We start from the raw sequence: 72,089 nt of genomic DNA, 5'->3' as shown, positions 1-72,089 counted from the left end.
CATCAATTTTGAATTAACAAGATGATGACTGCGCGTGTAACTAACGAGATGGAAGTAGGGGTGCCTGCAGATGATGTGTGGGCTGTGTATGGCTCGCCCGATCTGCCCAAACTCTTCGTCCAACTAATGCCCCAAGTTTACAAGAGAAATGATGTTCTTGAGGGTGATGGAACGGTCGGCACTGTCATTCTCATTGAACTCGACGACGGTATATTGCCCCAAGTTTACAAGAGAAATGATGTTCTTGCATTACCCTTTAATTTCTTCTTCTTTTCATCATTTTATTTATTGCATTAATGAATGAATTGAAATATTTCTTATTAATCCATGATGGTTTAATTTGATACTTAAATATAATTACTGGTTTCAGCGCTTCCTGAGCCACGTATATGGAAGGAGAAGTTCATAAAGATTGATCATCAAGAACGTGAGAAATTGGTCCGAGTGATTGAAGGAGGATTTCTTGATATTGGGTTCCGTTCATTCGATATTATCTTCAAAGTCATAGAGAAAGACGCCTCCTCATGCATCATTCAATCCACCACTGCCTTTGAGCTCGACGACAAGTTTGAAGACAACGCTAACCGTATTACCGCTGGTACTTTGTGGTGGGTGGCCAAAGCAATTTCAAACTATGTCATACAGAACAAATCCAAATCCAAGGGCGACAACAACTAATCTGTTTATTGGCTGAATTTTATGATTGATTCCTGTAATTTATTTCTTCATTTCTTAGAAATAGTTAATAATTCCTCTATTAGATCTACTCCTCTCTGTTGAGTAGTTTTAGAGTCTGTATCCGTAAAAGTTTGTGTCTGTCAGATGTTTGTATCCACATGTTGCCATTTACATAAAATGATACTTTGATTTTGATGCCAATGCCGTTCTTGTGTGGTTGCAAGTTTTAATCTATTTGTCTAAAATATAAATGTAATTCAATAATTCGTTATGCATGTTTGAAAGCCAGCTGCATCTTCTATTATAGTTAGGAAATAAACAACAAGTAGAAAAGCCAAATAAAACGAGGTACCACTATATTTTATCGTTTCACATATCTATATGGGTACCACTATATTTTATCATTTAACATATTTATGTGTCTAGACTTACCATTGTAGGTATTATTATAAGCTCTTGATAAAGTTACTTCACTATCACAGTAAATGAAAATTGGAGGCATAGGACTAGGCTAAAGTTTTATATCCAATAATAAATTTTTAATCCATTCAACCTCTTTTTCAATAGTCACCAAAGTTATGAATTCAGATTCCATGTCAACTGAGATATACAAGTTTGTCTCTTGGATGCCCAAGAGATCGCACACCCACCAAGGACAATAATCCATCTAGAGGTGGACTTGTTATCTCCATTACCGGTAGTCTAACTTGCATCAGTGTACTCTTCTAATACAGTTAGATAATCATAGTAGAATAAGCCAAGTACCAAGGTTCTTTTGAGGTACCCAAGAACTCTCCTAATTGCCTTCCAATGCTCTATACCGGGATTACTTGTAAACCGACTAATTTACTTACCGTAAATGCAATATTATGTCTAGTACAAAGCGTAGTATACATAAGACTTTGGATTGTACTAGTATATTCAAATTGTGCAATTGCTCTACCAGAAGTGAACTCAAGTTTAGAAGTGAAAGATGCAGTTGTACAAGTTGTACAATTTTTATTATTCTATGTGATTTCAAATAATAAACTATTAATTTATTCTTTTCTATTTATAATTTCAATATTCATATTTTCACAATATGTTTCAAGTAAAATATCTAAATCATCTTTTCTAATCCTAGGATCTAATAAAGAGGAGAAATGTTCTCCCAATATTTCTTAAATTTTTTTCCGTTATTTCAGCAAATGCTTTTAATTAGAATTAAGATTTGATAACATATAAATTAAATTTTGTTTATATGAATAACAAATTTTTAAAGCATTTGATCTAATAGTCTTCTTAGAAACTTTTTTAAATTGTGGATTTATAGAATTACGTAACCATTTTTCAAGTTTAGTATCTTCAGCTAACAAATATCGTTGTTCAACATGTACAGTGTATTTTTCTAATTCTTGCCTCGTTTTTTCTTGAGAATATTTAAATTAAAAGTACCACCCCCTGCCCAATTTGTGTTTGTATTGTTTCTCTCCTTTCTTCTTATTCTTCTTTCTCATGGGTGAGCAAATGTCTACCCAAATGGCTAGTACCACCCTTACAACAAAAATTAAGGTCTTTCCTACATTTTTTGCAAACAACTCTTTTCACTTCTCCTGAACCTCCTTTATTTTAAATATATTTCAAACCGGGCTAATCAACTTAGTAGCCTTCTTTTTCTTTCCCTATGTATCAGTACTAGGGGTGGATCTTCCATCAGTATCAATAGCATCCATATCAATGCTAATACTACCATACTATGACTGAATATCGTCGACATTGAACATGTTGGGGAATTGATTTTGGGTGGAGCCATCCATTTTTTTAAGTTCTAAAAAAATAAAAATTAATTTAATTGTGCTTACCCAAATTGTTGGTTCAAAATCCGAACTTGATTTCAACAATTGAAGCCTTTCAACTCCAAGAGTCCAAGCCTCCCAAATTGCTAACTTGAGAGTTGAGATACTTGATCTATTGAGCAAGCCTTCTTCTTGAAACTTCAATAAAGTTGAGAATTGGAGAATCAAAGAATGTGTGAGACATTGATAGGTAGAGAGTTGAGAGTGTATGAGAGCTAGAGAAGAGATTAAGAGAATTATTGAATTAGTGTGATGAGATGGTGGATGATAGAGCTATTTATAGGAATTAAAAATAATTCAATTGCCTAAAATGCCCTAAAAACTAATTGTGTTTTAGTTGTTGGAAGGGGTATTTTGGTCATTGTAAAGTTATTTATCACTTTACTCAAAACGCCCGTCAAACTAGCTATTATATAGCTACTGGAGGACATTTCTATCCTTTCTTCCCTCAAACCAAAATACATAAATACCCCTTATATAGTTATTTATATTGAGGACTTAGGGTTATTTCAGTAAAAATAAGCAGAAAACAAAGCAATCCCAAATGGAAGCAAAAAAATTGATGGTCAAAATTAAAGTCTACTTAATCGGCAAATGGATCGCCAACTCTATTTTACTTGAAGTCTGCATTAATAAAGTGCACAGCAGCCAGCGGCCAGCAGGCCGATCATACTTATACCTGCAAGCCAGCAGGATATAATTATAAAAAAATAAAAAAAAGAACATGATGATACCTGTGTCCGTTGCCTTTTATTATATTAATTAAATCTGCACAATGGCCATCATTCAGTAATCTCCAGATTTAGATTTAGTGGCTGCTCCACCTTCTTTTGGCTTTCTTTTATTGTTATATTTTAACTTTCTTTCATAGCAGCCGCCATGCGTGCATGAGGAAGATACCTGTATTTAATGAAATGGATGAGGCCAGTGAATAAGGAACAAGGTCCCCCGTCGGCCAAGTAAATGAAATGGATAATGTGGGCTAGGGGTGGCAATTTTTAACCGAACCCATTGAATCTGTTCAATCCATCCATTCTCTAATCCATTCAACCCGCCTATTTACTTGCAGATCAATTCATTATCCAATTTATCCGTTTAAATGGGTTGGGTTGGGTTGTGGATAACCATTGGATTAATCACTATAGATACAAGTATTAATTTTTTAGTATTTTTTTTTCTTCATTTGAATTAAATAATTTATAATTAATGTGTTAATTTTCTATTTATAATTGATTAAATTTAGTTTTGTCTTGAATCAATACACTTTACCTCACATAAATCCAAATCAATTTGACCCGAGTCTAGACCAATTCAATGCGGTCTGACCCGATCCAATATATACTGATCTGGGTCGACTCGAATCCGAAATAGACCCCGGGTGGGATGGTGATGAACTTACAATTTATCTATATTTTATGAGGTTTTTGCATGAAATTTTATAATGGTTTAATTAAATTTTTGCCGTATTTTAGCTTGATTGCAAGAAAGATTTCAGGGGGAGCCAAATCAACAAAAAGAAGGCAAAAGCAAGAAAAGAAAACCCAAAAATTTATCAAGTTCAGCCCGGCCCAGCCATGAGAGCAAGAGAATTTCATTCGGCCCAAGAAGAGCAAGTGAAACTCTTTGGAAAATCCAAGGGAAGAAGCCTAGCTATGAGGAGAATTCGGCCCAGCAAGGAAGGCCCATTTTTAGCCCAAATAACAGCCTAGAGTGTAGCCCACATGAGCTCAAAAGCAAGCTAAGTTGTAGCCCAAATAGCAGCCCAAAGGGAGCTAGGGGCGGCAACTTCTAGGAGTTTCTTGAAGAGAAGGAGGGAGCACTCTAGAAGGTTCATGAGGGGTGTAATACACCCCATTCTAGAGGCTTCAAGAAGGGGCAAGAGCCCCCTTGAAAAACTATATAAGGAGGCCTCTAGGAGGGGAGAAAGTGGTTCAATTGCTTGAGAGAAAGGCTCTCCCACTCTTAGAGGTTCAGCCACCTTGAGAGAAGAGAAGAGAAGAAGGCTAGGCGCAAGGAAGAAGAAGAAGAAGGGCTGAAGGAAGTTCAAGACAAGCAAGCTAGAAGAAGAAGGTGAGTTCGAATTGAGGGATTGTGATTCAAAGATTTTTTGTAATAAATCATTTGTAGTTTCATTCTCTTTTGATTTGAATTCAGTTTCTTAGTTATATGTTCTTTCGTCTTTCTCCTTGTTTCCATTCTTCCTTGATGTATTTCAGCTTGTAAAATTTCAGATCAGCAATCTAATTCTTTTTGATTCATTCAAATGATCATGCATTGTACTTGAAGTTTCTTGAATAAGGGTGTGATTGCAGATCAATTCGGCCAACTAACCTTCAAAACTCAGATCTGAATTCTCAGATCTGAGATTGCAAGATCTGAATTGCTTGAAAGAGAATTCAGATCTGCAAATTTCAGATTGGGCGAATTAATCTACAGCTTGGAATTCCTAGAGTGCTTGAGAGAGACTCTAGGAATTCAGATCTACTATTCAAGAACTGAATTGAGTGCAAGGTTAGAGATAACTTGCACAATTCAGTTGGTGATCAATTCAGATTTGAATTGATGCCTTAGAAGTGTTTGAAGAAATGCATGCATGGGGATTAGATTCTTGCTAGAGATAGAAGAACCATCACTCATGCATAGGATGAACATGCGCTTGAGAGAGGCTGTTCATGACCTTGGGGTTTCACCAAACCAAGGCTCAATCATGATTCATTCGAATGATCCAAATTGATAGATTGCTGAATTCTGAGATTGACATTTACTGCTTACTCTTCTAACCTGAATTGAAGGCAATTGGACCAATGATTTAGATAGATTTTAATTTAGGATTTCTTAGCTTTCATTAGAGTTTTGATTTATTTGTTGATCAGATAAGAAATGTTCAATTTAGTATTGGTAATTGTTTCCTAAATCCTCGTGGGAACGATACTTCACTCACTACTTTATTACTTGAACGGCTAGTGCACTTGCTAGTGTCACAATGAGCCACACATCAAGTTTTTGGCGCCGTTGCCGGGGATTTAGAGAAGCAATATTAGGAAACATTGAGCATTCTTAATCTGATCTCATTCAGCATTGCATTCATAGTTGGGTTAATTTGCTAACTTTTTCATTTCAGCTTGGACTGCAACTGCTGTACTACTGTAGTTATGTTTCTTCTTTCTTAAGTAGATTACTTTCTTTTTTTTGGTTTCAGTTTCATTTTAATAAAGGCATATTTGATTTCTATTCAATCTTGGTGTTGTTCCCTTCAAAATGAAAAAAAAAAGGAAAAAAAATTCACATAAAGATGAGTGTTGCAGATCTGAGTTGCATTCGGCACTCAGATCAGCAGATTTCAGATCTGCAGCACTCAGCCGAAAAGAGTTGCTTGTGTTTCAGATTTTATTATTCTTTTCTTTCATTACAAAAAGAAAAAAAAAAAAACAAATAAGAAAAAAAAAAGGGGGAGATCTTTTGAACAACCAGAGGAGCAATTGAGAATTCGGATCAGAACTCAGATCTGAGTTCAGATCTGAATTCTGCTATTGCAGATTTGCAACAGTTCAGATCTGAGTTCCTCTGAACTCAGACCTGAACTGATGAAATTTTGAGGGGAATTGGGTGTCATCACCACCCCAATTCACCCTAGGGCACTTCTGCTATTCCCCAAAAACAATTTGGTAGCAATAACTGAAGGTAAGGCAATTGAGAATTCAGATCCAAACTCAGACTTGAGTTCAGATCTGAATTCTGCTGTTACAGATCTGCTCAGTTCAGATCTGAATTCCTCTGAACTCAGATCTGAACCGATGCAAGTTTGAGGTGAATTGGGTGCCATCACTACCCCAATCCACCCTAGGATACATCCAACCTGCCTCAAGGGTGAATGGATAGCAAGGAATGAGAGAAATTCAAATCTGAAATGCAGTTGATATGATGTGAGGACTGAACTGATACAGAGCATACTATGAATTCTGGGTGGACTGAATTCTTGGCTTTACCCACTTGTAACCGAGCTACATTAGCTAAGGAGGTGTATGTTTGGATTGAATAATTGTTATGCCTCAGATATTTAAGAAAAATTAGCACTTTCCAAGTATTTCTTTTAGCATTCAGATCTGTAGCAGGGCTGCTATAGTGCAACAGTTAGCAGACCTGATTTCAGATTTCTACAAAAGTTGTATGGGCCGAATAGCTTGCAATACCAAACATTGCAGACCCAATTTTCAGGTCTTAGCAAGTGTTTGATATGCATCAGCTATACAGGTTTGGGCTTCAATTGTAGAGTTTTTAACCCAAGCCTAACTCAGGACTGGTTTTAGTTTATTTCAGATCCTTTTAAATTTTTTTTTTTTTTTTTTTTTTTTTTTTTTTTTTTTTTTTAGATCAGATCTGATTTCAGCCCTAAAGCATCACAGAATTGATTCCAACCTTAATGGATGTATATTGTAGTGTATACCAATGAGTGTGTATGAGATAACCAGCTCAGATCTGAAGTATTATTTATTAATTTCTCTAGACTAACAATACCAAAGACTTGTAGATCTGAACTCAGATCTAAATTGGGTCTGAATTCAGATGTTGCAATCGATGGATGTAGATAAAGGAACCTTGAATAAGATGATTGGTTTAAATCTGCTTTTAGTATAATCGGCTTCATTTATTCATGATAGGATGTAGGTTTTGTATTCCAATACTTCACTTTACATTTTCAGTGTGATAGGATTAGTTATTTATTTTCTTTTGTGAATATTGGCATTTATATTGCTTTGACTTTAACAGTTTATGACAAGCAGACCTGAACTGGAAGAGATCCTTTACGACCCAGAGATTGAACGGACTCTCCGTGTCCGTTTGAGAGCTGCTAAGCAAGTCAGACAAGAAGCACAAGAAATGGCTGAACAAAGAACTATGATGGATTATGCCAAGCCTACCCTCACCGGGACTGTCTCCAGCATTATCAGGCCAACTATTGCTGCCAATAACTTCGAAATTAAACCGGCCATAATCCAAATGATACAAAATACGGTTCAGTTTTGTGGTATGGCCCATGAGGATCCGAATGCCCATATTGCTAACTTCTTGGAAATCTGTGACACCTTCAAACACAATGGGGTAAGTGATGATGCCATCCGGCTGAGGTTATTCCCATTTTCTTTGAAGGATAAAGCCAAAGCTTGGTTGAACTCATTACCGGCAGGATCTATAGCCACATGGGACGAAATGGCCAGCCGTTTTCTCTCTAAATATTTTCCCCCTTCTAAAACTGCTAAAATGAGGAATGACATCACTACTTTTTTCCAGCAAGAGGGGGAATCTTTATATGAGTCATGGGAACGATACAAGGAGCTGTTAAGGAGAGTTCCTCACCATGGCCTCCCCATTTGGCTGCAAGTGCAGACTTTCTATAATGGTCTTACTGACTCAAATAAGACCATATTAGATGCTGCAGCCGGAGGATCCATAAATAATAAAACTCCTGAGGTTGCCCATGCACTTATTGAGGAAATGGCAGCCAACAATTATCAATGGCATTCGGAAAGGACTCAAACTAGGAAGCAGCAAGGCTTGCATAATGTTGACACTTATACAGCACTAGCTGCACAAATAGGAGCACTCAGTAAAAAAATAGATGAAATGCAGATAGCTGCCATGCATGTGCAGCCTCTTAATTGTGAATTGTGTGGGGGAGGCCACATCAGTACAGACTGCCAAGTTGGCAATCAGTTCAGACCATCTACTGAACAAGTTGACTATGTCAGCAATTCGTCAAGACAGCAGGGTTACCAGAGTCACCATACTTTTCATCCAGGATGGAGGGGACATTCAAACCAGTCCTGGCCAAATCAGCATATTTCCAAGCCGTTCCACCAGACTTATCATCAGCCTGAACCGAAATCCAATTTGGAGGAACTGATGACAAAATTTATAGCAGGTGCAGAAACTAGGTTCCAGAACCAGGAAGCCTCAATCAAAAACCTGGAAAACCAAGTGGGGCAATTGGCACAATTAATCTCTTCCAGACTGCCGGGAACTCTTCCAAGCAACACTGAAGTGAATCCATGAGAGCAGGTGCAAGCTATTACCTTAAGAAGTGGAAAAGAGTTGCCTGAGGTAGAAAAGAAGAATTGGGCTGAACCCAAGGCAGAAACAAGCCTTGGAACCAGACAACAGAAGACGGAACAACCAGAAGCACAACAAGGGATGCACCAACAACCACAAGTTCCATTCCCTAACAGGCTGAAGCAACAAAAATTGGAGAAGGAATTTGGTAAGTTTCTTGAAATATTTAAAAGTTTACATATTAATATTCCTTTTGCTGATGCTTTAGCCCAGATGCCACACTATGCAAGGTTTTTGAAGGAATTATTGGCAAACAAAAGGAAACTGGGAGATGTGGCTACAGTTGCATTAAATGAGGAATGTTCTGCTATCCTTCTGAACAAGCTGCCTCAGAAACTCAAAGATCCAGGGAGTTTCACTATTCCTTGTACCATTGGCAGTTTAAAAATTGAAAAAGCTTTATGTGACCTGGGAGCTAGCATCAATTTAATGCCATATTCTATCTTCAAGAAATTGGGGTTGAATGAACCCCAACCCACTAGAGTGGCATTACAATTGGCTGATAGATCCATTAGACATCCTAGGGGGATCATAGAAGATGTGTTAGTTAAAGTTGACAAATTCATTTTTCCAGTTGATTTCATTGTGTTAGACATGCAAGAAGATGTGGAGGTCCCGCTTATCCTAGGGAGACCTTTCCTGGCTACCGGGAAAGCAATGATTGATGTCCAACAAGGACAACTCAGCCTTAGGATACAAGATGAGGAGATAATTTTTAAAATGTCTGATGCTATGAAACATGCACCCTCTAGTGATGATTCTTGTTTTATGATTGATGCCATTGAATTGACAATTGATGAATGCTTCCAGGTAAGTAGAATAACTGATCCTCTTGAACTCTGCCTCCAGCAGGGAGAACTTGAAGAAACAGAAAATGAAAAAATAAACCTCATGATAGCATACCTGAATGATAAGCCTCAATTCAAGGGAAAGGGGTTTCTTAAATTAGAGAACTTAGGCAAATTGCCCGGACCATCAGGTAAGCCATCACCCCAAGAACCCCCCACCCTTGAACTGAAGCAATTACCATCCCATTTAGAGTATGCTTTCCTTGAGGAACCATCAGATCTCCCCGTGATAATTTCCGCAGCACTGAATCCCTTACAAAGAGAAAAATTATTAAGAGTGCTGCGGGAACACAAAAATGCTATAGCTTGGAAGGTAGAAGATATCAAAGGCATTAATCCATCAATCTGCACTCACAGAATTTTGATGGAAGAGGACAGCAAGCCTTCCGTTCAGCCCCAAAGGCGCCTGAATCCCAACATGAAAGAAGTGGTAAAGGCTGAAATAATTAAGTTGTTAGATGCTGGGATCATTTATCCTATTTCTGATAGTTCTTGGGTAAGCCCTGTGCAAGTTGTGCCCAAAAAAGGGGGTACGACTGTTGTTCCAAATGAGAAAAATGAACTCATCCCTACTAGAACCATTACCGGATGGCGTGTGTGTATTGACTATAGAAAATTAAATGAAGCCACCCGGAAGGACCATTTCCCTCTCCCATTTATGGATCAAATGTTGGAGAGGCTAGCCGGGCATGAGTATTATTGTTTCTTGGATGGATATTCAGGGTATAACCAGATACCAATTGCACTAGAAGATCAAGAAAAGACCACTTTTACTTGCCCATATGGAACCTTTGCATACCGAAGGATGCCCTTTGGGTTATGCAATGCCCCAGCAACCTTTCAGCGATGTATGATGTCTATATTTTCTGATATGGTTGAAAAATTTATTGAGATCTTCATGGATGATTTTTCAGTTTTTGGCTCTTCATTTGATGCATGTTTGAATAATCTGGAACAGGTGCTTACTAGATGTAAAGAAACACATCTTGTGTTGAATTGGGAGAAATGTCATTTTATGGTGCAAGAAGGCATAGTGCTTGGACACAAGATCTCTCAAAGAGGTATAGAAGTCGACAGGGCCAAGGTGGAGGCAATTGAAAAATTACCAACCCCAACATCTATTCGTTCTTTGAGAAGTTTCTTAGGACATGTCGGATTCTATAGAAGGTTTATTAAAGATTTCTCAAAAATTTCCAAGCCATTATCTACCTTGCTTCAGAAAGAAGTGCCTTTTGAATTTTCAACTGAATGTCTTCATGCTTTCAACATCTTGAAAGACAAATTGATCCATGCACCTATCATGATAGCACCAGATTGGACCCTCCCATTTGAATTGATGTGTGATGCGAGTGATTTTGCTATAGGAGCTGTTTTAGGACAAAGAATGAACAAACATTTTCAGCCAATTTACTATGCTAGCAGAACCTTGACTGGACCCCAACTCAATTACACCACCACAGAAAAGGAGCTGTTAGCAGTAATATTTGCACTTGATAAGTTTCGTTCATATCTGATATTATCCAAGGTTGTTGTCCACACAGATCACTCGGCATTAAGGCACTTGCTTACCAAGCAAAACTCAAAACCAAGACTGATCAGGTGGATCCTTTTATTGCAAGAGTTTGACATTGAGATTAGAGACCTGAAGGGTGCTGCAAACCTGGCTGCTGACCATCTCTCCCGGTTGGACACGGTAAGCTCAAAAGAGGAGATAACCAGCAACATTCGAGAAGAATTTCCGGATGAGCAGTTGTACTCAATACAGAAATACTCATATCCTTGGTATGCTGATTTTGCTAATTATCTAGCTGCACAAGTCCTTCCTCCTAACCTTTCATATCAACAGAAAAAGAAATTCTTTTCTGATGTAAAATACTATCTGTGGGAGGAACCCTTTTTGTATAAATTGTGTGCAGATCAGATCATAAGGAGATGTGTCCCCGAGGAGGAGATGGAGTCGGTACTCCAATTTTGCCATGATAAAGAAGCAGGAGGTCATTTTGGAGCTAGTCGCACGGCAGCCAAGGTTTTGCAATCAGGTTTTTATTGGCCCACACTCTTCAAAGATGCCCATCGGTATGTGTCCACATGTGACAAATGCCAAAGATCGGGAAACATTTCCCGACGGAATGAAATGCCCCTTTCCAATATTTTAATCTGTGAAATCTTTGATGTTTGGGGTATAGATTTCATGGGACCTTTCCCGAATTCTTTTGGGAATAAGTACATCCTCGTTGCAGTTGACTATGTATCCAAATGGGTAGAAGCCATGGCTTTACCCACAAATGACTCAAGAAGGGTAGTACACTTCCTAAAGAAGCTATTCTCCCGATTTGGCACTCCGCGAGCTATAATTAGTGATAGGGGAACTCACTTCTGCAATAGCCAATTTGAGAGGTTAATGCAGAAATATGGAATTACACATAAATTAGCTACCCCTTATCACCCTCAAACCAGTGGCCACAATTTATCTATATTTTATGAGGTTTTTGCATGAAATTTTATAATGGTTTAATTAAATTTTTGCCGTATTTTAGCTTGATTGCAAGAAAGATTTCAGGGGGAGCCAAATCAACAAAAAGAAGGCAAAAGCAAGAAAAGAAAACCCAAAAATTTATCAAGTTCAGCCCGGCCCAGCCATGAGAGCAAGAGAATTTCATTCGGCCCAAGAAGAGCAAGTGAAACTCTTTGGAAAATCCAAGGGAAGAAGCCTAGCTATGAGGAGAATTCGGCCCAGCAAGGAAGGCCCATTTTTAGCCCAAATAACAGCCTAGAGTGTAGCCCACATGAGCTCAAAAGCAAGCTAAGTTGTAGCCCAAATAGCAGCCCAAAGGGAGCTAGGGGCGGCAACTTCTAGGAGTTTCTTGAAGAGAAGGAGGGAGCACTCTAGAAGGTTCATGAGGGGTGTAATACACCCCATTCTAGAGGCTTCAAGAAGGGGCAAGAGCCCCCTTGAAAAACTATATAAGGAGGCCTCTAGGAGGGGAGAAAGTGGTTCAATTGCTTGAGAGAAAGGCTCTCCCACTCTTAGAGGTTCAGCCACCTTGAGAGAAGAGAAGAGAAGAAGGCTAGGCGCAAGGAAGAAGAAGAAGAAGGGCTGAAGGAAGTTCAAGACAAGCAAGCTAGAAGAAGAAGGTGAGTTCGAATTGAGGGATTGTGATTCAAAGATTTTTTGTAATAAATCATTTGTAGTTTCATTCTCTTTTGATTTGAATTCAGTTTCTTAGTTATATGTTCTTTCTTCTTTCTCCTTGTTTCCATTCTTCCTTGATGTATTTCAGCTTGTAAAATTTCAGATCAGCAATCTAATTCTTTTTTATTCATTCAAATGATCATGCATTGTACTTGAAGTTTCTTGAATAAGGGTGTGATTGCAGATCAATTCGGCCAACTAACCTTCAAAACTCAGATCTGAATTCTCAGATCTGAGATTGCAAGATCTGAATTGCTTGAAAGAGAATTCAGATCTGCAAATTTCAGATTGGGCGAATTAATCTACAGCTTGGAATTCCTAGAGTGCTTGAGAGAGACTCTAGGAATTCAGATCTACTATTCAAGAACTGAATTGAGTGCAAGGTTAGAGATAACTTGCACAATTCAGTTGGTGATCAATTCAGATTTGAATTGATGCCTTAGAAGTGTTTGAAGAAATGCATGCATGGGGATTAGATTCTTGCTAGAGATAGAAGAACCATCACTCATGCATAGGATGAACATGCGCTTGAGAGAGGCTGTTCATGACCTTGGGGTTTCACCAAACCAAGGCTCAATCATGATTCATTCGAATGATCCAAATTGATAGATTGCTGAATTCTGAGATTGACATTTACTGCTTACTCTTCTAACCTGAATTGAAGGCAATTGGACCAATGATTTAGATAGATTTTAATTTAGGATTTCTTAGCTTTCATTAGAGTTTTGATTTATTTGTTGATCAGATAAGAAATGTTCAATTTAGTATTGGTAATTGTTTCCTAAATCCTCGTGGGAACGATACTTCACTCACTACTTTATTACTTGAACGGCTAGTGCACTTGCTAGTGTCACAATGAGCCACACATCAGATGGTTCGGTGCCACTTGCTCTGTTCGATTTGGGTCATCCGGTCCAACCAATATTCACACACTCTGACTTGACCCAATACAAGCCAATCCGGGTCGACCCGAATTTGAAACAGTTTTGGACGAGATGATTCGGCCTCCACTTGCTTTGCCCGATCTAGACCATCCATCCGACCAATATCCACATGATCTTACTCAAATCTGGACCAACCCGATTAGCTACACTGACCTGGTTTGGGTCAGCTGGTCTGGTCCCAAACCCGTGCACAAACATGATATGGTCCGGTCTAGGTCAATCCACCCTTGACTAAATCAATCCGATTGAATTGAATTAATTCAGAACTAAACAGTTCAACAACCCTTGAACCTAAGTGGTTTAAATTGGTCTAGCCGGTTTGAACCTAAGTGGTTCAATCAAATCCGGAATCCGAACATAGTCAAATGGCTTCACCACTTGTGTAAAAATAACATGCATATAATGACTACAATAACCACCAAGCTACAACCAACTTATTTGTTAAGAGAGAGAGTTTATTTTTTTAGTCCATAAATATAAGATTAATAGGTTTGGATGAATTAGATTGGATTAATGCGAGTTTGGATTGAACACAACCCATTTAATTTTATATAATTGAATCATTAATGGGTTGATGGATTAGATAGATTGGATTGAAACTCAACCCAAACCAAACCCAACCCAACCCACCCAACTACCACCCCAAACTGTGGGCTGTGTATGGCTCGCTCAATCTTCCCAAACTCTTCGTCTAACTTATGCCCGAAGTTTACAAGAGAAATGATGTTCTTGAGGGTGATGGAACGGTCGGCACTGTTATTCTCATTCTCATTGAACTCAACGACGGTATATATATATATATATAGTCTTACATTACTAATTTCTTCTTCTTTATTTTATTTAATTTATTGCTATATTCAGTAGTCCAGTCTATATGACCACGAGCCAGCCAATTATTGCATTAATGAATGAATTGAAATATTTTTTATTAATCCATGATGATTTAATTTGATACTTAAATATAATTACTGTTTCATCAATCAGCACTAGGGGTGTTTATGGGTCGGGTTGGGTCGGTTTATTGGGGTTTTCCCAACCAACCCGACTTGGTCGGGTTACCTGAGGTGGAAACCAAAACTGACCCATTGATACACCAAACCGACCTGGTCAGTTTGAGTCGGGTTGAGTCGGTTTGGGTTGGTTTCGGTTTTGCTCTTGTACAAAAGGACACCTAATTTAATTCTAATTGTAATTGCCTAATGGGTTGCCTATTTGGTGTAAAATATTATAGAAAGTTAGAAACTATGATAGATTGCCTATTCTAATTGTAATTTCTTAATGGGCCTTCTAGTTCTAGTAGAAGACAAGTTATAGTTAAGTAGGAAACTACTCAAACTAGGAACTACTAAACTAGTAGAAGACTAGTTCGGTTCGGGTCGAGTTGGTTTCGGCTTTCACACAAGAAAACCGAAACTGACCCGATATATCGGTTTATATATTTGCCCAACCCGAAACTGACCGGTATTGGTGAAAACCCGGCCGACTTGGTTTGGGTTGATCCGGGTTGATCGGTTTGGTCGGGTTGGGCATTCTTATGAACAACCCTAATCAGCGCATCCTGAGCCATGTATATGGAAGGAGAAGTTCATAAAGATTGATCATCAAGAACATGAGAAGTTGGTCTGAGTGATTGAAGGAGAATTTCTTCGTATTGGGTTTCGTTCATTCGATATTATCTTCAAAGTCATAGAGAAAGACGCCTCCTCATGCATCATTCAATCCACCACCGCCTTTGAGCTCGATGACAAGTGATGGTACGCAATCCGATCACTCCAAGCTGGCACTTGCGTGGCTCCTGAAAGGTACCTGAGATGGAGAAGATAAGGAATCCCCGGGGGCTTGCCCGGCGGGAACACTCCGATGCTTAAGTTAGAGTCCTGCATCATTCAATCCACCATCGCCTTTGAGCTCGACAACAAGTGATGGTGTGCAATCTAGTCACACCTAGCTGGCACTTGCGTGGCTCCTGAAAGGTACTTGAGATGGAGAAGATGAGGAATCCCTGGGGAATTGCCTGGCGGGAACACTCCGATGCTTAAGTTAGAGTTCTGCGAAAGATGTAAAGAGAGGAAGAAAGCTAAGAGTGAAGATAGTGCAAGTATCAGGAAGTTACCTTTGTCTCTTGCGATTGGGCTACTTATAACAGAACTTTGTCGAATCAGGCCCACCTACCTCTGATAGGGTAGGTATAACCGCCATTGTCATCCTGTTGCAGCTGTTACAGCCAAGGCTGAGGTGGCATGTGTGGGGCCATCGTTGTAGGGTACGTACCTGTCAGATGTAGTACACCTTCCAAAGGTGGCGGGCACAATACTATCTGACGAGAGACGTGGTGGTAGTCTCCAGGTTTGTCTGGTATGGCGGTCGGGCAGGAGTCCTTCCTGCGATATGACAAACTACCCTTCTGTGAGTTACCTTGTATCGAGCTACCCTGCAAGTGGCGAGTTGCCCATGGCAAGCTACACCGAGCTGTCTGGCCCGGGGTGTCTTTACCTTGGGGTATTTAGAGGTAGATCGGGGTATTCCTATTTGGGAGTGGCCTAAAATCCACTGGGAGGAGCTCGGGCATTAGGAAAGGTCAGGGGCCCCGAGCTCAGAGGTAGCTCGGAGTGCCCCAGCCTCGGGGAAGAGGTGCTGGCCAGGCGGCTCTTTGGCGAGTAGCCTAACTCGCCGAGTTGCCAGACTGAACTCGGTGAGCCATCCCCACCGAGTTGCGGTTGCGCTTGCTGTGCTGTCACGCTGAGTCATCGCGTGAGCAAGGTCATGCCCACGTGTACCCATGCTACGAGGTCAAGCCAAATCACCCTCCATCAATTGCCCCCCACTCCCTATGCTGGCGGCGCTGACCTAGTGCAGGGAGTTCATGATGCGCCAGGTGGATTTGGCTTCGGTACTCATGCCACTTCATCGTGCGCTTCATCCAGCTGAACCGATCCAGTGCCCGGCTCGATCAAGAGAAACGCGGGTCGCATTTAGTTTACACGCAGACTTCACGCTAAACTGATTTCTCCTCGAGGATCCCATAACCGGTTTCTTTGAGAGCCATTGGATCATCTCAATCTTGATCATTAACACCTGGATGCAGTGGCTATAAATAGTGGGGGACCCTTGGTCATTTCTTCGCCACAAAGTCTTCAGCATCAGTGTTGAGCTCGGGTCTGAGGTTCCTAGCTCAGGTTTTTAGCTCAGTTGCTCCCTTAGTTCGGTTCGCGTTTCCTATGGTGAGTCCCCAAGCTTCCTTTTCTTTTCTGAACATTCTTTCCTTTCTGTGTTATCATGTCGTCTGGTGTAGATAGCCTTATCGATGAGTCCGAGGTAGGTACCTCGGCTCACAGTGGCTCTTTTGCCACCCAGCCATCCAACATATGGGTGGCTTCGGGTCATCTAGCATCCACCTCCCACTGAGGTCGGGTGCTAGATCAGTTCGGCCCTTCCACCATGACTCCGGAGAGACTCCAAGACCTCATACAGAGGTTCCACCTTCTTGGGGAGTGCTCTTATATCTTCCTACCAGCAGCTTTCCATGGGAGAACGGTCCCAATGAGATCGTGGTCTTCAGGGAGTAACTAGTCACCGAACTCCGTCTTCCTTTTCACCCCCCGATTGTTGAGGTGCTGGTGCACTTTAACATTACCTTGGACCAACTTCACCCGAATTCCATACGGAATGTGGTTGGGACCATTTCCCTCTGCTTCGACCGCTCCTTCCCCATTGACCTAGATATCCTCAGTACCATCTTCGCAATAAAGAAGAGCGCTTCGGGCGCTCTCCCGGGCATAGGCAGGCTTATTATCTGTCTCCCCTTCCAGGTTTTAAATTAATGCATAAGCTTCCGAGTAAAGTCCGGGCCTGAAAGCGGGACTACTTCGTAGTTCAGAGCAGCACGGGATGACCCTTCCCTACTGACTGGAGGGTGGCCGTTCAAGACCCCGGTGTTACCCTTGATGGGAAGACTAAGAAGTCACTTCAATCGTGGGCTCAGCTCGGGTTGAATTACAAGGACTTCACAGCCGAGGAGAAGCTCATCCAGGCCGACTTGAGCCTGGGTAGGTTTGTCTTTACTTTGACCTTTCTGTTCGCATACTTACTTCAAGGTTACTAATGCCGAGCTTCACTGCAGGTCCCATGGAGGTGGAGAAAATAGACAGCTAGAGGCTCTTCCGCCAGATTAAGAGAAAGAAGCGCATAACCAAGAAGGCGCGCGTCGAGTCCCTACAGGCCTCTATCGAGGCTCAACCTCCTCAGGACCTGGCTCCGGAGCTCAAGCTCCTCGGCGCTCGACCTGTCATCGACTTGGAGTGAGACATGGTGCCTCAAGGGCCCGAAGTGGTGACCGAGCCCACCCATAATCCTGCCAAGACTGCTGTTGGGGATGGCGTTGAAGCTGTCGAGGCTCACCCTACAGAGGCTACAACCGGAGCTCGTCTTGCTGAAGTTGCCGCTGAAGCTTCCGAGGAGTCCACCTATGCGGCCGAGATGTCAGAATCCAACTCGGAGAGTTAGGTGGGTCAAAGCATTCTGAACCCCGAGTAAAGCCTTCAAAAGAGTAAGGAGGCTACATACCTGGAGGAGGTCTTAGAATGGGCTAATCTTACTCTCGGTCAACTCAGTGCTTGAGCTGCTTCTCATACCATGGTGGTGAGTTCGTTGCGAAGCACCCTTTTCTCTTCTTTTCTCTTTCTTTTCTTTCCTTTTGACTGGTCTCCTTTTTGTAGGTGAACTCAGTCATGTGTGGCTTGACCCTTCAATCTGATCAGCATCTGAGACAGGCTTTGGAAGCTGAGAAGCCATCCCGCGCAGTCATACCGAACTGAGGGCAGGTCGCGGTCAGATCCACCGCCAGAATGATGCCTTAGCTCAGAAGAGCTTCATCGAGGTGTTGTTGGCAGAGAATAGCGAGTTGGCTCGAGACAATGATAGATTGAGGGCCGAGATGAATGGGTTTAAGGCTGGCCAAGAGGCCTTGAGGCTCAAGATGGACAGCCTCAAGGCAAAGCGGGATGCTCTGAAGCTTGAGGTACAGGGCCTTAAGGAAGCGAAAGGAAAGTTGGAGCACGAGGTGGAGTACCTCAGGGTGACCTCAAAGAGAAGATTGAGATCTTTGAAGATGCCCTCGAGGAGACCAAGGTCCAAGCTGTCATCGACTATGTTAAGTCTTCTAGGTTTGATGACGTGATGACCGAGGCCTACCACAAGGGTTTTAAGCTAAGCCGGTGGTTAATTAGGCACATCTACCCCGGTTTTGATACAAGTGCCATCACTACTTCGCGGATCACTGATGACATAGTGCGTCAGTCAGCATATGATCTGGACTCTAAGGACGAAGGCACCAATGATGATGCAGAGGCCACCGGCTCGGTTAATGCCCTTGAGGAGGTCCCTAGTAAAGACGATGAGCCTATGAAGTAGTTCAGCCCCTATACATGCGAGCTTGATCTTCTTCTTTTTTGTAACAAACTTCTTGTAATGAAATATTTGTAATGAAAATACACTTTGCTACATGCTGTGCAATTTACTTTTTTTTTTTTTGCTGAAGTGATTATTTTACCCCGAACTGTTAACCTATCAAGCTAAGTACCCAAAGCGGGGGTTTCTTGACTGTCGTCACCCCGAATTGTCTCCCAGTACTTAACAGGGGTAAACTTATATACACCGGGGTGAGCAACATAGTAGGGTATATGCCCGACCTATCTGCACCCGCATTCAAGCTGTTATATGCCAAGGCGGAATATGCATCACAAAGTTAGTATCTGAGCTACCTGCACCTTAGGCATTACAATTACTTAGCCTATGCCGATGAGGCAGCTAGGTCTTACATGGTGTTGAGGTCTTTCACTAGCTCGGCGTTTTGGCTCTTAGACTGGGGGAGCAGCTTATAGTCCGCTCTCCTAGAGTTCACCGGTGCCGAAGAGGCAACAGGGTCTTATAGTGTCGAGGTCATGTTAGCTCGGCAGTCTGGCCCTTAGGCTTTGGGAGTGACTCGTAGTCCACTCAGTTGTTACAAGTAATACTGTCTTAAGTTGACAATTTTTGAGTACCTGTCTCCCTTTAACAATTTCGAGTGTGTATGTTCCTTCCCCGAGCACTTGTTTCACTCAGTAAGGTCCTTCCCAGTTGGACCCGAGCTTGCTAGTGCCGGGCTCAGGTACCATAACTTTATAGAGGACCAGGTCATCGACGCCGAGGTTCCGCTTCTTGACCTTGGCGTTATAGTACTGAGCTCCTCTGTCTTCCACCGCTTAGGAGGATTCTTCTCTTCTTTGGCAGCTTCGCGAACTGATGTCCGAACTGCCACCGAGGTACAGCCCGCAATGATCGAGCCTCTGACTATCATGTGGATGGTGCCCTGAACTTGCCTCTCTTCCGGAGGTTGCCTTTGTGACTGCTCTGCCGGCCTGCTGCTGGACTCTGGAGCATCTTTACCGTGCTCCCCTTGTTGACCTATTTTTTTATTATTATTATTGTTATTCTGTACAAAATTCCTTAGATATCCGTGACGAATGAGTTCCTTTATCTCGTCGCGGAGATTCTTACAGTTTTCGGTACTATGATCATGGTCTCTATGAAAACTACAATACAAATTTTTATTCCTTTCATTAGGATTCCCCCTCAAGCGGGGCGGCTACTTCACATACGGGGCGTCCTTGATTGCCATCAGGATTTCGGCTTGCTTCGCGTTTAGTGGGGTGTAATCAGTTCGGTCCACTACAGGAGCTCGGAACAGCTGACTCGGCTTTGCCCCCCGAGCTACATCCTTCATCTTTCGGCTGTCCCCTTGGATGAAAGGTTCTCCTTCTCTCTTTCTCTTCTCGGGTGCGTTCTCACCCTTCTGGTTGATCTCTTCTTTTGTGGCTATGAACCTGTCCGCAAGCTTGAGAAATTCAGTTATGGTCGCCGGCTGGTTGACAACCATGTGCCACTTGAATTCTTTGTGCGTCACGCCCTTCATGGCTACTGCAAGGTGCACTATGGGGTCCAGACGCGATATTTGCATGCATGCATCATTGAACTGCTTGATATAGCCCCGGATGGTCTCTACCTCTCTCTGGACTATGTTAAGAAGGCTTTCCTCAGTTAGCAGGCATCGGTTACTAGTGACGAAGTGGGACATGAAAGCTTGCACAAACTGCGCCCAACTTCTTATCGATCCAGGTGCCAGGTTTCGTTACCATGTGTGGGCCACTCCTCTAAAAGTGGTGGAGAAGGTCACGCACATGCAAGAATCGTTGGCCCTTGCCAGGTGCATCTGTGACTGGAAAGTGTCTACATGATCATTCAGGTCAAACGACCCGTCATATTTATCGAGAGGGGGGAACTTGAAGTCCTTGGGCATTGGAACAGTAGGAGCTCGGGAGAGAGCGGGGAAGGAATAGAAAGGAGGGGAGCTTTAACTTCACCCGAGCTTACCTCTTCCCTGCCTCTGAGCTCGGGCAGGTTGTGGGTGGTAGTTCGGCGAGCTCGGCGGTGGCATCTTTGCTTCTTGGTGGGCTCTGCATTGGTGTTGCTCACCTCTGTGCTGTTAAGAATAGTTTGCGCAGGAAGCAGCTCGGGCTACTGGTGATGGCTATGGACAGAGGAGTTCTGCTTAGAGTCTGCAGCCAGGATCTCGAACCGGTTCTCTAGAAGAGGGGCTTCGAACTTTGATTGTTGGGGTGATGTAGACCTGGCGAGCTGGGGTCCTCCCGACCTGACTGCCCACGGTGAGTGATGAACTTACAATTTATCTATAATTTTTGAGGACTTTAGCATTGGTTTTTTATGCCGGTTTTATTAATTTTTGCCTTAATTTAGCTTAATGCTAAGAATAGGTTCAGGGATAATCAATCCAAGAGAAGGAAGGAAAAAGGCAAGAAAAGAAGGTTCAAAAAGACCAATTTCAGTCCAGCCCGGTCGTGGAAGCAAGAGAGAGCACTTCGGCCCAAAAAGAGCAAGTGAATTCCTTGAGAAAACCCCAGAAAATAAAGCCTAGCTATGAGGAGAATTCGGCCCAGCAAGGAAGGCCCATTTTTAGCCCAAATAACAGCCTAGAGTGTAGCCCACATGAGCTCAAAAGCAAGCTAAGTTGTAGCCCAAATAGCAGCCCAAAGGGAGCTAGGGGCGGCAACTTCTAGGAGTTTCTTGAAGAGAAGGAGGGAGCACTCTAGAAGGTTCATGAGGGGTGTAATACACCCCATTCTAGAGGCTTCAAGAAGGGGCAAGAGCCCCCTTGAAAAACTATATAAGGAGGCCTCTAGGAGGGGAGAAAGTTGTTCAATTGCTTGAGAGAAAGGCTCTCCCACTCTTAGAGGTTCGGCCACCTTGAGAGAAGAGAAGAGAAGAAGGCTAGGCGCAAGGAAGAAGAAGAAGAAGGGCTGAAGGAAGTTCAAGACAAGCAAGCTAGAAGAAGAAGGTGAGTTCGAATTGAGAGTTTGTGATTCAAAGATCTTCTGTAATAAATCATTTGTAGTTTCATTCTCTTTTGATTTGAATTCAGTTTCTTAGTTATATGTTCTTTCTTCTTTCTCCTTGTTTCCATTCTTCCTTGATGTATTTCAGCTTGTAAAATTTCAGTTCAGCAATCTAATTCTTTTTGATTCATTCAAATGGTCATGCATTGTATTTGAAGTTTCTTGAATAAGGGTGTGATTGTAGATTAATTCGGCCAACTAACCTTCAAAACTCATATCTGAATTCTCAGATCTGAGATTGCAAGATCTGAATTGCTTGAAAGAGAATTCAGATCTGCAATTTTCAGATTGGGCGAATTAATCTACAGCTTGGAATTCCTAGAGTGCTTGAGAGAGACTCTAGGAATTCAGATCTACTATTCAAGAACTGAATTGAGTGCAAGGTTAGAGATAACTTGCACAATTCAGTTGGTGATCAATTCAGATTTGAATTGATGCCTTAGAAGTGTTTGGAGAAATGCATGCATGGGGATTAGATTCTTGCTAGAGATAGAAGAACCGTCACTCATGCATAGGATGAACATGCACTTGAGAGAGGCTGTTCATGACCTTGGGGTTTCACCAAACCAAGGCTCAATCATGATTCATTCGAATGATCCAAATTGATAGATTGCTGAATTCTGAGATTGACATTTACTGCTTACTCTTCTAACCTGAATTGAAGGCAATTGGACCAATGATTTAGATAGATTTTAATTTAGGATTTCTTAGCTTTCATTAGAGTTTTGATTTATTTGTTGATCAGATAAGAAATGTTCAATTTAGTATTGGTAATTGTTTCCTAAATCCTCGTGGGAACGATACTTCACTCACTACTTTATTACTTGAACGGCTAGTGCACTTGCTAGTGTCACAATGAGCCACACATCAGTGAGACCGGAGTGACTGGTCTTTCCTTCTGCGCAAGAGGAGGCTTGGCTCTTAGGGGGGTTCCAGGAAGCTTCTTGGAGAGAAGGGTATTCATCCTGGTGGTGAGACCTAGCTTGTCGCGAGGCCGGGTGCCGAGGAGAGAGCTGGGGCTGAGGTTGAGGTAGCTGAGGAAACTGCTACTGATAGTGATATTGAGAGACTTGGTGCAGCACCTGCTACTGGTAGAGCTAGAACTACTGAAACCCCTGCATCTGGGCTTGCATGGCTTGCATGGACTGCACCAGGTTGTCGAGTTGGCTCTGGCTTGTCATTGGAGGGACAACAGTTGGTTAAGCAAAGGTTGTCTCAACAGAGGGAGGAAGGGGAACACTCACAGGCGCCACTGCTCATGGCACGTTCAGGCTAGGGACTCCGTCCACCAAAAGGGGAATGGTGAACTGCCCAATGTAGTCCACGGGGACCTGAAGTTGTTCTCCAGTGATGTCCATCTTCATGCTACATCCGGCATTGCTTGAAGAAGCCATGAATGTTGAGTTTTCAAAAAAGAAGGAACTGTGAAAGCATAGAGGAAGGCTTTTAGAAGCGTTTCCCACAGACGGTGCCAAATGATGGTGCGCAATCCGGTCACTCCTAGCTGGCACTTGTGTGGCTCCTGAAAGGTACCTGAGATGGAGAAGATGAGGAATCCCCGGGGGCTTGCCCAGCGGGAACACTCTAATGCTTAAGTTAGAGTTCTGCGAAAGATGTGAAGAGAGGAAGAAAGCTAAGAGTGAAGATAGCGCAAGTATCAGGAAGTTACCTTTGTCTCTTGTGATTGGGCTACTTATAACAGAACTCTGTCGAATCAGGCCCACGTGCCTTTGACAAGGTAGGTATAACCACCACTGTCATCCTGTCATAGTTGTTACATCCAGGGCTGAGGTGGCACGCACGGGGCCGTCGTTGCAGGGTACGTACCTGTCAGATGTAGTACACCTTCCAAAGGTGGCAAGCACAATACTATTTGATGAGAGATGTGGTGGCAGTCTCCAGGTTTGTCTGGTATGGCAGTCGGGCAGGAGCCCTTCCTGCAATATGCTGAACTGCCCTTCTGCTAGCTACCTTGTACCGAGCTACCCTACAAGTGGCAAGTTGCCCATGGCAAGCTACACCGAGCTGTCTGGCCCAAGGTGTCTTTACCTCGGGGTATCTAGAGACAGATCGGGGCATTCCTGTTTGGGAGTGGCCTAAAATCCACTGGGAGGAGCTAGGGCATTAGGAAAGGTCAGGGGGCCCCGAGCTCGAAGATAGCTCAAAGTGCCCTAGCCTCGGGGAGGAGGTGCTACCCATATGGCTCTTCGACGTGTAGCCTAACTCGCCGAGTTGCCTGACCGAGTTGCGGTTGTGCTTGCTATACTACCACGCTAAGTCATCGCATGAGCAAGGTCATGCCCACGTGTACCCGTGCTACGAGGTCGGGCCACATCACCCTCCATCAACAAATTTGAAGACAAAGCAAACCATATTATGAAAGAAGGGTAGGATCCATCTAATGGACGCCATAAAGGTTGCGGAATGGGTGGGCGAATTTCAAAAAATTTCCTACCTTCTCCCAACTGGGAATCATATTCCCTGAGTTTAGAATACAATATTCAAGGATCCTACTTGAACCATAATCAAATCAGATCTGTACCAAAAGATAAATGGGAGGAATATACCTAATCCGGAGAAGCATTATCTCCCAATGTTGGTGTTCACGCCCAAAGAATGCTCCAAGATCCGTTCCTGCTGAAGATGACACAGCTATGGATGGAACAGAACCAGCAGGGTGCATCCTACACACTAGATCCTTCACAAGAATCCTCTGGAAACACTAAACACTGAATCCTTTTAGTCTTTGTTGCAAGACTAATGTCAAGAACAGATTTCTTGACTTTCCTTTTCTGCAAAGATCTAATCTTGCAAAAAAATATGGCGGCAGCAGGAGGAGAACTCTAAAGGCGAAAAGGCTGAACTGCCTTTTTCTTTTCTGGAGTATGAATGAGAGCCTATCTCAATTCGTAGGAGATATCCTATATCTCTTCAAGGTGGTTCGAAATCTGATATTTTCTCTTTCTTGGTTAGGGTTTTTCCTCCTTTCTTCTTGATTAAGAATCCTCCTAATTAGGAGTTATCCAAATCCAAATCAGTATTTGGATAGGGGATAATCTTAATCCTATCTGCAGATAAAGTTAGTTTACTCCTGATCTTATCAGGAGGTTACCAGATTCAAATCTAATTTGAATTTGGTCTCCAAGAGTGGATAAGGCTAAAGGCCCAATCCTTTTACTAACATTAATCTCAGATTCGCCCCAAGGATGGGTGATCATATCAGCCCACCTCGAAATGGGTTTCTAGCCCATTAAGTGTTCAGTGTCTAATTACTTTCCAATCTGCTGCCCAGTTGGGCTTCTTTGTATGGCATGGGACCCAAGCATTGATCTACACACCAGTCACATGGGTTCGGCCCAGCCTCTAAAACAAGGCCCAGCCGAATTCACTGAAAAACTCAATGAACCCCTTGAGTCCATCATATGGACCCTATGGGCCCAACACTTACATTAAGTGGTCCCTGGGCCAAGCCATCTTATAAAAACCCAGGGACTGTGGGCAGGTGCAAGATTAGCCCATCAGGTATTATCCTCAATGGTCTTACACTTAACCTCTCAGCCCTTAATGATCAAGCACTGCCCAACAAGAGAGGACTTCTCCCTCGGCTGCAAGGAATAGTGCTGCACTCTCCTCTCACATGGATCCCGGGAATTAAAACCATTTGCAAACAATTCGAAACCGTACATATATATATAAATATATTAATTTTGCAAAACAAAATTCCAACGATTGAAATCAACTGCCGGCACTTTGGTTTCCATCAGAGAGAGTGCATTCCCGATCATTACCCTTTGTCCGACAAAGTGGCTGATTCTGTCACTATGATCACCCACTCAGATGAATTCTCAAACTGCCCCAACATACCCAGGTTTTGATCCCCGCTAAGGATCTCACTGATTGGCATATCAAAGGCAGCCTGATCCAACACCTAGTGAAATGTCATAATCGAGTCTAGGGGTCAGGTGTAACTTTTCAGTTTTGCCCATCTATCTCCAAGGTCCAGGGCAATACTGGAAATCTGGTCCGGTTCAAGGATTCAAGTAATCTCATATTGCATGTGCCTCGGGTCTTACCCTGGTGGCTGAGACAGGCCATCCCAACACTAGGTGGCCCATCAGCATCAGCCTTGGCAGGATAAATCTCCCCAGACTTATCCAACGGCTGTGAACATTTAAAACTAACATGAGTCTCTATAAATGTCCAGTTTTAGGGTTTTACACAGAATTAAACCAAACAACATGAATCAAACATGCACTTTATTTATTTCCACTAAATAACAAAACTACATCAAATCAGATTGAAGCTAAGGGCATACAAAACTGTCTAACATATTACCGCTAGTACTTTGTGGTGGGTGGCCAAAGCAATTTCAAATTGCCATATAGAACAAACCCAAATCCGAGAGTGGCAACAACTAATCTATTTATTGGCGGAACTTTATAATTCTTTATTCCTATTATTTCTTCATTTCTTAGAAACAGTTTGTAATTCCTCTCTTACATCTACTCCTCTCTGCTGAGGAGTTCTCGAGTTTGTGCCTGTCAAAGTTTGTGTTCTCCTATCCTATGTGTTGATGGAGTAGTTCTCGGGTTTGTGCCTGTCAAAATTTGTGTCCAGATGTTGCCATTTACATAAGATAGTACTTTGATTTTAGTGCCAATGTCGTTCTTTCGTGCTTGCACTTTTTAATTTGTTTTAAGTGATGTTTGGCATCAATGATAATCAATTCCACTCACCTGATTTTTCAAAAACCGATGATTACTGTAATTGGTGACTTGTCAAAAGTCACCCATTTTTGTTATTTGTATCATTTTCCTCAATGGCAGCCGATATTTTAAAAATCATCTTTGATAATGTTTGGTATTGATTATCAAGAGTGATTATTTTTCTTTGAATTTATTATCTCATGTACTGCACAATCATGATTTAGATACAATCTAATTGTGTAAATGGTATATCCACCTCTAATAGTTTAAATTACATTTAACAGTAATTTTAATTTTTATAAAAAATTTTAGTGAGGGAAAGTTGTTTAGATGGACAAAATTGTCCTCTTAATAATGACTTTTTGTGATTAAAATCGTCATTGTCTTATTTATCTAAAAAATAAAAAAGCATGAATAAATATATGGGAAAATTCCCATAGGTACCCTATACTTTAGGCCGAGTGCCAATTTAGTGCCCGGACTTTAAAATTCGACAATCTAGTACTCAAACTTTCATTTTGTGACAATTTAGTAGCCGGCGTTAATTCACAGTCAATTAGAAGACAAAAAGACTTAAATACCCTTCAGCTATTTCGAGTAATGCATGAATTCTTTATTGAAATTAAAGATGTAACTAATATATAATATTAAAGATATGTGTATTAAAAGATCAAGACTATTTAGTAAGTATCCTAGTCAATCATAGTCTACCAAGTTGTTAAATGAAAGATTTTAAGTGCATAAAATCCAAAAGATTCAATTTGAAGCTCTTTGATTTTCAGCCATTTTGGGTTTCCTCAAGCTTTATGGGACATGAGACTTTTGGGTTTCCCATCTTTCATTGTCAAATAGAAAAAGACCCTCTTGTGGTATAGCAATCTTTGAAAAGCTCAGAAGATCTTCTAAAAGGACTTGCCAAATAGACCCTAAATCTTCATTCATAATTACCCTAAGGGAATCAAATGTGTTATGATGTGGACAATGTTTTCGAACCGTCGCTGACCCAAATGGTCGGACCGTTCGGACAAGAAACGTTCAAGTGACCGGTTCCATTTTACCCAAAACCTAGTCTTTGGTAGAAAATCGTTGAATTAGTCAATGAACCGTTGACTCGGATGGTTTGACTGTTGAACTATTCAACATGGAGAACAGTTTGTAGTTTATTACTTAGACAAGTTAGAGCAAGAATGAAAAGAGAAGAAAGTCTCTCATATCTAAGATTTACTAGAGAGAGAGGGAGATCAGTTGAGGGATGTGTGAGACAATGAAAAACATCTGAGAGATCTCACATTTAGAGATCTAGGAGAGCAGTTTAGATGACAGATCTGAGAGAGAGAGAGAGAGAGAGAGAGAGAGAAAGAGAGTGAAATCTGAGACAGAGAGAAATCTAGAAGTGACCTCCTCCTCCTCTGCCTTCTTCTTCTTCTTCTTCTTCTTCTTCTTCTTCTTCTTCTTCTTCTTCTTCTCTCTCTCTCTCTCTCTCTCTCTCTCTTTCCCTCTCTCTTTTCTCTCTTCTAAACTCTGTCAGCCATCGAGAGCTTCTCACATCTCTCTCATTCTTAAATAGTTAAACCTTTTTTCTCTTGTATTTATATGCATCTTACCCTAATATTCCCATCTAATGAGTAAGATGACATATCACCAGTAACAATATTTAAATCATTCGAACCATTTGACCCTGACGATCTAACCATTGACCCAGAAACTAGTGGCCAGTACGGTTCTATTTCCCGGTCAATTTTTAAAACCTTGGATGTGGATGGAGTTTTTAGTTCTTTACAAGTATCTTAAGACTTTTTAAAAGCCCTTTAGTGATCCTTTGTAGTGTTTCTATTATATTTTTTTAGTACACTAATAAAAGAAGAAAAATGACTTAATTAGGTTTGGATCAAATTATCCTTAATTGGGTTCCCGGTCATGTTTGGATTCGACTAAACCCATGCCTACACAACCCACCAATAGTGATGATCATGAGTCAAGTTAGGTTTCTACAAGTAGTTAATAGCCTTAAGGCCTACCTAGGCCTAATAAAATGTTCAAGATTGGTCCTGGACCAAGCATCTAGGCTTGCCCATATGAATATACAAGATCTGTAATTTAAAACAAATAAAGTTTTAGCTTAATTTTATAATCAAATTACAGAAAAGAAGCTTCAAGAAATTCCAAAAAATATATTTAAGTTTATTTTGTTTATAATAATATATTATACTATATATATTCAGTAAAATACTATGCCATATATGAAAGATACTGTACAATTACCGCAAAACATTAAGATACTATACAAATAAATAAACATTATAGATATTATAGTATATATTATAAATACGCATACAACTTCTGGGATGGGTTTGGTTTGTTGGACATAGGGTTTAGTTGGCCTGAGCCCAACATGTATTATGTGCAGGCTTGATACAAGTCTGATCTAGACCAAGCTTGAGAGAAATTTGACTTCCTTGGCCCAAGAATCTGCAAGACAAGAAGGTCGGGCTGATCATAAATGATCATCCCTAACTATCAACATCCTGAACCCACGTTTGTAAATTTAAGCACATCCCTAAAATTAGAGTGAATAGTGAGTCCCTAAAAACAAATAAAAATTGAAATGGGTCATTGTAATGTATCGTATATAGAAAATGGATACTTTTTTTTTTTTGAAATCTAATCATCAAATGCTTAGCACAACTAATTAAAAAAAGGTAAATTTTTTGTTTGGTAATTGCAATCACCTCCCTGTAACTTTCTAACATAGTTGCAAGTACATCCCCTATTAGAATCCTCCAACAAGAGGCATGAAAATGTCAAAAATACCCATGTAAGTACTTTTTACAAAATGTTTGTTATTCCAATTTTCTCTCCACATCAATTGCTATTCCAAATCCTTCCAATCTCATTTTAGAAATTGATTTATTTTCCCAATTTTCCCTTCATGTCAATCACTAAAAGCTAAAGCTATAACTTTTTTTGTTCATAAAGATTTTACACACACACACACACACACACACACACATATATATATATATATATATATATATATCATAAAATCCATCATCAATAGTAACTGCATGCATTGGTATTTTGAACATTTTTGTGTCTATTCTTAGATGGTTCGAATAGGGTATCTACTTACAACTATGTTAGGAAGTTCACAGGAAGTGATTGCATTTACCAAACTTTAGGGCAGGAAACAACAATGGTTAGAAACTTTAGGTGAGGTTTTAGCAATCTACCTTAAATAAAAATCCCATTATTCATTCAATGCGACTAGGGGTGGATTCGAGCCGAGCCGAGCCGAGCCGTATAGTTCCATGCTCGAGCTCAGCTCAAGACTATTCTACAAGGCTTGAGCTCGAGCTCGAGCTCGGTTTGAGCCAGAACCTTGAGCTCGAGCTTGGCTTGAGTCAAAAGTTCATAAGCTTGAGCTTGGCTCAGCTTGGCTCGGCTCATTTTATATTTTATAAAAATATTTTATTATATATTTTATAAATAGTTTATTATAAAAATATATAGAAAAAATATTTTATAAAAAAAATTATAATATAAAATTTTTTATTTTACATTTAAGAAATTAAGAATTATATTAATTATTAATTATAATTTTTTTATTAGATATATTATATATTAAATATAATATATATATATTCGAGTCGGCTTGCGAGAAAAGCTCTAGTAGGCTCGAACTCGGCTGAAACCGAGTCGAGCCGAGGTTTTCAAGAGCCAAGCTCAAGCAACTTGTGAAAAGCTCAGCTCGTTGCCCCCCTAAATGTGACAACCAATTAATGGAGAACACTTGGGTTTTGATGAGATTATTTTTTAAGATAAATAAGAAGAAATTTTATAGAATAAACATACCCTAAAAATCCAAAGTGAAACTCCAGGCCCATATGAACCACAACAGCCCACCCAACCCACATCACTTCCTTACCCTAAACCAACAAGCACACACACACACACACACACAAAATGACTTTCCAAAATAAACAAACAGCATTTCCAACTTAAAACAACCTTCATATCGCTTCTAAACTCCCCTTCCTCTCCTTCCCCTTTCTCTAGTGCTTCTATTTAGGACAATTGTACACAAAATAGGAAGACACATATATACAATATCATTTACTAAATATTAAATATACTTTCGTCTTTGGACACTTTCAATTACCATCCACGTTGAGAAATTGTAGTCATTAATTTCAGTCTTTAATTGTTTTTTCTCAATCACAGTATAAAATACTTGTTTTCTCCTTATTTATACTTTAGATAATGTCTAATATGAAAGTGACCAAGTAATTCAGTTACCAACTTAATATTCAATACACATGAAGTAATTATGGTCTTTGATTTCAATCTTTAAATGTTTTATTAAACATGTGAAGAGTAATTGCAGTCTTTAATTTCATTCTTTTTATATGTTTTCATAAACATGTGAAATACTTCTTTTACCCTTATTTATACTTGAAAAATATTAACTAAAAGGGAAATTTTTGTCCAACCAAAATTTCAGAAATATTATGTGAACATTTGTACATTTTATAGTAGTATAGATTCTCACATGATACAAATCCAGTAAGATAGACCATTGTTTATGTAGATTTTTCTTTGTATGCTTGAATCCAAGCACCAAGGTGTCGAGTGGCATCCTACTTGCAAGAACTGGGGCACTTGGGTTTGACTTCACAAGCTAGAAAAAAATGTCTATTGAGCAACAAGCAACAAAACTACAGAACTACACAAAAATACTACCAAGTAGGAGTGGCTCCTACTTCCTACTTAACCTGACTAGTGAGCCTTTTCCATACATTCACATACACAGCTATAAATAATACTACCAAATAGAAACAAAATTAAAGAAAACTGAAGGGAATGAGAGATCCATCCCATGGACGCCCAAAGATTGCGGAATAAGGGGTGAATTTCAAAAAAATTTCTCTCCCTTCAACTGGGAATCACATTCCCTATTTAGAAAATCATATTTTCAAGGAACAATCTTGAACCTTAAACTGAACCAGATCTGAACCAAAAGGAATAGGAGAGAATCATACCTGATACGGAGAAGTAATATCTCCCAACGAAGGTGTTCATGCCCAAGGAAGGATCCAAAGACTGCTCCCACTAAAGATGGCGCAGTGCAGGATGGAGCAGAATCAGCAGTGTTCTTCCCAAGAACTCTGTCCTTAACAAGAAACAACAGGATGGAACGTGAGCACAGCTTCCCTTTTCAGTCCTTTCTCAAAGAACTGATGTCAAGATCCAATCTTGACTTCTCCCACAGCTGGAGATCGAACTGGCAAAAAGGGCGGCAAGAGCAGGGAGGCGGCAAGAGAGTATTCGCAGGGTGCAGAATTCTCTCTTCTTGATTTCAGCACTAAAGAGGATCTGATGTGTTTCTTGGTCTCTCTCAAAGCAGCCGCCCCCTCCTTCCTTTTGTTAACTTGAAAAGATCAGCTCTTAATCCCATTAGGAGGTGCTTATCCAAATCATATTTGGATCAGCCTTCTCTTCTAATGATAAGGATAAACCCTTATCTTATCTGCATATTAGATTAGCTTTATCCTAATCTTATTAGGAGGTTTCTAGATCTGAATCACATTCAGATCTAGACTCTCTGAGTGGATAGGATTAAGACCCTATCCTAACTGCTAATCCATCTCAGAATTCGCCCCTTTAATTAACTAAATTAATAGCCCAGTTCGAAATGGGCTTTAGGCCCATTAAGCTTATGTGCTCAATTAACCTTCCTAACTGCTGCCCAATTGGGATTCCTTGTATGGCGTGGGACCCAAGCATTGATCTACACATCAGCCACATGGGTTCGGCCCAGCCTTTGTTACAAGGCCAGGTCGAATACACTGTTAAAGATAGTGCACCCCCTGAAACCCATCAAATGGGCTCTATGGGCCAACACTTACCCTAAGTGGTCCTTGGGCCAAGCCACCTTGTAACACCCAAGGACTGTCGGCAGATGCAAGATTAGCCCATCAGGTATTATCCTCAATGGTCTTACACTTAACCTCTCAGCCGATAATGATCATACACTGCCCGACAAGAGAGGACCTCTCCCTCGGCTGCAAATAACAGTGTTGCACTCTCCACTTATATGGATCCCGGGAATTAAAACCTTTTGCAAACATTTAGAAACCATAATGTATATACCTTTATATCTCATATAAAATATATTTTGCAAAACAAATTTCAACGATTGAAATCGGCTGCCGGCAGTCTTGATTTCCAACAGTGAGAGTGCATCCTCGATCATTACCTTTGTCCGACAAAGGGGCTGATCCTGTCACTACGATCAGCTACTCAGATGAATTCTCGGATTGTCCCAACATACCCAGGTTTTGACCCCCGTTAAGGATCTCACTGATTGGTACATCAAAAACAGCCCGATCCGACACCTAGTGCAGTATCATAATCGAGTCTAGGGGTTGGGTGTAACTTTCCAGTTTTGCCCATCAATCTCCAAGGTCCAGGGCAATACTGGAAATCTAGTCCCGTTCAAAGATTCAATTAATCACACACTATATGTGTCTAGGGTCTCACCCAGTAGCTGAGACAAGCCACCCCAACCGACTTGGTGGCACCAGTGTCAGCCTTGTCAGGATAGGTCTCCCCAGACCGACCCACTGGCTGTGAACATTCTAAACAAACACGAGTCTCAATAAGTGTCCAGTTTAAGGGTATTACATAGAAACATACCAAGGGAACATGAATCAAATATGTACTTTTATTCATTTACAATAAACTCATAAAGTACATCAATTTTGATTGAAGCTAAGGGCATACAAAACTGTCTAACAACTCCCACTTGCACTTAGGTTCAATCAGGTACTAGCCGGAGTCCCATGCTTTCCACGTGTTTCTCAAACACTTTCTGTGATAGTGGCTTTGTCAATGGGTCTGCTACATTATCCGCTGACGCTACCTTCTAAATCAGGACATCCCCTCTACCAACAATCTCCCGCAGTACGTGGTACTTCCTCTCGATGTGCTTCGACTTCGAGTGGGCTCGTGGCTCCTTAGCCTGAGCAATGGCTCTATTGTTGTCACACAACAGTGGGATGGGTGATGTGTCGGACGGAACTACTCCCAACTCATGAATGAACTTCTTCATCCATACGGCTTCTTTGGCAGCCTCACTTGCGGCAATGTACTCGGCCTCGATCGTCGAGTCTGCAGTGGACCCCTGTTTCCTGCTTTTCCAGCAAACAGCACACAATGCTATCGTGAAAACATATCCAAATGTAGACTTTCTATCATCTAGGTCTGACTGAAAATCGGCATCTGTATACCCTTGGATCTGTAGTGAGCTACCGTCGAATACTAGACAAAACTCTTTTGTCCTTCGATGGTACTTAAGTATGTTTTTCACAGCAGTCCAATGCTCCTGCCCTGGGTTGGCCTGAAATCTGCTTACTACACTCACTGCCTGAGCTATGTCAGGACGAGTGCATAGGATGGCATACATGATGCTCCCTCTGGCAGAGGCATAGGGAACGTCTTTCATGCCATCAATCTCCTCAGAAGTCTTGGGAGACATCTTCTTGGAGAGAGTGACTCCATGCCTGAAAGGAACATTTCCTTTCTTCAAGTTTTCCATGCTGTATCTTTTGACTATTTTGTCAATGTAGGCAGATTGGGATAATCCTATTATCCGCTTCGATCTATCTCTATAGAGTCGAAGACCTAGTATATAGGAGGCTTCTCCAAGATCTTTCATGGAGAATTGCAGTGATAACCATACTTTCACCGTAGTTAACATACCTACATCATTCCCAATGAGTAGAATGTCTTCTACATACAGAACCAAGAAGGTAACCTTATCTCCACTCTACTTCTTGTAGACACAGGGTTCATCCGGATTCTGCTCGTAGTCAAACGATTTGACGGCAGAGTCAAAACGGATGTTCCAATTTCTAGAACCTTGCTTAAGTCCATAAATGGATCTATTTAGTTTACATACCATGTTTTCCTGACCTGCAGCAATGAAGCCTTGCAGCTGCTGGATATAGATATCTTCAGTAAGATCTCCATTCAGGAATGCAGTTTTGACATCCATTTGCCAAATCTCATAATCATGGTATGCTGTTATAGCTAGCAGGATCCTAATGGATTTAAGCATGGCCACAGGCGAAAAAGTTTCCTCATAATCGATGCCCTCTTTCTGAGTGTACCCTTTCACCACCAGACGAGCCTTGAAGGTCTCAACCTTACCATCGGGGCCCTTCTTCCTCTTGTAAATCCATTTGCAACCAATTGCTTTTACCCCGGAGGGCGGATTTACTAGAGTCCAGACTCCATTGGTCTCCATTGAGTCCATCTCTGCTTTCATGGCCTCCACCCACTTCTGGGAATCTATGTCCAACATAGCTTCCGTGTAAGTCACGAGATCCTCCTCACTAGTCAAGGTTTCCACCAGGTAACTATCCTGGTCATAACCATAACGGACTGGTGGCCTGGATACCCGAGTGGATATTCTAGGTTGGTCACTACCTAGAACTTGTGGGACATCTCCCGCTGCTCCTGAGCTCTCCTCATCAAGAACAACTTCCAGACGATGGGTGTCTAGGATATAGTCGGTTTCCAAGAATTGCGCATTACGACTGTAGAACACTTTCTGCTCACTTGGGTCATAGAATAGGTAACCTACAGAGCCTTTTGGGTAGCCTACAAATAGGCAACAGCTGGTCTTGGATTCCAACTTGTCTGCACTCGTTCTCTTAACGTGTGCTGGACAACCCCAAATCTTTAAGTGTCTGACACTTGGTTTCTTTCCGGTCCAAAGTTCATATGGAGTATTCGGAACCGATTTGGTTGAAACCCGATTCAGCACATAAATCGCAGTCTCTAATGCATAACCCCAAAAGGATGTGGATAACTCTGAGTGTATGAGAAGCGACCGGACCATATCCAATAAGGTCCTATTCCTCCTCTCTGAAACACCGTTAAGTTGTGGTGTAGCAGGAGGAGCTAATTGTGATACTATCCCATTGTCCTTTAAGTAGTCCCTGAATTCATCAGAGAGATACACGCCACCTCGATCTAATCGAAGGACCTTAATTTCTCTCCCTAACTGTTTCTCGACCTCTTGTCTAAACTCTTTGAACTTTTCAAAGGATTCAAACTTGTGTCTCATTACGTACACGTAACCGTATCGTGAAAAATCATCTGTGAAGGTGATGAAATACACGTGTTGATTTCATGTCCTAACACTCAGGGGACCACATACATCAGTATGTATTAGGTCAAGTGTGCCCGTACATCTTTCAGGCTTACCGTGAAATGGCCATTTCGTCATCTTGCCTTGTAGGCAAGGCTCACAAGTGGGAAGATCTTCTATAGTTAGAAAATCCAAAGGACCATCCTTTACCAACCTTGTGATTCGTTCAACACCGATGTAGCCAAGTCGATACTGCCACAAACACGTGGGATTAACTGTATCACAAGCTCTCTTCTTAGGGATTTTAGCCGACGTAGTTTCGGTTATGTTAGTTTCTAGAGAAGGATGTAGAACATAGAGACCGTTCTCCAGTTCCCCGTATGCGATGAATCTGTTGTTTCTTTTAACAGTAATCGTATTACTAAAGAAGACAAAATAACCATCTGCACACAGTTTTGAGACAGAAATCAAATTTCTCCTTAAATTTTGTACATAAAGACAGTTTTTCGGTACAATTATTCCTTCTCTAAAAATTAATTCCACGGTTCCTATGGTCGCGGCTGCAAGAGTTGCAGTAGTCCCCAAGAAGAGTGTGACTTCTCCTTCACTCAGCCTTCTGCTTACCTTGAACCCCTGCAGTGAGTTACAAGCATGAGTCGAAGCCCCGGAGTCAATACACCAGGAGCAGAAGCTACCAACAAATTGGTTTCTATAACACAAGTTTCGAAGTTACCTTTCTTGGATTCCAGGTAGGCAGGACAATTCCTTTTCGAGTGGCCGGTCTTCTTGCAGAAGTGATAGGCATCCGATGCTTTGTCTTTCTTCTGCTTCTTGCTCTTAGTGGCTTTCTTCTATGGCTTCTTTGCCTTCCTCTTTCTCTTGCCTGTCTTGCCAGTTTCAACAAGCATGGCTACAGGCTCATCCTTTCTAATCAGTTCTTCAACTCTTTGCAACATATTGCTGAGCTCTTGTAACCTGGCATTCAGCTTGTTCATGTTATAGTTCATGATGAACGGATTAAAGGAAGGAGGCAAAGAGTTAAGGATAACATCTATCTGAGTAGCAAGGTCCAGCCTGGATCCAAGAGCCTCCAGTTCGTTGATGTATCCCATCATCCGAAGACAATGGTCGTGAACTTGTTGACCCTTGGACATTTGTCCGGTCATGAACTGTTTCAAGACCTTTTGTCGAGTAGAACGATTATGCTCTTCATACATTGTCGTGAGACTATCCAATATGTCTTTAGCAAGTTTGATCTGATCGAACTGCCTTTGTATCGGGTTGTCTAAGGAGGCAAAGATGTAACACCGGGCAAGGGAGTTTTTCTCCTCCCATTCTTGATAGTTTTTCCTTCGGGCCTCAGAAGCCCTATCACCCGGACGCTCCGGGGCAGGATTCTTTGCCACTTTGTCCAGCTTTTCAGAAGCTAGGACCAGCATAAGGTTCCTGTACCAATCAGCATAGTTTTGGCCCTTCAACTTGTTGTCATCAAGTAGTTTTGAAAAAGATCCATTTGCCATTTTCTGATAAAAGAGCAAACATCAGTCCACAACCTAACTTGATTCATGTTCATTTCATAGATATGGATTTTAATCTATGATCCATTTCCATTTATTCGTCTCTGAGATTTCCCTCCTCTCTTAGTGACGGAGACTACGGGTTGTCTCTAGAAATGTGGGAAATCACATAGGGCGCATGGAGCCAACTGTTTCAGCTACATAACCCCACCACCTTTCTGTGAAGGATCACATCCACTCATCATATGAGTTTTACCTTTGGCCTCTGTCAGACAAGGTTTAGAGCCTTTTTCAGGTAAACCTTTCTGTCCAGTGAGTGCTTACCCATCATATTCGTGAACGCCAAGGTACCGTGAGAGAGTTCTCATTTTCTGGTGAAGCCCCTCCCACATCGGTCTATGACGCCCCTATCATCTTATGAAACACTCAGACAAGCCCAACAGCAAATGGATAGCCCATTTTCTGGTGTGTTTCCTCATTACTGAAGGACACATCTTCATGCTAATGATGGAAGGCCTTTAAAGAGTTCATCATATGAATCTCCCTATCACACGCACTCATATTAGCTGGAGGGAACAAAATTACGCTCTAGTTTGATTTAGGTCAAACCAAAGTGGCTCCCACTGAATTTCATAAAGCCAGATTTCGATGGGCCTTAAATCGGCTAGGGTTCCGCACACAACCTCTTGATGAGGTGTGGGGCCCACCATTGAGAGAGGTCATTCAATGACCAAAAGGGACACCATGGCGATGATGTGCATTCGGCCATGGTGTGTGCAAGAGCCACTGTCGAATGAGCATGGGCCAAGTACTTATGGCCCATGTATGTAGCACATCACACATCTATACATCACATGCAGGGATAAATTGATCTAATCAATTAATTATCGGTAAGGCCCGTTGGAAGCCCGTTAAAATTCCATAATATTAACCATTAATATTATCTAGGTATATGGGCTGAATTAGGGTTACCCAGTTCGGCCCATATAGCTTTACCCTTTGAAATGGGCTTTTGCAGTTTTAACTATTTAAAACTGGGCCTTTACAGGCTGGGCCGAATTAACCATTTAATTAAATATCAATCCTTAGGCCCATTAGTGGGAAATTAGGGTTGACATTCAGCCTTAATTAAACCCTAGAATTGGTCCAAATAGTTTTGAACCAATCTTAGTTCGAATGGGTCTAGAGTTTGATTTTAATTAAATCCTTAATTCAAGAAAATAATTTGAAATTAAATACTAATAAAAGGAAAAACAAGAATCAGTCAAACAGGGTTGTTCGCACAATCCTTCCTGCAAAACAGAGGTTAGATCACAGAATGTAGTTTCACAAACTGCAAATCGCAGATAGTATTTCTCTTATCTCCGAAATCTCCTTCTCTGCGCCGCCATCTTCGATCCAAAAAAAATAAATAGAAATCCTATTTCTAATAATAATTACATCAGATTGAATACCTATACATTGAGTCTAGAAAAAAAAATATTTACAGACCCAAAATAAATCAAGAACTGCAAAATCGCAGGTTCCCTGCGCAAACCAAGAATTTGATCTCCTCTTGTACGAACAGCCCATAAATCAAGAAAATTATAAAGAACAATTCTAAATAATAATCAGATTTATTTAAAATTAATTTTAGATTATTTGCCCATCTGATTTGGGAACAAATTTCCCAAAACCAAATCTGCGCAAATTGGGTAGAACGCCTTCTCCCTAATTACGCAGGTTCAGATCTGAAACAGAATGGTTCAAGATTTGAACCTGTGGCTCTGATACCACTGAAGGGAATGAGAGATCCATCCCATGGACGCCCAAAAATTGCAGAATAAGGGGCGAATTTCAAAAATTTTTCTCTCCCTTCAACTGGGAATCACATTCCCTATTTAGAAAATCATATTTTCAATGATCAATCTTGAACCTTAAACTGAACCAGATCTGAACCAAAAGGAATAGGAGAGAATGATACTTGATACGGAGAAGTAATATCTCCCAACGAAGGTGTTCACGCCCAAGGAAGGATCCAAAGACTGCTCCCACTAAAGATGGCGCAGTGCAGGATGGAGAAGAATCAGCAGTGTTCTTCCCAAGAACTCTGTCCTTCACAAGAAACAACAGGATGGAACGTGAGCACAGCTTCCCTTTTCAGTCCTTTCTCAAAGAACTGATGTCAAGATCCAATCTTGACTTCTCCCACAGCTGGAGATCGAACTGGCAAACAGGGCGGCAAGAGCAGGGAGGCGGCAAGAGAGTATTCGCAGGGTGCAGAATTCCCTCTTCTTGATTTCAGCACTAAAGAGGATCTGATGTGTTTCTTGGTCTCTCTCAAGGTTGCCGCCCCCTCCTTCCTTTTGTTAACTTGAAAAGATCAGCTCATAATCCCATTAGGAGGTGCTTATCCATATCATATTTGGATCAGCCTTCTCTTCTAATGATAAGGATAAACCCTTATCTTATCTGAATATTAGATTAGCTTTATCCTAATCTTATTAGGAGGTTTCTAGATCTGAATCACATTCGGATGTGGACTCTCTGAGTGGATAGGATTAAGACCCTATCCTAACTGCTAATCCATCTCAGAATTCGCCCCTTTAATTAACTAAATTAATAGCCCAGTTCGAAATGGGCTTTAGGCCCATTAAGCTTATGTGCTCACTTAACCTTCCTAACTGCTGCCCAATTGGGCTTCCTTGTACACTGTTAAAGACAGTGCACCCCCTGAAACCCATCAAATGGGCTCTATGGGCCCAACACTTACCCTAAGTGGTCCCTGGGCCAAGCCACCTTGTAACACTCAGGGACTGTGGGCAGATGCAAGATTAGCCCATCAGGTATTATCCTCAATGGTCTTACACTTAACCTCTCAGCCCATAATGATCATACACTGCCCGACAAGAGAGGACCTCTCCCTCGGCTGCAAGGAACAGTGTTGCACTCTCCACTTATATGGATCCTGGGAATTAAAACCTTTTGCATACATTTTAGAAACCATAATGTATATACTTTTATATCTCATATAAAATATATTTTGCAAAACAAATTTCAATGATTGAAACCGGCTGCCGGCAGTCTTGGTTTCCAACAGTGAGAGTGCATCCCCGATCATTACCTTTGTCCGACAAAGGGGCTGATCCTACTCAGATGAATTCTCGGATTGTCCCAACATACCCAGGTTTTGACCCCGCTAAGGATCTCACTGATTGGTACATCAAAGACAGCCCGAACCGACACCTAGTGCAGTATCATAATCGAGTCTAGGGGTCGGGTGTAACTTTCCAGTTTTGCCCATCAATCTCCAAGGTCCAGGGCAATACTGGAAATCTGGTCCAGTTCAAATATTCAATTAATCCCACACTGTATGTGCTTAGGGTCTCACCCCGGTAGCTAAGACAAGCCACCCCAACCGACTTGGTGGCACCACAGTGTCAGCCTTGTGAGGATAGGTCTCCCCAGACTGACCCACTGGCTGTGAACATTCTAAACAAACCCGAGTCTCAATAAGTGTCCAGTTTAAGGGTATTACACAGAAACATACCAAGGGAACATGAATCAAATATGTACTTTTATTCACTTACAATAAACTCATAAAGTACATCAATTTTGATTGAAGCTAAGGGCATACAAAACTGTCTAACAGTTTGCATACATTCACATACACAGCTATAAATAATACTACCAAATAGCAACAAAACTAAAGAAAACACATGAGAACAAGTTTGCATTATTGTAGTAGATAATTTAATTCCAACAATAAAGAAAAATAGAGTAGGAAAACACATCAGAATCTCACCAGTCACGAATGCAATGTGTAGCTTAGTTTAGCGGTCCACAGGCCAACACTCACTACTTGAATCCTACCAACACCGGAATTACTCATGTTTCCACGAAAAACTTCAAAAAAACCATCTACACTCACAATACGTATCGTTAAACATTAGAGAGAATGACTGTTCAGCCCATAATCAGAATTTCTAAGCCCAAAATACAATTAAGGTGGATGCTAGCCTCGGAATTGATGCTAAATTCGGGCCGGGCATTAATGTATAAAATGCGGTTTTTTGACATTAGGATGTTTAATATAGCTCTGGAATCTGCATGTGCATGTCAAAGTTTGTGTACAGATGTTGCCATTGCCATTCTTTCAGGCTTGCACTTTTTTATTTGTTTTAAGTGATGTTTGGCATGTATGATCATCAATTCCACTCACCTGATTTTTCAAAAACCGGTGATTTGTCAAAAGTCAGCCATTTTGGTTATTTGTGTCATTTTACTCTTTGGCAGCCAATATTTTAAAAATCATCTTTGATAATGTTTGGTATTGATTATCAAGAGTGATTATTTTTCTTTGAAATTATTATCTCATGTACTACACAATCATGATTTAGATAAAATCTAATTGTGTAAATGGTATATCCACCTCTAATAGTTTAAATTACATTTAATAGTATTTTTAATTTTTATAAAAAAATTTTAGTGAGGGAGAGTTGTTTAGATGGACAAAATTGTCCTCTTAATAATGACATTTTGTGATTAAAACCGTCAATGTCTTATTTATCTAAAAAATAAAAAAGCATGAATAAATATTTGGGAAAATTCCCATAGGTACCATGTACTTTAGGCCAAGTGTCAATTTAGTACCCAAACTTTAAAACACGACAATCTAGTACCCAAACTTTCATTTTGTGACAATTTAGTACCCGGTGTTAATTCACCGTCAGTTAGAACACAAAAAGATTTAAATACCCTTCAACTATTTCGAGTAATGCATGAATTCTTTATTGAAATTAAAGATATGACTAATATATAATATTAAAGATATGTGAATTAAAAGATCAAGACTATTTAGTAAGTATCCTAGTCAATCATAGTCTACCAAGTTGTTAAATGAAAGATTTTAAGTCCATAAAGACTAGAAGATTCAATTTGAAGCTCCTTGATTTTCTGCCATTTTGGGCTTCCTCAATTTTTATGGGACATGAGTCTTTTTGGTTTCCCATCTTTCATTGTCAAATAGAAAAAGACCCTCTTGTGGTATAGCAATCTTTGAAAAGCTTGAAAGATCTTCTAAAAGGACTTGCCAAATAGACCCTAAGTCTTCATTCATAATTACCCCAAGGGAATCATATCTATTATGATGTGGACAATGTTTTCGAACCGTTGTTAACCCAGACGGTCGAACCGTTCAAACCAGAAACTGTTCAGGCAACCAGTTCCGTTTTACTCCAAACCCAGTCTTTGGTAAAAAATCGTTGAATTAGTCTACGAACCGTTGACCAAGATGGTTTGACTGTTGAACTATTCAACCTAGAGAACGGTTTGTAGTATATTACATTGACAAGTTAGAGGAAGAATGGAAAGAGAAGAAGGTCTCTTAGATCTGAGATCTACTAGAGAGAGAGATCAGTTGAGGGATGTGTGAGATAGTGAAAAAGATTTGAGAGATCTCACATTTAGAGATCTGGGAGAGCAGTTTAGAATCTAGATGAAAGATCTGAGAGAGAGAGCGAGAGAAAGAGAGTGAACTATGAGACTGAGAGAAATCTCAAATCTACTTTCATTGTTGCCGCTATTGTCGTTGTAGTTCGCCATCGCCATCGCCGTTGTTGTCACCACTACAGCCTGCAAGTGACCTCCTCCTCCTCTTCATTCTTCATCTTCTTCTTCTCTCTCTCTCTCTCTCTCTTTCTCTCTCTCTCTTTCTCTCTCTCTCTCTCTCTTTCTCTCTCTCTCTCTCTCTTTCTCTCTCTCTCTCTCTCTCTTCTCTCTCTTCTAAACTCTATCAGCCATTGAGTGCTTCTCACATCTCTCTCATTCTCAAACAATCAAAACTTTTTTCTCTTGTATTTATATGCATCTTACCCTAATATTCCTATCTAATGAGTAAGATGACATATCACCAGTTACAATATTTAAACCGTTCGAACCATTTGATCCGAACGATCAAACCGATGACCCAAAAACCAGTGGCCAAAACGTTTTTGTTTCCAGGTCGGTTTTAAAACCTTGGATGTGGATGGAGTTTTTAGTTCTTTACAAGCATCTTAAGACTTTTTAAAAGCCCTTTAGTGATCCTTTGTAGTGTTTCTTTTATATTTGTTGAGCACACTAATAAAAGAAGAAAAATGACTTAATTAGGTTTGGATCGAATTATCCTTAATTGGGTTTCAGGTCATATTTGGATTCGACCAAACCCATGCCTACACAACCCACCAATAGTGATGATCATGAGTCAGGTTTGGTTTTCTACGAGTAGTCAATAGCCTTGAGGCCTACCTAGGCCTAATAAAACATGTTCGATTTTGTTCCTGGGCCAAGCATCTTGGCTGGCCCATAAGAATATACAGGATTTGTATTTTAAAACAAATAAAGTTTTAGCTTAATTTTATAATCAAACTACAAAAAATAAGCTTCAAGAAATTGTAAAAAATATATTTAACTTTATTTTGTGTATATTAATATATTATACTATATATGTTCGATAAAATACTATGCCACATATGAAAGATTCTATACAATTACCACAAAACATTAAGATACTATACAAATAAATAGACATTATAGATATATTATAGTATATATTATAAACATACATATAACTTCTAGGATGGGTTAGGTTTGTCGGACATAGGGCTTAATTGGCCTGAGCCCAACATGTATTATGTACAGGCTTGATACGAGTCTGATCTAGACAAAACTTGAGAGAAACTTGACTTCCTTAACCCAAGAATTTGCAAGCCAAGAAGTTCATAAATGATCATCCCTACCTATCAATATCCTAATCCCATTTCAATTCTTATTTGTTTTTATTGACCGATAATATATTAGAGATGTGCTTAAATTTACAAACGTGAGAAATTTAACATCCTTGGCCCAAGAATTTGCAATCCAAGAAGTTTAGGCTTATCATAAATGATCATGAATGTTTATCTGAAATTGCATTTGCCTATCCGTACTTCTCTCTCTATCTTTGCACCGATATGGAGCTTTTGTCATCATGGCCTTAGCCATATCAAAAAGATAGACGGCCAAAACAAATAGACTGGTCTACATCATCGGCAAATGGACCGCCTACAGTACAGAGCTGCCAGCCGGTACAGAACAGCTATTTGGTTGGAAATTGAACAATTCATGTCATGTATTCCTATTCTCAATTCAAGTCTTCGGGCTGGCTCTCTTTTGTTGTTATCGCCGCATCCACACGCTATCACAAACCTACCTATACTTTTGGAATTTTTAGTAATTTGATTATCATATAATCAATGAGAGGAAAAGGAGTCAAACGAATCCGTCGGCTAAGACTTATCCAAAACGTGCTTGATAGTTGCCAAGTTATTGCATGGTGGGAGTTAGCACAATTCAAACTTTGGTGGACTTGCATGCAGAGAATCGTCGAAGTTTCTGAAAGTTAATGCTGTACAAGAGAGACAACAAAATACAAGTAAAAATTAAACAAAGACGAAGATCTATCTCTACATACCATACCTAGAGTAGATATATAAAAAGGCTACTAGTTACAGATCAATCAAACACACCTTACATCCAAAACTTGTTCGAAGAGCTTAGCCTTTAATTTGTTTATTTGCATCAATTTTGAATTAACAAGATGATGACTGCGCGTGTAACTAACGAGATGGAAGTAGGGGTGCCTGCAGATGATGTGTGGGCTGTGTATGGCTCGCCCGATCTGCCCAAACTCTTCGTCCAACTAATGCCCCAAGTTTACAAGAGAAATGATGTTCTTGAGGGTGATGGAACGGTCGGCACTGTCATTCTCATTGAACTCGACGACGGTATATTGCCCCAAGTTTACAAGAGAAATGATGCTCTTGCATTATCCTTTAATTTCTTCTTCTTTTCATCATTTTATTTATTGCATTAATGAATGAATTGAAATATTTCTTATTAATCCATGATGGTTTAATTTGATACTTAAATATAATTACTGGTTTCAGCGCTTCCTGAGCCACGTATATGGAAGGAGAAGTTCATAAAGATTGATCATCAAGAACGTGAGAAGTTGGTCCGAGTGATTGAAGGAGGATTTCTTGATATTGGGTTTCGTTCATTCGATATTATCTTCAAAGTCATAGAGAAAGACGCCTCCTCATGCATCATTCAATCCACCACTGCCTTTGAACTCGACGACAAGTTTGAAGACAATGCTAACCGTATTACCGCTGGTACTTTGTGGTGGGTGGCCAAAGCAATTTCAAACTATGTCATACAGAACAAATACAAATCCAAGGGCGACAACAACTAATCTATTTATTGGCGGAATTTTATGATTCTTGATTCCTGTAATTTATTTCTTCATTTCTTAGAAACAGTTAATAATTCCACTATTAGATCTACTCCTCTCTGTTGAGTAGTTTTCGAGTCTGTGTCCGTCAAAAGTTTGTGTTCTCCTCTGTACGTGTTGATCGAGTAGTTCTCGGGTCTGTCTCTCAGATGTTTGTGTCTAGAGTCGCCATTTACATAAAATGGTACTTTGATTTTGAGGCTAATGCCGTTCTTTTGTAGTTGCAAATTTTAATTTATTTGTCTAAAATATAAATGTAATTCAATAATTCGTTATACATGTTTGAAAGCCAGCTGCATGTTCTATTATAGTTAGGAAAATAAACAACAAGTAGAAAAGCCAAACAAATTGAGAATGGTTCCATGGGATAATTGAATCATTCGAACCTGTGTATTTATAGGTGAAAAGTACAGTGTATAACAATAGTTGGAGAGAATTAGATAACATTGAACTCTATAAAATAGAGATTTTCTTAGATTTAAACTCTATCTAATAGGATCTATCTAGTTAATTGAGTTCTATCTCAATCTAGATAGAATTACATATGTAGGTGGAGATCTATCTAATGACATAGTAGCTCCTGATGATGTGACAGTAAGGTTATCCTCAATAATTGTTCTGGGATGAGCTAAAGTTTGGAAAACTAGGTGGCATTTTATAAATTTCAGAGATTGGAAAATTGATTCAACCCAAACAAGTAAAATTTTAAGAGCCTCTTTGAAAAGTTAAAAAACATATATATACTCCTTTTCAAATTTCGAAGGGAAATAATAGCTTTTTATTTTCCATAAATATATTTATCTACATAAATAATTTTCTAAAAAGCGAATAGCCTAAGTAGAAAATCCACTCACATAATGTTGATAGTTTAATCAGAAATTTGAGAAACTAAGGACATCGAAAAAACCGGGACCAAGTCTTAATTCAATGTATGTACACGTGATGAATGACGCGAGGCATTATTATTTGCCTTACAAAGCCATCATCATGTACAAGTTGGGAGCGTCTAATTGTTGGCAGAGATCTGAATTCGGATTTTTTAATATATTAGTACTCACTATTCGCTTTCGTTGTTACTACATCGCAACTGCTTCCAAATTATATTTTTATTTTCTAGATGAAAAATCAACAAAGACAAGCCTTATCTCCAACGCGTTTTTTCTTTCCGACAAAATCTGAAAAACCCGAGTCGCCGAAGTTGATCAGACGACAAGACAATGGGAAAATACAAGTCAACGATATTTGGGCTGTGTATAGCTCGCCGGAGCTGCCCAGACTCTTCGTCCAGCTTATGCCCAGTGTCTACAAGAAAATTGATATTCTTCAAGGTGATGGAACGGTCGGCACTGTCTTATACATCGAACTCGCCGACGGTATATGTGTGTTTTTATATATTTTTCCTTTCTTCTTGCTTTCAGAAAGCATTATTTGATGAATTGAAGGGATTAATTAGAATCCAGAACCCATTTCAAAAGAGAATATATATATATATATATATATATATATATATATATATATATATATATAAATATTTCTTAATTAACCAGGAGCTCTACCTTTCGTGTTCTTAATTTATATATGATTAATCAATATTTCAGGGTTACCGGAGCCACGTACATGGAAGGAGAAGTTCATAAAGATTGATCATCAACACCGGGAGAAGGTAGTCCGACAAATTGATGGAGGATTTCTTGATATGGGGTTTCGTGTGTTCGATGTTATCTTCAAAATTCTAGAGAAAGACGCCTGTTCATGCATCATTCGATTAATCCCACACTGTATGTGCCTAGGGTCTCACCCCGGTAGCTGAGACAAGCCACCACAACCGACTTGGTGGCACCACAGTATCATCCTTGTCAAAATAGGTCTCCCCAGACCGACCCACTGGCTGTGAACATTCTAAACAAATACGAGTCTCAATAAGTGTCTAGTTTAAGGGTATTACACAGAAACATACCAAGGGAACATGAATCAAATATGTACTTTTATTCATTTACAATAAACTCATAAAGTACATCAATTTTGATTGAAGCTAAGGGCATACAAAACTGTCTAACAGTTTGCATACATTCACATACACAGCTATAAATAATACTACCAAATAGCAACAAAACTAAAGAAAACACATGAGAACAAATTTGCATTATTGCAGTAGATAATTTAATTCCAACAATAAAAAAAAAATAGAGTAGGAAAACACATCAGAATCTCACCAGTCACGAATGCAATGTGTAGCTTAGTTTAGCGGTCCACAGGCCAACACTCACTACTTGAATCCTACCAACACCGGAATTACTCATGTTTCCACGAAAAACTTCAAAAAAACCATCTACACTCACAATACGTATCGTTAAACATTAGAGAGAATGACTGTTCAGCCCATAATCAGAATTTCTAAGCCCAAAATACAATTAAGGTGGATGCTAGCCTCGGAATTGATGCTAAATTCGGGCCGGGCATTAATGTATAAAATGCGGTTTTTTGACATTAGGATGTTTAATATAGCTCTGGAATCTGCATGTGCATGTCAAAGTTTGTGTACAGATGTTGCCATTGCCATTCTTCCAGGCTTGCACTTTTTTATTTGTTTTAAGTGATGTTTGGCATGTATGATCATCAATTCCACTCACCTGATTTTTCAAAAACCGGTGATTTGTCAAAAGTCAGCCATTTTGGTTATTTGTGTCATTTTACTCTTTGGCAGCCGATATTTTAAAAATCATCTTTGATAATGTTTGGTATTGATTATCAAGAGTGATTATTTTTCTTTGAAATTATTATCTCATGTACTACACAATCAGGATTTAGATACAATCTAATTGTGTAAATGGTATATCCACCTCTAATAGTTTAAATTACATTTAACAGTATTTTTAATTTTTATAAAAAAATTTTAGTGAGGGAAAGTTGTTTAGATGGACAAAATTGTCCTCTTAATAATGACATTTTGTGATTAAAATCGTCAATGTCTTATTTATCTAAAAAATAAAAAAGCATGAATAAATATTTGGGTTAGTACCCAAACTTTAAAACGCGACAATCTAGTACCCAAACTTTCATTTTGTGACAATTTAGTACCCGGTGTTAATTCACCGTCAGTTAGAACACAAAAAGATTTAAATACCCTTCAACTATTTTGAGTAATGCATGAATTCTTTATTGAAATTAAAGATATGACTAATATATAATATTAAAGATATGTTAATTAAAAGATCAAGACTATTTAGTAAGTATCCTAGTCAATCATAGTCTACCAAGTTGTTAAATGAAAGATTTTAAGTGCATAAAGACTCGAAGATTCAATTTGAAGCTCCTTGATTTTCAGCCATTTTGGGCTTCCTCAAGTTTTATGGGACATGAGTCTTTTTGGTTTCCCATCTTTCATTGTCAAATAGAAAAAGACCCTCTTGTGGTATAGCAATCTTCATTCATAATTACCCCAAGGGAATCAAATCTATTATGATGTGGACAATGTTTTCGAACCGTTGTTAACCCAGACGATCGAACCATTCAAACCAGAAACTATTCAGGAAACCAGTTCTGTTTTACTCCAAACACAGTCTTTGGTCAAAAATCATTGAATTAGTCTACGAACCGTTGACCCGGATGGTTTGACTGTTGAACTATTCAACCTAGAGAACGGTTTGTAGTATATTACATTGACAAGTTAGAGGAAGAATGGAAAGAGAAGAAGGTCTCTTAGATCTGAGATCTACTAGAGAGAGAGATCAGTTGAGGGATGTGTGAGATAGTGAAAAAGATTTGAGAGATCTCACATTTAGAGATCTGGGAGAGTAGTTTAGAATCTAGATGAAAGATCTGAGAGAGAGAGAGCGAGAGAAAGAGAGTGAAATATGAGACTGAGAGAAATCTCAAATCTACTTTCATTGTCGCCGCTATTGTCGTTGTAGTTCGCCATCGCCATCGCCGTTGTTGTCACCACTACAGCCTGCAAGTGACCTCCTCCTCCTCTTCATTCTTCATCTTCTTCTTCTCTCTCTCTTTCTCTCTCTCTCTCTCTCTCTTTCTCTCTCTCTCTCTTTTCTCTCTCTTCTAAACTCTATCAGCCATCGAGTGCTTCTCACATCTCTCTCATTCTCAAACAATCAAACCTTTTTTCTCTTGTATTTATATGCATCTTACCCTAATATTCCTATCTAATGAGTAAGATGACATATCACCAGTTACAATATTTAAACCGTTCGAACCATTTGATCCGAACGATCAAACCAATGACCCAAAAACCAGTGGCCAAAACGTTTTCGTTTCCAGGTCGGTTTTAAAACCTTGGATGTGGATGGAGTTTTTAGTTCTTTACAAGTATCTTAAGACTTTTTAAAAGCCCTTTAGTGATCCTTTGTAGTGTTTCTTTTATATTTGTTGAGCACACTAATAAAAGAAGAAAAATGACTTAATTGGGTTTGGATCGAATTATCCTTAATTGGGTTTCAGGTCATATTTGGATTCGACCAAACCCATGCCTACACAACCCACCAATAGTGATGATCAGGAGTAAGGTTAGGTTTTCTACGAGTAGTCAATAGCCTTGAGGCCTACCTAGGCCTAATAAAACATGTTCGATTTTGTTCCTGGGCCAAGCATCTTGGCTGGCCCATAAGAATATACAGGATTTGTATTTTAAAACAAATAAAGTTTTAGCTTAATTTTATAATCAAATTACAGAAAATAAGCTTCAATAAATTGTAAAAATATATTTAACTTTATTTTGTGTATATTAATATATTATACTATATATATTCGATAAAATACTATGCCACATATAAAAGATTCTATACAATTACCACAAAACATTAAGATACTATACAAATAAATAGACATTATATTTATATTATAGTATATATTATAAACATACATATAACTTCTAGGATGGGTTAGGTTTGTCGGACAAAGGGCTTAATTGGCCTGAGCCCAACATGTATTCTGTACAGGCTTGATACGAGTGTGATCTAGACAAAACTTGAGAGAAATTTGACTTCCTTAACCCAAGAATTTGCAAGCCAAGAAGTTAATAAATGATCATCCCTACCTATCAATATCCTAATCCCATTTCAATTCTTATTTCTTTTTATTTGTTTTTATTGACCGACAATATATTAGAGATGTGCTTAAATTTACAAACGTGAGAAATTTAACATCTTGGCCCAAGAATTTGCAATCCAAGAAGTTTAGGCTTATCATAAATGATCATGAATGTTTATCTGAAATTGCATTTGCCTATCCGTACTTCTCTCTCTCTATATGCACCGATATGGAGCTTTTGTCATCATTGTCTTAGCCATATCAAAAAGATAGACGGCCAAAACAAATAGACTGGTCTACATCATCGGCAAATGGACCGCCTACAGTACAGAGCAGCCAGCCGGTACAGAACAGGTTGGAAATTGAACAATTCATGTCATGTATTCCTATTCTCAATTCAAGTCTTCGGGCTGGCTCTCTTTGTTGTTATCGCCGCATCCACACGCTATCACAAACCTACCTATACTTTTGGACTTTTTAGTAATTTCATTATCATTTAATCAATGAGAGAAAAAGGAGTCAAACGAATCCGTCGGCTAAGACTTATCCAAAACGTGCTTGAGAGTTGCCAAGTTATTGCATGGTGGGAGTTAGCACAATTCAAACTTTGGTAGACATGCATGCAGAGAATCGTCGAAGCTTCTGGAAGTTAACGCTGTACAAGAGAGACAACAAAATACAAGTCAAAATTAAACAAAGACGAAGATTTATCTCTACATACAAGTAGATATATAAAAAGGCTACTAGCTACAGATCAATCAAACACACCTTACATCCAAAACTTATTCGAAGCGCTTAGCCTTTAATTTGTTTATTTGCATCAATTTTGAATTAACAAGATGATGACTGCGCGTGTAACTAACGAGATGGAAGTAGGGGTGCCTGCAGATGATGTGTGGGCTGTGTATGGCTCGCCCGATCTGCCCAAACTCTTCGTCCAACTAATGCCCCAAGTTTACAAGAGAAATGATGTTCTTGAGGGTGATGGAACGGTCGGCACTGTCATTCTCATTGAACTCGACGACGGTATATTGCCCCAAGTTTACAAGAGAAATGATGCTCTTGCATTACACTTTAATTTCTTCTTCTTTTCATCATTTTATTTATTGCATTAATGAATGAATTGAAATATTTCTTATTAATCCATGATGGTTTAATTTGATACTTAAATATAATTACTGGTTTCAGCGCTTCCTGAGCCACGTATATGGAAGGAGAAGTTCATAAAGATTGATCATCAAGAACGTGAGAAGTTGGTCCGAGTGATTGAAGGAGGATTTCTTGATATTGGGTTTCGTTCATTCGATATTATCTTCAAAGTCAGAGAGAAAGACGCCTCTTCATGCATCATTCAATCCACCACTGCCTTTGAACTCGACGACAAGTTTGAAGACAATGCTAACCGTATTACCGCTGGTACTTTGTGGTGGGTGGCCAAAGCAATTTCAAACTATGTCATACAGAACAAATCCAAATCCAAGGGCGATAACAACTAATCTATTTATTGGCGGAATTTTATGATTCTTGATTCCTGTAATTTATTTCTTCATTTCTTAGAAACAGTTAATAATTCCACTATTAGATCTACTCCTCTCTGTTGAGTAGTTTTCGAGTCTGTGTCCGTCAAAAGTTTGTGTTCTCCTCTGTACGTGTTGATCGAGTAGTTCTCGGGTCTGTCTCTCAGATGTTTGTGTCCACATGTGGCCATTTACATAAAATGGTACTTTGATTTTGAGGCTAATGCCGTTCTTTTGTGGTTGCAAGTTTTAATTTATTTTTCTAAAATATAAATGTAATTCAATAATTCGTTATGCATGTTTGAAAGCCAGCTGCATGTTCTATTATAGTTAAGAAAATAAACAACAAGTAGAAAAGCCAAACAAATTGAGAATGGTTGGATGGGATAACTGAATCATTGAACCCTGTGTATTTATAGGTGAAGAACTACAATTTGAGTAAAACAATAGATGGAAAGAATTAGATAACATTGAACTCTATCAAATAGAGTTTTTCTGATTTAAACTCTATCTAATAGGATCTATCTAGTTAGTTGAGTTCTATCTCAATCTAGTTAGAGTTACATCTATAGATAAAGATCTATCTAATGACATAACAGCTCCTGATGATGTGATAGTAAGATTATCCTCAATAATTGTTCAGGTTCACATCGCTCTATCGTGAAATTAAATAAACTAATAAACTTTAATATAGGCATTGTGCAGACAGGATGAGCTAAAGTTTGGAAAACTAGGTGGCGTTTGATAAATTTCAGAGATTGGAAAACTGATCCAACCCAAACAAGTAAAATTTTAAGAGCCTCTTTGAAAAGTTAAAAAACATATATATATATTCCCTAAATATATTTATCTACATAAATAATTTTTCAAAAAGCGAACAGCCTAAGTAGAAAATCCACTCACATAATGTTGATAGTTTAATCAGAAATTTGAGAAACTAAGGACATCGGAAAAACCGAAAAAAGTTCCGGTTCCCGGGTTTTATGATCCATCCAATCCGGGACCAAGTCTTAATTCATTGTATGTACACGTGATGAACGACGCGAGGCATTATTATTTGCCTTAGTACTCACTATTCCGTTTCGTTGCCTTAGTACTCACTATTGGGAGCGTCTAATTGTTGGCAGAGATCTGAATTCGGATTTTTTAATAGATTAGTACTCACTATTCCCTTTCGTTGTTACTACATCGCAACTGCTTCCAAATAAACATATTTTTATTTTCTAGATGAAAAATTCAACAAAGACAAGCCTTATCTCCAACGCGTTTTTTCTTTCCGACAAAATCTGAAAAACCCGAGTCGCCGAAGTTGATCAGACGACAAGACAATGGGAAAATACAAGTCAAAATTAAAAGGGGCACATCACATATTAATTGCACTATTCGCGTGTATAAAAGGGGCACATATCAAACGAAACTTTACATCCAAAACTTGAACAATTTTCTTTCTTAATTTGTTTCTTTGTCTGAATTATTGCAATTGCATCATGCCAAGAAAGAAAAAGATGATGATCGGACGTGTAGTTAACGAGATGGAGGTAGGCGTGCCTGCTGACGATATTTGGGCTGTGTATAGCTCGCCGGAGCTGCCCAGACTCTTCGTCCAGCTTATGCCCAATGTCTACAAGAAAATTGATATTCTTCAAGGTGATGGAACGGTGGGCACTGTCTTACACATCGAACTCGCCGACGGTATATATGTGTTTTTATATATTTTTCCTTTCTTCTTGCTTTCAGAAAGCATTATTTGATGAATTGAAGGGATTAATTAGAATCCAGAACCCATTTCAAAAAAGAATATATATATATATAAATATTTCTTAATTAACCAGGAACTCTACCCTTCGTCTTCTTAATTTATATATGATTAATCAATATTTCAGGGTTACCGGAGACACGTACATGGAAGGAGAAGTTCATAAAGATTGATCATCAACACCGGGAGAAGGTAGTCCGACAAATTGAAGGAGGATTTCTTGATATGGGGTTTCGTGTGTTCGATGTTATCTTCAAAATTCTAGAGAAAGACGCCTGTTCGTGCATCATTCGATCCACCACTGCTTTCGAGCTCGATGAAAAATTCGAAAGCAACGCTAATCTTATTTCTGCTGGTAATTTATGGGGAGCGGCCAAAGCAATTTCAAACTATGTCATTCAGAACAAATGATTCTTGATTGGCGTCCCTTTAATTCTTGGATACTTTCCTCTGTTTTAAGTACTACTTGAGTCGTCAGTGTGTATCAAGTTTTGTATTCGGTAACAGGATGTTGTTTGTCTATATAAAAATAAAACAGTAACTCAGTGTGTATAAAATGCAATTCAATAATTGATCGGAATTCTGGAAATCACAAAAATTTCGGTTGCATATTAAAATTTCTAAGTTGAGTGCTTTCTCCGTTAATGCAATTAAATGAGTAGATACATTATTTAAGTGTTTTTTTTTAATTTGTGCCAATGATTTCACTCTGTTTGTTATTGATGACAAAATAAATAAATAAAATAAAATAAAATTCCGTCGATTCTACTCCACCCCTTTCTCTCAAAGACATGGAGAAAATGATAGGACGTCTAATATCAGGCCCATGTACAGTTCATCAAAGCTCAAAGGTAGAGGTAAAACTCAGGTTGAGTTGGATTGTGTTCATGTTAATAACCCAACCCTAATTCGTGAGTCGACCAAGACGGGATATATACCAACCTTAATAATAATATTATCTAGGTGACTAACATGTGATTTAATGGTTTATATATATAAGTTTGATTAGGTTTATGAGTTTCAAGTACTGTTTTCAAAATCGGACCGGACTGGAAAAATAAGGAATACGGTTACTTGATCGGTTCTGTTTTCCTTCAAAACTATTTTTTTTTCTCCCAAAATTATTGATTTTGATCAACAAACCGCTGAACCGGCTGATTAATTGTTCGAACTGTTCGAACAGTTTTGACCATTTTTTTATTTTTTTATTTTTTTGTCAGAATGAACTGCTTAATCAGGTCGAACTGTCAGACCATTCAAACCGATAACCATACCCCTGAGCAGTTGGATCACCGATTCGTTTTTAAAATCCATGGTTTCAAGAGGGGCACATCATATATTAATTGCATTATTCGCGTATGAAAGGGGCACATATCAAGCGAAACTTAACATCCAAAACTTGAACAATTTCCTTTCTTAATTTGTTTCTTTGTCTGAATTATTGCAATTGCATCACCCCAACGAAGAAAAAGATGATGATTGGCCGTGTAGTTACAAATTTCTATCTTAATTTGTTTCTTTGTCTGAATTATTGCAATTGAATCATCCCAACGAAGAAAAAGATGATGATCGGCCGTGTAGTTAACGTGAAGGAGGTAGGCGTGCCTGCTGATGATATTTGGGCTGTGTATAGCTCGCCGCAGCTGCCTAGGCTCTTCGTCCATTTTATGCCCAATGTCATCAAGAAAATTGATATTCTTCAAGGTGATGGAACGGTCGGCACTATCTTATACATCGAACTCGCCGACGGTATATATGCGTTTTAATATATTTTTCCCTTTCTTCTTGCTTTCAGCAAGCATTATTTGATGAATTGAAGGGATTAATTAGAATCTAGAACCCATTTCAGTATATATATATATATATATATATATATTTCTTAATTAACCAGGAGCGCTACCCCTCGTGTTCTTAATTTATATATGATTAATCAATATTTCAGGGATGCCGGAGCCACGTATATGGAAGGAAAAATTCATAAAATTGATCATCAACACCGGGAGAAGGTGGTCCGACAAATTGAAGGAGGATTTCTTGATATGGGGTTTCGTGTGTTCCATGTTATCTTCAAAATCATAGAGAAAGACGCATGTTCGTGCATCATTTGATAAGGCTAATCACTTCCGCCCGAATCGGATGGGGAGATAATGCTTAGTTGTCACGAGACGTGATCCCATGGAATTCGGGAACCGGTAGAGTTATTATCAGGATTATGTTGAGGGTAGATCGGTATACCCGAGCTGGTTTCTACCTCGAACTAATGTTCTCGAGCTAAGGGTCGTACACCCCAAACTGAATTATGAATTGATGTCACAACCTGGTACTGAGGTGCCCTTAGCTCGGGATGAGTACCGAGATGCTCTTAGTTCGGGATGATTTCAGCTCAAAGGATCCCTAGCTCGGGGTAGTGGAGTATTACTTTGTAGCGAGCTGGCTATGCCGAGTTGTCACCCATGTCGAGTCACGTCCACGTGTCCCCTTATTACGAGGTCAGGCCAAATCACCCTCCATCAATTTCCTCCCACTCCCCGAGCCATGGGTCTTGACTTGGTGTGGGGAGTTCACGACATGACAGGTGGATTTGGCTCAAATTCTAGGCCGTCTAGTCAGATACTTCGCCGGTCGGACCAGTTCGCTACTCGGCTCATGAAGGGATAGGAAATCTTGAAGGGATAGGAAATGCATCACATGGACGCCCAAAATTGCGGAATAAAGGGGGCAAATTTCAAAAATTTTTCTTTCCCTTCAACTGGGAATCGAATTCCCTATTTAGAAAATCATATTTTCAATGATCGTTCTTGAAACATAAACTGAACCAGATCTGAACCAAAAGGAGGAGAGAGAGATAATACCTGATACAGAGAAACAATATCTCTCAATGGAGGTGTTCACGCCCAAGGTAGAAATCAAAATCTGCTCCCACTAAAGATGGCGCAGTGCAAAGTGGAGCAGAATCAGTAGTGTCCTTCCTAAGAACTTGATTCTTCCTAAGAATCACCTGTACGGCTTGTGAATACAACTCCTACCAATCTTTTCTCCAAAAGATTGGAATCAGGATCCAATCTTGATTTCTCCCAAGGAATGGAGATCGAACTGCTATAGGCGGCGGCTGCAGCAAAGAGGCGGCTAGAAAGAATTTGCAGGGTGCAGAATTCTCTCCTCTATGATCTTAGCTATGAAGACAAGACTTGAGTCTGTTGGATGTTGTGTCTAAAGGCTGCCGCCCCCTCTTCCTTTTATAGACTTAAAGGGATCAGCTCCTAATCCCATTAAGAGTTGCTAACCCAAATCATATCTGGATTAAAAGTCCCTTTAAGATAAGGGATAATTCTTATCTTATCTGTAGATTAGATCAGCCAGTTCCTAATCTAATTAGGAAGTTTCCAAATCTAATTCTCATTTAGATCTTGGACTCTCTGAGTGGATAGGGTGTGGACCCAATCCTATCAGCAGATCTTATCTCAGAATTCACCCCCTTAAAGACTAATCAAATTAGCCTAGTTTGAAATGGGCTTAAGGCCCATTTAGTTTTATGTATTCATTAAGCCTTCCAAACTGCTGCCCAGTTGGGATTCCTTGTAGGGCATTGCACCCAAACATAGATCTACACATCAGCCACATGGGTTCAGCCCAGCCTTTGTTACAAGGCCTGGCCGAATACACTATTATGGACAGTGCACCCCCTGAAACCCATCAGATGGCCTCTATGGGCCCAACACTTACCCTAAATGGTCCCTGGGCCAAGCCACCTTATAACACCCAGGGACTGTGGGAAGATGCAAGATTAGCCCATCAGGTATTATCCTCAATGGCCTTACACTTAACCTCTCAGCCCATAATGATCATACACTGCTCGACAAGAGACGACCTCTCCCTCGGCTGCAAGGAACAGTGTTGCACTCTCTCAAATATGGATCTCGAGAATTAAAACTTATTTGCAAACATTTCGAAACCATAATATATATACTTTTATATCTCATATAAAATATATTTCGCAAAACAAATCTCAACGATTGAAATCGGCTGCCAGCAGTCTTGGTTTCCAACAGTGAGAGTGCATCCCCAATCATTACCTTTGTCCGACAAAGGGGCTGATCCTATCACTATGATCACCCACTCAGATGAATTCTCAGACTGTCCCAACATACCCAGGTTTTGACCCCCGCTAAGGATCTCACTGATTGGTACATCAAAGACAGCCCAATCCGACACCTAGTGCAGTATCATAATCGAGTCTAGGGGTCGGGTGTAACTTTCCAGTTTTGCCCATCAATCTCCAAGGTCCTGGGCAATACTGGAAATCTGGTCCAGTTCAAAGATTCAATTAATCCCACACTGTGTGCCCCTAGGGTCTCACCCTGGCAGCTGAGACAAGCCACCCCAACCAAGTTTGTGGCACCACAGGGTCAGCCTTGTCAGGATAGGTCTCCCCAAACCGTCCCACTGGTTATGAACATTCTAAACTAACACGAGTCTCATTAAGTGTCCAGTTTAAGGGTATTACGCAGAAACATACCAAGGGAACATGAATCAAATATGCACTTTTATTCATTTACAATAAATTCATAAAGTACATCATTTGGAATGAAGCTAAGGGCATACAAAACTGTCTAACAGCTTCCACTTGCACTTAGGTCTAATCAGGTACTAACAGGAGTCTCATGCTTTCCATGTGTTTCTCAAACACTTTCTGTTATAGTGGCTTTGTCAATGGGTCTGCTACATTTTCCGTTGATGCTACCTTCTAAATCAGGACGTCCCCTCTACCAACAATCTCCCTCAGTACATGGTACTTCCTCTCGATGAGCTTCGACTTCGAGTGGGCTCGTGGCTCCTTAGCCTGAGCAATAGCTCCATTGTTGTCACACAACAATGGGATGGGTGATGTGCTGGATGGAACTACTCCCAACTCGTGAACGAACTTCTTCATCCACACGGCTTGCTTGGCAACCTCACTTGTGGCAATGTACTCAGCCTCGGTTGTGGAGTCTGTAGTGGACCCCTGTCTGCTGCTTTCCCAGCAAACAACACACGATCCTATCATGAAAACATATCCAGATGTAGACTTTCTATCATCTTGATCCGACTGGAAATCGGCATCTGTATACCCTTGGATCTGTAGTGAGCTACCATCGAAGACTAGACAAAACTCTTTTGTCCTTCGAAGGTACTTAAGTATGTTTTTCACAGCAGTCCAATCCTCTTGCCCTGGGTTGGCCTGAAATCTGCTTACTACACTTACTGCTTGAGCAATGTCAGGGCGAGTGCACAGCGTGGCATACATGATGCTCCATACGGCAGAGGCATAGGGAACGTCTTTCATGCCATCAATCTCCTCAGAAGTCTTGGGAGACATCTTCTTGGAGAGAGTGACTCCGTGCCTGAAAGGAACATTTCCTTTCTTGGAGTTTTACATGCTGTATCTTTTGACTATTTTGTCAATGTAGGCAGATTGGGATAATCCTATTATTTGCTTCGATCTATCTCTATAGAGTCAAAGACCAAGTATATAGGAGGCTCTCCAAGATTTTTCATGGAGAATTGCTGTGAAAGCCATCCTTTCACGGTAGTCAACATTCCAACATCATTCCCAATGAGTAGAACGTCATCTACATACAGAACCAAGAAGGTAACCTTATCTCCACTGTACTTCCTGTAAACACAGGGTTCATCCGGATTCTGCTCGAAGTCAAATGATTTGATGGCAGAGTCAAAACGGATGTTCCAACTTCTAGAAACTTGCTTAAGTCCATAAATGGATCTATTAAGTTTACATACCATGGTTTCCTAACCCGTAGCTATGAAGCCTTGCGGCTGCTGCATATAGATATTTTTAGTAAGATCTCCATTCAGGAATGCAGTTTTGACATCCATTTGCCAAATCTCATAATCATGGTACGCTACTACAGCTAGCAGGATCCTAATGGATTTAAGCATGGTCACAGGTGAAAAGGTTTCCTCATAATCGATGCCCTCTTTCTAAGTGTACCCTTTCACCACCAGACGAGCTTTGAAGGTCTCAACCTTACCATCGGGGCCCTTCTTCCTCTTGTAAATCCATTTGCAACCGATTGCTATTACCTCAGAGGGCGGATCTACTAGAGTCCAGACTCCATTGGTCTCCATTGAGTCCATCTCTGCTCTCATGGTCTCCACCCACTTCTGGGAATCTATGTCCAACATAGCTTTCGCGTAAGTCACGGGATCCTCCTCACTAGTCAAGCTTTCCACCAGGTAACTATCCTGGTCATAACCATAACGAACTGGTGGCCTGGATACCCGAGTGGATCTTCTAGGTTGGTCACTACTTGGAACTTGTGGGACATCTCCCACTGTTCCTGAGCTCTCCTCATCAAGAACAATTTCCTGCCGATGGGTGTCCAGGATATAATCGGTCTCCAAGAATTGGGCATTTCGACTGCAGAACACTTTCTGCTCATTTGGGTCATAGAAAAGGTAACCTACAGAGCCTTTTGGGTAGCCTACAAATAGGCAACGGCTTGTCTTGGATTCCAACTTGTCTGCACTTGTTCTTTTAACGTGTGCTGGACAACCCCAAATCATCAACTGTCTGACACTTGGTTTCTTTCCGGTCCAAAGTTCATATGGAGTGTTTGGAACCGATTTGGTTGGAACCCGATTTAGCACGTAAATCGCAGTCTCTAATGCATAACCCCAAAAGGATGTGGGTAACTTTGAGTGTATGAGAAGTGACCGGACCATATCCAATAAGGTCCTATTCCTCCTCTCTGAAACACCGTTAAGTTGTGGTGTGGCAGAAGGAGCTAATTGTAATACTATCCCATTGTCCTTTAAGTAGTCCCTGAACTCGTCAAAGTGATACTTGCCACCTCGATCAGATCGAAGGGCTTTAATTTCTCTCCCCAACTATTTCTCGACCTCTTGTCTAAACTCTTTGAACTTTTCAAATGATTCAGACTTGTGTCTCATTAGGTACACGTAATCATCTGTGAAGGTGATGAAATACACGTGTTGATTCCATGTGATTCGGTCAACACCGATGTGGCCAATTCGGTAGTGCCACAAACACGTGGGATTAACTGAATCACGGGCTCTCTTCTTGGTGATTTCAGCCGATGTAGTTTCGGTTAGTTCCCCATATGCGATGAATCTGTTGTTTATTTTAATAGTTATTATATTATTAAAGAAGACAGAATAACCATATGCACACAGTTTTGATATAGAAATTAAATTTCTTCTTATGTTTTGTACATAAAGACAATCTTTTAGTACAACTTTTCCTTCTCTAAAAATTAACTCCACAGATCCTATTGCCATGGCTGCAACAGTTGTAGTAGTCCCCAAGTAAAGAGTGACTTCTCCTTCATTCAGCCTTCTGCTTACCTTGAACCCCTACAGTGAGTTACACGCGAGAGTTGAAGCCCTAGAGTCAATACATCAGGATGCAGAAGCTACCAATAAATTGGTTTTATAACACAAGTTTCAAAATTACCTTTCTTGCATTCCAGGTAGGCAGGACGATTCCTTTTCCAGTGGCCGGTCTTCTTGCAGAAGTGACAGGCATCTGATGCTTTGTCTTTCTTTTGCCTTTTGCCCTTGGTGGCTTTGTTTTGAGACTTCTTTGCCTTCCTCTTTCTCTTGACCGTTTTGCTAGCTTCAACAAGCATAGCTACAGGTTCATCCTTTTTAATCAGTTCTTCAGCTCTTTGCAACATATTGCTAAGCTCTTGTAAGCTGACATTCAACTTGTTCATGTTATAGTTCATGATGACGGGATTTAAGGAAGGAGGCAAAGAATTAAGGATAGCATCTATCTGGGTTGCGAGGTCCAGCCCGGATCCAAGAGCCTCTAGTTCGTTGATGTAACCCATCATCCGAAGACAATGGTCGTGAACTTGTTGGCCCTTGGACATCTGAGTGGTCATGAATTGCTTCAAGACCTTTTACCAAGTAGAACGATTGTGCTCTTCATACATCGTCCTCAGGCTGTCCAATATGTCATTGGCAAGTTCGATCTGATCAAACTGCCTCTGTATTGTGTTGTCCAAAGAGGCGATGATGTAACACCGGGCTAGGGAGTTTTTCTCCTCCCATTCTTGATAGTCTCTCCTTCGGGCCTCAGAAGCCCTGTCTCCCGGATGCTCCGGGGCAGGATTCTCTGCCACTTTGTCCAGCTTTTCTGAAGCTAGAACCAGCATAAGGTTCCTATACTAGTCGGCGTAGTTTAGGCCCTTAAGCTTGTTGTCACCAAGAAGCTTTGCAAAAGATCCGTTTGTCATTTTCTGATAAAAGAGCAAACATCAGTCCACAACCTAATTTGATTCATGTTCATTTCATATATATGGCTTTTAATCTATGACCCATTTCCATTTATACATCTCTGAGATTTCCCTCCTTTCTCAGTGATGGAGACTACTTGTTGTCTTTGGAAATGTGGGAAATCACATAGGGTGCATGGAGCCAACTGTTTCAGCTGCATAGCCCCACCTCCTTTCTGTGAAGGATCATATCCACTCATCATATGAGTTTTCCCTTTGGCCTCTGTCAGACAAGGTTCAGAGCCGTTTTCAGGTAAACCTTTCTGTCTAGTGAGTGCTTTCCCATCATATTCGTAAACGCCAAGGTACCGTGAGAGAGTTCCCATTTTCTGGTGAAACCCCTCCCACATCGGTCTATGACGTCCCTATCATCTTATGAAACACTCAGACAAGCCCAACAGCAAATGGATAACCCATTTTCTGGTGTGTCTCCTCTTTACTGAAGGACCCATCCTCATGCTAATGATGGAAGGCCTTTAGAGAGTTCATCATATGAATCTCCCTATCACATGCACTCATATTAGCTGGAGGGAAAAAAAATTACGCCCTAGCTTGATTTAGGTCAAACCAAAGTGGCTCCCACTGAGTTTCATAAAGCTAGATTTTGGTGGGCCTTAAATCGGCTAGGGTTCCGCACGTAACCTCTCAAAGAGGTGTGGGGCCCACCACTGAGGGAGGTTGTCCAATGACCAAATGGGACACCATGGCAATGATGTGCATTCAGCCATGGTGCGCGCAAGAGCCACTGTTGAATGAGCATGGGCCAAGTACTTATGGCCAATGTACGCAGCACATCACACATCCATACATCTCATGCACGGATAAATTGATCCAATCTTAATTATCTGTAAGGCCCGTTGGAAGCCCGTTAAAACTCCATAATATTAACCATTAATATTATCTAGGTATACGGGCTGAATTAGGGTTACCAAGTTCGGCCCATATAGCTTTATCCTTTAAAATGGGCTTTTGCAATTTTTACTATTTAAAACTGGGCCTTTATAGGCTGGGCCAAATTAACCATTTAATTAAACATCAATCGTCAGGCCCATTAGTGGGAAAATTAGGGCCAACTTTTAGACTTGATTAAACCCTAGAATTTGTCCAAACAGTTTGAACCAAGCTTGATTCGAATGGGTCTAGGGTTTGATTTTTAATTAAATCCTTAATTCAAGAAAATAATCTAAAATTAAATAACTGATAAAAGAAAAACAAAAAAATAGTTAATCACGGCTGTTCGCACACTCCATCCTGCAAAACAAAGGTTAGATCACAGATTGTAGTTTCTCAAACTGCAAATCGCAGATAGTGAATCTCCCATCTGTGAAATCTCTTTCTCTGTGCCGCTATCTTTGATCCAGAAATAAAAATAAATAGAAATCCTATTTCTATTAATTATTACATCAGATCGAATGCCTATACTAAAAGGATGAGAGATCCATCCCATGGACGCCCAAAGATTGCGGAATAAGGGGCGAATTTCAAAAATTTTTCTCTCCCTTCAACTGGGAATCACATTTCCTATTTAGAAAATCATATTTTCAAAGATCAATTTTGAACCTTAAGCTGAACCAGATCTGAACCAAAAGGAATGGGAGAGAATAATACCTGATACGGAGAAATAATATCTCCCAACGAAGGTGTTCACGCCCAAGGAAGGATCCAAAGACTGCTTCCACTGAAAATGGCGTAGTGCAGGATGGAGCAGAATCAACAGTGTTCTTCTCCAAAAACTCTGTCCTTCGCAAGAAACACCAGGATGGAACGTGAGCACAGCTTCCTTTTCAATCCTTTCTCAAAGAACTGATGTCAAGATCCAATTTTGACATCTCCCACAGCTGGAGAACTAACTGGCAAACAGGGCGGCAAGAGCAGGGAGGAGGCAAGAGAGTATTCGCAGGCCGCAGAATTCTCTCTTCTTGATTTCAGCACTAAAGAGGATCAGATGTGTTTTTTATTTTTTTGTTCTCTCTCAAGGCTGCCGCTCCCTCATTCTTTTGTTAACTTAAAAGATCAGCCCCTAATCCCATTAGGAGGTGCTTATCCAAATCACATTTGGATCAGCCTTCTCTTCTAGTGATAAGGATAAACCCTTATCTTATCTGCAGATTAGATTAGCTTTATCCTAATCCCATTAGGAGGTTTCTAGATCTGAATCACATTCAGATCTGGACTCTCTGAGTGGATAAGATTAAGACCCTATCCTATCTGCTAATCTATCTCATAATTCACCCCTTTAATTAACTAAATAAATAGACCAGTTCAAAATGGGCTTTAGGCCCATTAAGCTTATGTGCTCACTCAACCTTCCTAACTGCTGCCCAGTTGGGCTTCCTTGTATGGCATGGCACCCAAGCATTGATCTACACATCAGCCACATGGGTCGGCCCAGCCTATGTTACAAGGCCTGGTCGAATACACTATTAAAGACAGTGCACCCCCTGAAACCCATCAAATGGGCTCTATGGGCCCAACACTTACCCTAAGTGGTCCCTGGGCCAAGCTACTTTGTAACACCCAGGGACTATGGGTAGATGCAAGATTAGCCCATCAGGTATTATCCTCAATATTCTTACACTTAACCTCTCAGCCCTTAATGATCATACACTGCCCGACTAGAGAGGACCTCTCCCTCGGCTACAAGGAATAGTGTTGCAATCTCCACTTATATAGATCCTGGGAATTAAAACCTTTTGGCAAACTTTTTAGAAACCATAATGTATATACTTTTATATGTCATATAAAATATATTTTGAAAAACAAATTTCTATGGTTGAAATCGGCTGCCGGCAGTCTTGGTTTCCAACAGTGAGAGCGCATCCTTGATCATTACCTTTGTCCGACAAAGGGGCTGATCCTGTGACTATGATCACCCACTCAGATGAATTCTCGGATTGTCCCAACATACCCAGGTTTTGACCCCCGCTAAGGATCTCACTGATTGGTATATCAAAGACAGCCCGATCTGACACCTACTACAATATCATAATCGAGTCTAGGGGTCGGGTGTAACTTTCCAGTTTTGCCCATCAATCTCCAAGGTCCAGGGCAATACTGGAAATCTGGTCCAGTTCAAAGATTCAATTAATCCCACACTGTATGTGCCTAGGGTCTCACCCCGATAGCTGAGACAAGCCACCCCAACCGACTTAGTGGCACCACAGTGTCAGCCTTGTTAGGATAGGTCTCCCCAGACCGACCCACTGGCTGTGAACTTTCCAAACTAACACGAGTCATAAGTGTCTAGTTTAAGGGTATTACACAGAAACATACCAAGGGAACATGAATCAAATATGCACTTTTATTCATTTACAATAAACTGATAAAATACATCAATTTTGATTGAAGCTAAGGGCATAGAAAACTGTCTAACAGCTCCCACTTGCACTTAGGTCGAATCAGGTACTAGCTGGAGTTCGATGCTTTCCACGTGTTTCTCAAACACTTTCTGTGATAGTGGCTTTGTCAATGGGTCTGCTACATTTTTCGCTGACGCTACCATCTGAATTAGGACGTCCCCTCTACCAACAATCTCTCGCAGTACGTGGTACTTCCTTTCGATGTGCTTCGACTTTGAATGGGCTCGTTGCTCCTTAGCCTGAGCAATGGGTCCATTGTTGTCACACAACAATGGGATGGGTGATGTGTCGGAAGGAACTAATCCCAACTCATGAATGAACTTCTTCATCCATACGGCTTCTTTGGCAGCCTCACTTGCGGCAATGTACTCGGCCTCGGTCGTCGAGTCTGCAGTGGACCCCTGTTTGCTGCTTTTCCAGCAAACAGCACACGATCCTATCGTGAAAACATATCCAGATGTAGACTTTCTATCATCTGGGTCTGACCGGAAATCAGCATCTGTATATACTTGGATCTGTAGTGAGCTACCATCGAATACTAGACAAAACTCTTTTGTCCTTCGAAGGTATTTAAGTATGTTTTTCACAGCAGTCCAATGCTCCTGACCTGGGTTGGCCTGAAATCTGCTTACTACACTCACTGCCTGAGCTATGTCAGGACGAGTGCACAACATGGCATACATGATGCTCCCTACTGCAGAGGCATAGGGAATGTCTTTCATGCCATTCATCTCCTCAGATGTCTTGGGAGACATCTTCTTGGAGAGAGTGACTCCATGCCTGAAAGGAACATTTCCTTTCTTCGAGTTTTCCATGCTGTATCTTTTGACTATTTTGTCAATGTAGGCAGATTGGGATAATCCTATTATCCGCTTTGATCTATCTCTATAGAGTCGAAGACCCAGTATATAGGAGGCTTCTCCAAGATCTTTCAGGGAGAATTGCTGTGATAACCATATTTTCACCGTAGTTAACATTCCTACATCATTCCCAATGAGTAGAATGTCATCTACATACAGAACCAAGAAGGTAACCTTATCTCCACTGTACTTCTTGTAGACACAGGGTTCATCCGGATTCTGCTCGTAGTCAAACGATTTGACGGCAGAGTCAAAACGGATGTTCCAACTTCTAGAAGCTTGAAGTCCATAAATGGATCTATTAAGTTTACATACCATGTTTTCCTGACCTGCAGCAATGAAGCCTTGCGGCTGCTGCATATAGATATTTTTAGTAAGATCTCCATTCAGGAATGTAGTTTTGACATCCATTTGCCAAATCTCATAGTCATGGTATGCTGCTATAGCTAGCAGGATCCTAATTGATTTAAGCATGGCCATAGGTGAAAAAGTTTCCTCATAATCGATGCCCTCTTTCTGAGTGTACCCTTTCGCCACCAGACGAGCCTTGAAGGTCTCAACCTTACCATCGGGGCCCTTCTTCCTCTTGTAAATCCATTTGCAACCAATTGCTTTTACCCCGGAGGGTGGATTTACTAGAGTCCAGACTCCATTGGTCTCCCTTGAGTCCATCTCTGCTCTCATGGCCTCCACCCACTTCTGGGAATCTATGTCCAACATAGCTTCCGTGTAAGTCACGGGATCCTCCTCACTAGTCAAGGTTTCCACCAGGTAACTATCCTGGTCATAACCGTAATGGACTGGTGGCCTGAATACCCGACTGGATCTTCTAGGTTGGTCACTTCTGGAACTTGTGGGACATCTCCCACTGCTCCTGAGCTCTCGTCATCAAGAACAACTTCCTGATGATGGGTGTCCAAGATATAGTCGGTTTCCAAGAATTGCGCATTACGACTGCAGAACACTTTCTGCTCACTTGGGTCATAGAATAGGTAACCTACAGAGCCTCTTGGGTAGCCTACAAATAGGCAACGGCTGGTTTTAGATTCCAACTTGTCTGCACTCATTCTTTTAACGTGTGCTGTACAACCCCAAATCTTCAACTTGTTTGCACTCTGAGTGTATGAGAAGCGACCGGACCATATCCAATAAGGTCCTATTCCTCCTCTCCGAAACACCGTTAAGTTGTGGTGTAGTAGGAGGAGCTAATTGTGATACTATCCCATTGTCCTTTAAATAGTCCCTGAATTCGTCAGAGAGATACTCGCCACCTCGATCTGATTGAAGGGCCTTAATTTCTCTCCCTAACTATTTCTTGACCTCTTGTCTAAACGCTTTGAACTTTTCAAAGGATCCAGACTTGTGTCTCATTTGGTACACGTAACCATATCGTGAAAAATCATCTGTGAAGGTGATGAAATACACTTGTTGATTTCGTGTCCTAACACTCACGGGACCACATACATCAGTATATATAAGGTCAAGTGTGCCCGTACATCTTTCAAGCTTACCGTTAAATGACCGTTTCGTCATCTTGCCTTGTAGGAAAGGCTCACCAGTGGGAAGATCTTCTACAGTTAGAAAATCCAAAGGACCATCCTTTACCAACCTTGTGATTCGGTCAACACCGATGTGGCCAAGTCGATAATGCCACAGACACGTGGGATTAACTGTATCACGAGCTCTCTTCTTAGGGATTTCAGCCAACGTAGTTTTGGTTATGTTAGTTTTTATAGAAGGATGTAGAACATAGAGACCGTTCTCCAGTTCCCCGTATGCGATGAATCTGTTGTTTCTTTTAATAGTAATCGTATTACTAAAGAAGACAGAATAACCATCTGCATACAGTTTTTAGACAGTAATCAAATTTCTCCTTAAATTTTGCACATAAAGACAGTCTTTCAGTACAATTATTCCTTCTCTAAAAATTAATTCCACGGTTCCTATAGCCGTGGCTGCAACAGTTGCAGTAGTCCCCAAGAAGAGTGTGACTTCTCCTTCACTCAGCCTTCTGCTTACCTTGAACCCCTACAGTGAGTTACAAGCATGAGTTGAAGCCCTAGAGTCAATACACCAGGATGCACAAGCTACCAACAAATTGGTTTCTATAACACAAGTTTTGAAATTACCTTTCTTGGATTCCAATTAGGCAGGACAATTCCTTTTCTAGTGGCCGGTCTCTTTGTAGAAGTGACAGGCATCCAATGCTTTGTCTTTCTTCTCCTTCTTGCTCTTAGTGGCTTTCTTCTTAGGCTTCTTTGCCTTCCTCTTTCTTTTACCTGTCTTGCCAGCTTCAACAAGCATGGCTACAGGCTCATCCTTTCTAATCAGTTCTTTAGCTCTTTGCAATATATTGCTGAGCTCTTGTAAGCTGACATTCAGCTTGTTCATGATATAGTTCATGATGAACGGATTGAAGGAAGGAGGCAAAGAGTTAAGGATAGCATCTATCTGGGTTGCAAGGTCCAGCCCGGACCCAAGAGCCTCCAGTTCATTGATGTATCCCATCATCCGAAGACAATGGTCATGAACTTGTTGACCCTTAGACATTTGAGTGGTCATGAACTGTTTCAAGACCTTTTGTCGAGTAGAACGATTCTGCACTTCTGCTCTTCATACATTGTCCTGAGACTGTCCAATATGTTTTTGGAAAGTTCGATCTGATCAAACTGCCTCTGTATCGGATTGTCTAAGGAGGCAATGATGTAACACCGGGCAAGGGACTTTTTCTCCTCCCATTCTTGATAGTCTCTCCTTCGGGCCTCAGAAGCCGATCACCCGGACGCTCCGGGGCAGGATTCTTTGCCACTTTGTCCAGCTTTTCAGAAGCTAGGACCAGCAAAAGGTTCCTGTACCAATCAGCATAGTTTGGGCCCTTCAACTTCTTGTCATCAAGCAGTTTTGCAAAAGATCCGTTTGCCATTTTCTGATAAAAGAGCAAACATCAGTCCACAACCTAATTTGATTCATGTTCATTTCATAGATATGGATTTTTATCTATGATCCATTTCCATTTATTCATCTTTGAGATTTCCCTCCTCTCTCAGTGACGGAGACTACGTGTTTTCTCTGGAAATGTGGGAAATCACATAGGGTGCATGGAGCCAACTATTTCTGCTGCATAACCCCACCACCTTTCTGTGAAGGATCACATCCACTCATCATATGAGTTTTCCCTTTGGCCTCTGTCAGACAAGATTCAGAGCCGTTTTCAGGTAAACCTTTCTGTCCAGTGAGTTCTCACCCATCATATTCGTGAATGCCAAGGTACTGTGAAAGAGTTCCCATTTTCTGGTGAAGCCCCTCCCACATCGGTCTATGACGCCCCTATCATCTTATGAAACACTCAGACAAGCCCAACAGCAAATGGATAGCCCATTTTTTGGTGCGTTTCCTCATTACTGAAGGACCCATCATCATGCTAATGATGGAAGGCCTTTAGAGAGTTCATCATATGAATCTCCCTATCACATGCACTCATATTAGCTGGAGGGAACAAAATTACGCCCTAGTTTGATTTAGGTCAAACCAAAGTGGCTCCCACTGAGTTTCATAAAGTCAGATTTCGGTGGGCGTTGAATCGGCCAGGGTTCCGCACGTAACCTCTTGAAGAAGTGTGGGGCCCACCACTGAGGGAATTCATCCAATGACCAAAAGGGACACCATGGCAATGATGTGCATTCAGCCATGGTGTGTGCAAGAGCCACTGTCGAATGAGCATGGGCCAAGTACTTATGGCCCATGTACGCAGCACATCACATATCCATACATCACATGTAGGGACAAATTGATCCAATCAATTAATTATCTGTAAGGCCCGTTGGAAGCCCGTTAAAATTCCATAATATTAATCATTAATATTATCTAGGTATATGGGCTGAATTAGGGTTACCCAGTTCGGCCCATATAGCTTTATCCTTTAAAATGGGCTTTTGCAGTTTTAACTATTTAAAACTGGGCCTTTACAGGATGGGCCGAATCAACCATTTAATTAAATATCAATCCTTAAGCCCATTAGTGGGAAATTAGGGCTGACTTTCAGCCTTGATTAAACCCTAGAATTGGTCCAAACAGTTTTGAACCAATCTTGGTTCGAATGGTTCTAGGGTTTGATTTTTAATTAAATCCTTAATTCAAGAAAATAATCTGAAATTAAATACTGATAAAAGGAAAAACAAGAATCAGTCAAACAGGGCTGTTCGCACAATCCTTCCTGCAAAACAGAGGTTAGATCACAGAATGCAGTTTCACAAATTGCAAATCGCAGATAGCATTTCTCTTATCTGTGAAATCTCCTTCTCTGCGCCGCCATCTTCGATCCAAAAAAAAATAAATAGAAATCCTATTTCTATTAATATTTACATCAGATCGAATACCTATACGTTGAGTCTAGAAAATAAAAAAAAAATATTTACAGACCCAAAATAAATCAAGAACTGCAAAATCACAGGTTCCCTGCGCAAACCAAGAATTCGATCTCCTCTTGTACGAACAGCCCATAAATCAAGAAATTTATAAAGAAAAATTCTAAATAATAATCAGATTTATTTAAAATTAATTCCAGATTATTTGCCCAACTGATTTGGGATCAAATTTTCCAAAACCAAATCTGCGCAAATTGGGTAGAACACATTCTCCCTAATTGCGCAGGTTCAGATTTGAAACAGAATGGTTCATGATTTGAACTTGGATCTGATACCACTGAAGGGATGAGAGATCCATCCCATGGATTCCCAAAGATTGCGGAATAAGGGGCGAATTTCAAAATTTTTTCTCTCCCTTCAACTGGGAATCACATTCCCTATTTAGAAAATCATATTTTCAAGGATCAATCTTGAACCTTAAGCTGAACCAGATCTAAACCAAAAGGAATGGGAGAGAATAATACCTGACACTGAGAAGTAATATCTCCCAATGAAGGTGTTCATGCCGAAGGAAGGATCCAAAGACTGCTTCCACTGAAGATGGCGCTGTGCAGGATGGAGGAGAATCGGTAGTGTTCTTCCCCAAGAACTCTGTCCTTCGCAAGAAACAGCAGGATGGAACATGAGCACAGCTTCCTTTTCAATCCTTTCTCAAAGAACTGATGTCAAGATCCAATCTTGACTTCTCCCACAGCTGGAGATCAAACTGGCAAACAGGTCTGCAAGAGCAGGGAGGCGGCAAGAGAGTATTCACCGGCTTCAAAATTCTCTTTTCTTGATTTCAGCACTAAAGAGGATCTGATGTGTTTTTTTTTCAAGGCTGCTGCCCCCTCCTTCTTTTGTTAACTTAAAAGATCTGCTCCTAATCCCATTAGGAGGTGCTTATCCAAATCACATTTGGATCAGCCTTCTCTTCTAATGATAAGGATAAACCCTTATCTTATCTGCAGATTAGATTAGCTTTATCCTAATCTTATTAGGAGGTTTCTAGATCTGAATCACATTCAGATCTGGACTCTCTGAGTGGATAGGATTAAGACCCTATCCTATCTGCTAATCTATTTCAGAATTCGCCTCTTTAATTAACTAAATAAATAGACCAGTTCG

At 40.4% G+C, this 72,089-nt stretch overlaps 5 protein-coding genes and 1 non-coding gene across 6 annotated transcripts in view; 5 read left to right on the top strand and 1 right to left on the bottom strand.

Moving 5' to 3' along the window:
• The window catches only part of LOC148880884 (norbelladine synthase-like), a 1,016-nt gene extending 137 nt beyond the window's left edge, over positions 1 to 879 (top strand). The window contains exons 1-2 of the mRNA XM_088962126.1: positions 1 to 208; positions 371 to 879. The exon at positions 1 to 208 is cut by the window's left edge and continues 137 nt beyond it. Of these exons, the coding sequence (XP_088818252.1) occupies positions 22 to 208; positions 371 to 678 (495 nt within the window). The 5' untranslated portion in view covers positions 1 to 21 and the 3' untranslated portion in view covers positions 679 to 879. The remainder of the gene's footprint in view (positions 209 to 370) is intronic.
• Positions 880 to 7,769: 6,890 nt separating this feature from the next.
• LOC148880883 (small nucleolar RNA R71) lies at positions 7,770 to 7,876 on the bottom strand. The gene has a single exon (XR_016106160.1). It is a non-coding gene; the product is annotated as a small nucleolar RNA R71 (small nucleolar RNA).
• A 37,066-nt stretch (positions 7,877 to 44,942) lies between these two features.
• On the top strand, positions 44,943 to 45,834 carry LOC148880882 (norbelladine synthase-like). Its single transcript, XM_088961975.1, has 2 exons — positions 44,943 to 45,217; positions 45,380 to 45,834. The coding sequence occupies exons 1-2, from the start codon at positions 45,031 to 45,033 to the stop codon at positions 45,685 to 45,687; spliced, it is 495 nt and encodes a 164-aa protein (XP_088818101.1). The 5' UTR covers positions 44,943 to 45,030; the 3' UTR covers positions 45,688 to 45,834.
• A 1,009-nt stretch (positions 45,835 to 46,843) lies between these two features.
• Positions 46,844 to 47,536, top strand: LOC148880881 (S-norcoclaurine synthase 1-like). Its single transcript, XM_088977470.1, has 2 exons — positions 46,844 to 47,099; positions 47,325 to 47,536. Exons 1-2 carry the CDS (start codon positions 46,844 to 46,846, stop codon positions 47,534 to 47,536), a joined length of 468 nt encoding a protein of 155 aa, XP_088833596.1.
• Positions 47,537 to 51,535: 3,999 nt separating this feature from the next.
• LOC148880880 (norbelladine synthase-like) lies at positions 51,536 to 52,515 on the top strand. Its single transcript, XM_088961934.1, has 2 exons — positions 51,536 to 51,792; positions 51,955 to 52,515. The coding sequence occupies exons 1-2, from the start codon at positions 51,606 to 51,608 to the stop codon at positions 52,260 to 52,262; spliced, it is 495 nt and encodes a 164-aa protein (XP_088818060.1). The 5' UTR covers positions 51,536 to 51,605; the 3' UTR covers positions 52,263 to 52,515.
• A 1,167-nt stretch (positions 52,516 to 53,682) lies between these two features.
• LOC148880879 (norbelladine synthase-like) lies at positions 53,683 to 54,656 on the top strand. The gene is made up of 2 exons (XM_088962961.1): positions 53,683 to 53,975; positions 54,167 to 54,656. The coding sequence occupies exons 1-2, from the start codon at positions 53,771 to 53,773 to the stop codon at positions 54,448 to 54,450; spliced, it is 489 nt and encodes a 162-aa protein (XP_088819087.1). The 5' UTR covers positions 53,683 to 53,770; the 3' UTR covers positions 54,451 to 54,656.
• Positions 54,657 to 72,089: the final 17,433 nt, after the last annotated feature.

This window comes from Nelumbo lutea, chromosome 1, assembly GCF_056320005.1.
Source record: "Nelumbo lutea isolate HS-2025 chromosome 1, American lotus-T2T, whole genome shotgun sequence".
NCBI lineage: Eukaryota > Viridiplantae > Streptophyta > Magnoliopsida > Proteales > Nelumbonaceae > Nelumbo > Nelumbo lutea.
Note: the sequence above shows the minus strand (reverse complement) of the source record. Positions and strands in the feature narration are given on the sequence as shown.

Excerpts from the sequence above, each read along its gene's own strand:
- LOC148880880 (XM_088961934.1), top strand. The coding sequence starts at position 51,606 with ATGATGACTGCGCGTGTAACTAACGAGATGGAAGTAGGGGTGCCTGCA. Across the intron at positions 51,793-51,954 it reads TCTCATTGAACTCGACGACG|CGCTTCCTGAGCCACGTATA; the intron begins GTATATTGCCCC and ends TACTGGTTTCAG.
- LOC148880882 (XM_088961975.1), top strand. The coding sequence starts at position 45,031 with ATGATGACTGCGCGTGTAACTAACGAGATGGAAGTAGGGGTGCCTGCA. Across the intron at positions 45,218-45,379 it reads TCTCATTGAACTCGACGACG|CGCTTCCTGAGCCACGTATA; the intron begins GTATATTGCCCC and ends TACTGGTTTCAG.
- LOC148880879 (XM_088962961.1), top strand. The coding sequence starts at position 53,771 with ATGCCAAGAAAGAAAAAGATGATGATCGGACGTGTAGTTAACGAGATG. Across the intron at positions 53,976-54,166 it reads ACACATCGAACTCGCCGACG|GGTTACCGGAGACACGTACA; the intron begins GTATATATGTGT and ends TCAATATTTCAG.
- LOC148880881 (XM_088977470.1), top strand. The coding sequence starts at position 46,844 with ATGAAAAATCAACAAAGACAAGCCTTATCTCCAACGCGTTTTTTCTTT. Across the intron at positions 47,100-47,324 it reads ATACATCGAACTCGCCGACG|GGTTACCGGAGCCACGTACA; the intron begins GTATATGTGTGT and ends TCAATATTTCAG.